This window comes from Marmota monax, unplaced genomic scaffold, assembly GCF_021218885.2.
Source record: "Marmota monax isolate L192 unplaced genomic scaffold, Marmota_monax_Labrador192_F-V1.1 WCK01_AAM20220418_F8-fsc00013, whole genome shotgun sequence".
Classification (NCBI taxonomy): domain Eukaryota; kingdom Metazoa; phylum Chordata; class Mammalia; order Rodentia; family Sciuridae; genus Marmota; species Marmota monax.
In genome coordinates this window covers 22,860,200-22,932,288 of record NW_026692202.1, presented here as the reverse complement: position 1 = coordinate 22,932,288, position 72,089 = coordinate 22,860,200, and the positions used below count along the sequence as shown (strand labels likewise).

Below are 72,089 nucleotides of genomic sequence, written 5' to 3'. Positions count from 1 at the left end.
TTCTAGCTTTCAGAGTCTGTGTTGAAAGATCAGCTGTTATCCTGATTGGCTTACCCCTAAATGTGATCTGCTTCCTTTCTCTTGTAGCTTTTAAAATTCTCTCCTTATTCTGTATGTTGGGCATCTTCATTATAATGTGTCTAGGTGTTGGTCTCTTATGATTTTGCACATTCGGCGTCCTGTAGGCTTCTAGGATTTGGGGTTCTGTCTCATTCTTCAAGTCTGGGAAGTTTTCTCGTATTATTTCATTGAATAGATTGCTCATTCCTTTGGTTTGAAACTCTGTCCCTTCCTGTATCCCAATGACTCTTAAATTTGGTCTCTTGATGTTATCCCATATTTCTTGGATGTTCTGCTCATGGTTTCTTAACAGTCTTGCTGAGCTGTCTATGTTCTTTTCAAGTTGAAATACTTTATCTTCATTGTCTGATGTTCTGTCTTCTAAGTGTTCTACTCTGCTGGTAGTATTCTCAATTGAGTTTTTAAGTTGGCTTATTGCTTCCTGCATTTCTAGGATTTCTGTTTGTTTGTTTTTTATAACCTCTATCTCCCTGTATAGTTGATCTTTTGCTTCTTGGATTTGTTTATGTAATTCATTGTTGAAGTCATCTTTCATTGTCTGATTTTGCTGTCTGATGTCTTCCTTGAGACTCCAGATCATCTGAAGCATGTATATCCTGAATTCTTTATCTGACATTCCATCTGCTGCAGCTATTACCTCTTCTAACATTGAGTTGACCTGCATTGCTTGTGGTCCTTTCTTTCCTTGTCTCTTCATACTGTTCGCGTTCCTTTCTGCTTGGTGAAACTGTTGTGCTATTGAATTTTCCCCCTATATATTTATATTGGTCTTGTATAGTTGCAAAGTCTCCCTCGCAGGCGCGGGCGGCGGCTCTGCCCCTCCTCCAATTGGTGCAATGTGCCTACCACACCGGCAGGCCACTGGGCCTGCTCTGCCGGTCGGTAGCAGGTCCGCCTACCTTGCAGGCGCGGGCGGCGGCTCTGTCCCTCTGCGGGCCGCTAGGCTTGTTCTGTCGGTGGTCGCAGTTCTGTCTACTTTGCAGGCGCAGGCAGCGGCACTGCCCCTCTGCAGGCCTCTGGGGCTGTACTGCCAGTGGGTCGCAGGTCCGCCTATCTTGCAGGCGCTGGGGGGGGGGGCGGCTCTACCCTTCTTCAGGCCACTGGGCCTGTTCTGTCTCTCGGTTGCAGGTCTGGCCTGTTCTGATGGTGGTCACAGTTCCGTCTACCTTGCAGGCGCGGGGGGGAGGGGGCGGCTCTGCCTCTCAGCAGGCCGCTGCTCCTCTTCTGCCTGTGGGTCGCAGGCCCGCCTACCTTGCAGGAGTGATTGGAAGCTCTGCCCCTCCGCGGGCCACTGGACCTTTTCTGTCAGTGGTCACAGTTCCGCCTACCTGGCAGGCGCGGGGGGTGGGGGGCGGCTCTGCCCCTCAGCAGGCCGCTGGGCCTATTCTGTGGGTGGTCACAGTTCCCTCTACTTTGCCGGCGCATGGGGAGGGGGCGGCTCTGCCTCTCAGCAGGCCACTGCTCCTCTTCTGCCGGTGGGTCGCAGGCCCGCCTACCTTGCAGGAGTGATTGGAAGCTCTGTCACGCCATGGGCCACTGGGCCTTTTCTGTCGGTGGTCACAGTTCCCCTACCTGGCAGGCGCGGGGGGTGGGGGGCGGCTCTGCCCCTCAGCAGGCCGCTGGGCCTGCTCTGTGCGTGGTCACAGTTCCCTCTACTTTGCCGGCACAGGGGGAGGGGGCGGGCGGCTCTGCCTCTCAGCAGGCCGCTGCTCCTCTTCTGCCGGTGGGTCGCAGGCCCGCCTACCTTGCAGGAGTGATTGGAAGCTCTGTCCCGCCGCGGGCCACTGGGCCTTTTCTGTCCGTGGTCACAGTTCCACCTACCTGGCAGGCGCGGGGGGTGGGGGGCGGCTCTGCCCCTCAGCAGGCCGCTGGGCCTGCTCTGTGTGTGGTCACAGTTCCCTCTACTTTCCCGGCGCAGGGGGAGGGGATGGCTCAGCCTCTCAGCAGGCCGCTGCTCCTCTTCTGCCGGTGGGTCGCAGGCCCGCCTACCTTGCAGGAGTGATTGGAAGCTCTGTCCCGCCGCGGGCCACTCTTTTTTTTATTTTTTTAACCCACTGGCACATTACACCCAACTTTGGATACTACTATTGAAACAACAGAATTAATCTAACAGTATAACCATTTGAGAGGCTGAAAAAAATCTCAAGTTCAAGAGTTTGAGCAATTTTTTTTCTCTCTCTTTGTAACTTAGTTGGTATGAAGCAGGTGTGGGTAGAAAGTCTTCTGCAAAGAACTGAAATTTTTTACTTATATATATTTGAATCTTTTAAAAATAGGCTATTTATTCATTTCATAAATTCTGTTCATGCCAAGTTTAAGGCTAAAGACAATGGAATTCTTCATGGGAAACAAGACAGTAATTGGCAGCTGCACAAGATGAAGGCAATTGAGGGCCTTGTGCTGTATCACTGATCATAAACCATGAGAGCAAGGAAAGGTGCCTTGTGTAGAGTAATGATTATGAAGTGTATCCAAGAAAAGAAACTAAAAGGACTGTTATTTGAAGGGAAAGGCAGTTATGCCCAGATATAGATAAAATTATATTTCTTAATGTAGTTAACCTTGTTTTGAAAACTTTCATGCTATACACCTATGTATTAATAAAGTAGACAGTTGTTTCTATGGAAACATACACCTAGTTATTTCTAATATCTTGATTTTTAGTAGGAAAAAAGGTACTTTCTCTAAAGAGTATACTGCCAAGATGGAGCACTGTGAATATAATGTTTGTTTTACAGCCTAGGCCATATTCCCTCTGCTTGCCAGCTTCTGCTGAAAGCTGAAAACCAATAATCTAGTTAGACAACAGAGACAACTTCATATAGTATAGTATAGCCCTTCCCTGAAAGTACAAGTTCACTACTTTTGTTCCCCTCTGATCTCAGCACAATTCTATAAGGACTTTCTGAGATGTAAGAAACCTTCACACGTAAAACAGTTTTCACATATACTTCATGTGTCAGGATTTGGCTGAGGCTTCCTAAGGGCAGGGCATCCTGCAGTTACATTGTAGGGTCTTTCACTCTCAGGGTATAGGGGATGCCAGTGTTTGCTAGTAGTAGAATATTCTTTTTTAAAAAAACTCTAATTTGTTATATATGACAGCAGAATGCATTACAGTTCATATTACACCCATAGAGCACAATTTTTCATATCTCTGGTTCTGGTTGTATACATAGTATATTCACACCATCTGTGTCTTCATACATGTACTTAGGGTAATGATATCCATCTCATTCCACCATCTTTTTAACCCCATGCTCCCTCTCTTCCTCTCCCACCCCTTTGCCCTATCTAATTCTCCCATGCTAGCCCTTCCAACCCACTATGAATCAGCCTCCTTATATCAGAGAAAACATTCAGCATTTGGTATTTTGGGATTGGCTAACTTCAGCTAACATTATATTCTCCAATTCCATCCATTTACCTGCAGATGCCATGATTTTATTCTCTTTTACTGCTGAGTAATGTTCCATTGTGTATATATACCACATTTTCTTTATCCACTCATCTACTAAAGGACATATAGATTGGTTCCATAGTTTAGCTATTGTGAATTGTGCTTCTATAAACATTGATGTGTCTGTGTCCCTGTAGTAGGCTGTTTTTAAGTCCTTTGGGTATAGACCAAGAAATGGGATAGCTGGGTCAAATGGTTGTTCCATTCCCAGTTTTCTAAGGAATCTCTATACTGCTTTCCATATTGGCTGCACCTATTTGCATTCCCACCAGTAATGTATGAGTGTGCCTTTTCCCCCACATCCTCATCAACACTTATTGTTGTTTGTGTTCTTAATAGCTGCCATTCTGACTGGAGTGAGATAAAATCTTAGAGTAGTTTTGATTTGTATTTCTGCAATTGCTAGAGATATTGAACATTTTTTCATATATTTGTTGATAGATTGTGTATCATCTTCTGGGAGGTGTCTGTTCAGTTCCTGGCCCATTTATTTATTGTGTTATTTGTTTGTTTGTTTGTTTTTTAGTGTTTAGCTTTTTGAGTTCTTTAGTGCTCTACCTGATGTGCGAGTGGTGGAAATTTGCTCCCATGATGTAGGCTCTCTATTCACCTCACTGATTGTTTCTTTTATTGAGAAGAAACTTTTTAGTTTGAATCCATTCCATTTGTTGTTTCTTGATTTTAATTCTTGTGCTGTAAGAATCTTATTAAGAAAGTTGGGGCCTAATCTGACATAATGGAGATTTGGGCCTACTTTTTCTTCTAATAGGCACAGTGTCTTTGGTTTAATTCCTAGGTCCTTGATCCACTTTTAGTTGAGTTTTGTTCATGGTGAGAGATAAGTGTTAATTTCATTTTGTTGCATATGGCTTTCCAGTTTTCCCAGAACCGTTTGTTGAAGAGGCTATCTTTTCTTCAATGTATGTTTTTGGCATCGTTGTCTAATATAAGATAACTGTAATTATGTGAATTAATTTCTGTGTCTTCTATTCTGTACCTTCGGTCTACCAGTCTATTTTTGTGCCAATACCATGCTGTTTTTGTTACTATTGCTCTGTAGTATAGTTTAAGTCTGGTATAATGATGCCACCTGCTTTACTCTTCTTGCTAAGGACTGCTTTAGCTATTCTGGGTCTCTTATTTTTCCAGATGAATTTCATGATTGCCTTTTCTATTTTTATGAGGAATGTCATTGGTATTTTGATTGGAATTGCATTAAATCTGTATGGTGCTTTTGGTAGTATGGTCATTTTGACAATATTAATTCTGCCTATCCAAGAACAGGGAGATCTTTCCATCTTCTAAGATCTTCTTTGATTTCTTTCTTTAGCAATCTGTAGTTTTCATTGTAGAGGTCTTTCACTTCTTTCATTAGGTTGATTCCCAAGTATTTTATTTTATTTTGAGGCATTTGTAAATGGGGTAGTTTTCCTTATTCCCCTTTCTGAGGATTTGTCACTGATATAGAGAAAAACCTTTTATTTATTGGTGTTGATTTTATATTCTACTACTTTGCTGAATTCACTTACTAGTTCTAAAAGTTTTCTGGTGGGATTTTTTGGGTCTTTTACATATAGAATTATATTGTCGGCAAATAGTGCTAATTTGAGTTCTTCTTTTCTCATCTGTATCCCTTTAATTTCTTTTGCCTGTCTAATTTCTCTGGCCAGTGTTTCAAGAACTATGTTAAATGGAATTGGTGAAAGAGGGCATCCCTATCTTGTTCCAGTTATTAGAGGGAATGCTTTCAATTTTTTTCCATTTAGAATAACGTTGACCTGGGGTTTAGCATAAATAGTTTTTACGATGTTGAGATATGTTCCTATTATCCCCAGTTTTTCTAGTGTTTTGAACATGAAGTTGTGCTGTATTTTGTTGAATGCTTTTTCTGCATCTATTGAGATGATCATATGATTCTTTTCTTTAAGTCTATTGATGTAATGAATTACATTTATTGATTTCTGTATGTTGAACCAGCCTTGTATCCCTGGGAGGAACCTACTTGATCCTGGTGTACTATCTTTTTGATATGTTTTTGTATTCGATTTGCCAGAATTTTATTGAGAATTTTTCCATCTATGTTCATTAGAGATATTGGTCTGAAGTTTTCTTTCTTTGATGTGTCTTTGCCTGGTTTTGGAATCAGGATGATATTGGCCTCACAGAATGAATTTGGAAGTGCTCCCCCTTTTTCTATTTCATAAAATAATCTGTAGTGTACAAGTATTCAGTCTTCTTTTGTGTCCATCTGATCCTGGGCTTTTCTTGGTTAGGCTGTTGATGGAGTTCTCTATTTCCTTATTTGAAATTGATCTGTTTAAATTGTGTATATCATCCTTATTCATTTTGGGAAACTCATATATCTATAGAAATTTGTTGATATCTTCCATATTCTCTATTTTATTGGAGTACAAGTTTTCAAAATAATTTCTAATTATCTGCTATATTTCTGTAGTGTCTGTTGTTATATTTCCTTTTTCATCATGTATGTTAGTAATTTGAGTTTTCTTTCTCCTTCTCTTTGTTAGCATGACTAAGGGTTTGTCAGTTTTTTTTGAAGAACCAACTTTTTGTTTTGTTAATTTTTTCAATTGTTTCTTTTGTTTCAAATTCATTGATTTCAGCTCTGATTTTAATTATTTCCTGTCTTCTACTGCTTTTGGTGTTGACTTGTTTTTGTTTTTCTAGGGCATTAGATGTAATGTTAGGTCATTTATTTGCTGACTTTTTCTTCTTTTAGGGAATGAACTTCACGCAATGTATTTTCCTCTTAGAACTGCCTTCATAGTGTCCCAGAGATTTAAATATGTTGTATTAGTGTTCTCATTTACCTCTAAGAATTTTTAAATCTCCTCCTCGATGTCTTTGCAACCCATTGTTCATTCAGTAGCATATTATTTAGTCTCCAGGTGTTAGAGAAGTTTTTATTTTTTTATTTTATCATTGATTTCTAATTTCATTCCATTGTGGCCTGATAGAATGAAGGGTAATATCTCTACTTTTATGTATTTGTTAAGAGTTGCTTTGTGGCATAATATATGGTCTGTTTTCGAGAAGAATTCATGTGCTGCTGAGAACAAAATATATTTGCTTGTTGAAGAATGAAATAGTCTATATAAGTCAGTTAAGTCTAAGTTATTGATTGTTTTATTGAGTTCTATAGTCTCTTTGTTCAACTTTTATTTGGAAGATCTATCCAGTGGTGAAAGAGATATATTAAAGTCACCCAGAATTATTGTTTTGTGGTCAATTTGACTCTTGAACTTGAGAAGTTTGTTCAATGAACATAGATGCTCCATTGTTTGAAAAATACATATTTATAATTGTTGTGTCATATTGGTGTATGGTTCCCTTGAGCAGTATGAAAATGTCCTTCTTTGTCTCTTTTGATTAACTTTAGCTTAAAGTCTACTTTATTTGATATGAGGATGAAAACCTCTGCTTGTTTCCACAGTCCATGTGAGTGTCATGTTTTTTCTCAACCTTTCACCTTTAGGCTATGGACGTCTTTTCCTAAAAGATGAGTCTCTGAATGCAGCATATTGTTAAGTCTTTTTTTTAAAAAAAAATCCAATCTGCCAGTATATGTCTTTTGGTTGGTGAGTTTAGGCCATTAACCTTCAGGGTTATTATTGAGACATGATTTGTATTCTCAGTCACATTTGTTTATTTTTTGGTATTTAACTTGACTTATTTTCTCCTTTGATTCATTTTTCCTTTAGTGTAATAACTCCTTCTGCTGATTTTCATTGTTGTTTTTCATTTCCTCTTCATAGAATATTTTTCCAGGTATGTTCTATAGTATAGGTTTTCTAGCTATAATTTTTTTTAACTTTTGTTATCATGGAAAGTTTTTATTTCATCATCAAATCTAAAGCTTAATTTTGCTGGATACAAAATTCTTGGTTGGCATTCATTTTCTTTCAGAGCTTGATATATGTTGTTCCAGGATCTTCTAGCTTTCAGGGTCTGGGTTGAAAAATCTGCACATAACCTAGTTGGTTTCCACTTATATGTAATCTGATTCCTTTCTCTCATGGCTTTTAAAATTCTCTCCTTATTCTGTATGTTAGGCATTTTCATTATAATGTGCCTTGGGTGGATATGTTGTGATTTTGTACATTTGGCATTCTGTAAGCCTCTTGAATTTGGTTTTTCAATTTGTTTTTCATGTTTGGAAAATTTTCTGAAATTATTTTATTGAACAGGTTGTTCATTCCTTTGGTTTGGGACTCTATGGCTTCCTCTATCCCAGTAGCTCTTAAATTTGGTCTTTTATGCTATCCCATATTTCTTGAATGTTCTGCTCATGGTTTCTTACCATTTTCTCTGTGTGGTTTACATTCTTTTTAAGATTATATATTTTGCCTTCATTGTCTGAGGTCCTGTCTTCCAAGTGGTCTGATCTGTTGGTGGTGTATTCAATTGAACTTTAATTTGACTTATTGTTTCTTTCATTTCAAGGATTTCTGTTTGGTTTTTCTTTAGAACCTCTATCTTCCTATTGAAGTAATCTTTTGCTTCCTGTATTTGTTTATGTAGCTCTGTGTTGAAGTTATCTTTTGCTGCCTGTATTTGCTCTCTTATATCATTCTTTAATTCACATAACATTTTAATAATGTACATCCTGAACTCCTTCTCTGTAATTTCATCTGCTTTGCTGGCCATGGATTCTTATAATATGGTATCTTGATTTGTTTGGTCTCCTCCTGTGATGTGGGTGCCGGGTCTTATTTCCTCCTCTAAATTAGTCTCTAAAGTGTATCTCCCACACACTTTCCCTTTCTATTTCTACTTTCTTCCTTTGTCTTTTCATGTTGCTCATGTGTCTTCCTTTCTAGCTCTGTGGATCTGAGGCATTACTGTTTTTACCCTATAGGCTTATAGTACTCCTGTGGGGTTCCAATACCTCTCCTTTGAGGGGAAGGACAATGTTAACAGATCCCAATACAAACAAAATACCACTTAAAAACAAACAGTTCTTATTAAGACATTTACAGTTTGGTCACAATGCACAGAAATGGTGAATTCAATTATTATCTACAATATAATCAGTAGGTTTGTAAAAGAGTTTACAGTTTCTGATGGTGGACAAAGAATGGGGTGAGGTGTAGGAAGATATGCCGAGGAGGTATGAGATGAGGATACAGAGTTATTATATCTTAGGAATTGTGAAAGAGAAATCTAAAGAAGAAGGTTAGTAGCAGGAGAATAGAGAGGCAGTCATTTTGGGTAGACAAGTAAGAGGGCATAAAATAAGCACTCATATATATATTAACAAAAAATAAAAATGTTAACAGTAAAAATTATAGAGAAAAAAAGAAAAATGAGAAAAAGAAAAAATATATACAGCACAACTGTAATATATTATTCAGTTGTCTCGGTCCTCAATATCCTAATTCATGCAAAGTACTTGCTTTCACATATGTTGGGGATGTGAGGGCGAGAGAACAAGGAAGGACAGGAAGAAAAAAAATCTCAAAGGAAGAAAAAAGGTTGGTTTTGGTTGGAAATCATTATCTTTCCTGCTTCCCTTCTCATCCAATAGGTGGAGTTGTCTGTTCTTAGTTGGTATCTCCACCCTCAGGATGGTGGGGATTACCAGGGTGTGAGGATTGGTCTTGGGTGCAGGGCACCTGGAGGTGGGGTATGGCACCCTCTGGTCCTGTTGGGAGACTGCACCTCAAGGATCTCCTCCTGTGATGTGGGTGCCGAGTCGTATCTCCTCCTCTTGCCTGTAGACCTCACAGTTCCTGCCCTCTAAATTAGTCTCTAAAGTGTATCTCCCTCACCCGCTCCCTTTCTACTTCCTAATCAGATCCTTTCTCTCTGGAAGTCTTGTGTGTTGTACTCTGGTAGCTGTACACCTGTCACAGAGAGCTGTTTTGTATTGGACAGTCACTCTGCCGAGTTAGTGGCTGCTGGGAACTAGGAGGAATTAGAAAACTATGAGTTTTCTAATTTTCACCTGGCTATCTAGTGTTTCAAACTGGTAGTTGCCCCAACTAAAGATGGTGATGGAGGTGACCAAGAAGGATGCAGCTGCTTTCACCCATGGGGTGTTGGGTCAGGTGGGGGGAGCCAGGTGACGGCCTTGTGCAATGCGTTCAGAGATGAGCTCTATGGCATGCAGTATTGTGGCTGTCAGCTTTTTTCAGAGCCTGTGATGTCCCCAGGTGCAGGCAGGCTACTGCAAGTAGGGGACTATGGCAGTAGTTGCTGAGTTCCAAGATGGAAGCGACCGGGGGAGCCCCACGTTGGTAGATGGGGGTACACACAGGAGTGGCAGCTGGAATTCCTGCACTTGGCTAGCAGCTGAGTGTCCTTCAGGGGAGCAGCGTCTAGGAATTAAGTGCCAGTGCTAATGCTGGAGGTCCCGCTAAGACACCCAAGAGACCTGCGTCGGTGAGTAATCAGGAGTCCAAGAAAAGTCTAATGCTGAGCCCTGGGGCCCAGTGTTCCACGGCAGCCATGATTTCTATGTGGGAGCAGCTTTGGAGGGGTCCTCTATCACTCTTAGAAAAGCAGTATTCCCACTTGTTGAGACCTGGGTCACAGAGCAGACACAGAATACTGCCTCCCTCTGGCCCACCATCTTGGATCCCCCATAGTAGAATATTCTTTAAGTCAAGAATAAGAATCAATCCCTGCTGCCCCAAAGACACTGTTCCCATGTGAGCAAGGAGGAAAGGGGGAAAGAGGGATAAGAACAACTATAACAACCACTTAGAGACTCTCCCAGATTATAATAATAAGTGTTAATCTTAATTACACCCCTATCCACATTCCATGGGTTAGGACTCTATGGCCACAACCAAACTGCTAGAGAAGCTGTGAAGTGTGGACTTCCTGTGGAAGAAAGAGGAAATCAAGTGGTGAACACATTATTGTCTTTATCAAGTATTTAAGAGATAATCTCAAAAGTAACTGGAGAGGTACAAATTCAAACATCAAATACCGTGTTCCCCATCATTTGACTGTCAAAAATTAAAAAGTAAAATATATATATATATAAAGGCATATGGAAGTAGGAACCATCATTGACTAAGGATGGATGTCTAAACACATTTTGGTGAGCAGCTCCTAGCAGTAAGTGCACTTGAATATGCATACTTTCTAAGATTCAGCAGTTCTATTCCTGAGTACATGCCCTGAGATGACTTTCATGCAGATGCTCGAGGATGTGTATTAACATCTGTAGGGTTATGGGTAAAAATCAAGAGAATGAAAAGATCCATCAATAAGGGTAAATAAAATGGATATAGCCAACAGAACACCCTGCAGTGATCAGACTCAATCAACTATATAAACACATATACATACAAACACATACTTATGTATCCATGGTTCAGAAGAAGTTTGTGTATATATTATCCTCAGTACTTCCATCTTCGAATTTTCTGATTCGATCTTATTTAATGGGTAAAGACACTGAGACATCAAGACATCTTCAAGGCCTTCTTTTAGCCTCCAGGTTCCTTTTTATATATGATTTTTATTTAGGTTCATTTGAGGAATTTGTTTTCTTTTCTAAATACTGTCTTTCTTCTCTGCAGGATTCCTTTCTAATTCAGAGAAAAGAGGAGGCTAAAGAGGACTCAAACTGAAACTATTTTCAGTGTAAGAATCTAGGCAGATAATAAAAACATATTTCTTAACTTACTTAAATTGTGTGCATCTGCATTTATTTGTTTTCAGATTTTGTAGGTTCTGTGGGTGGTAGCCCAGGAAAAAACACACAGAGACAATTGCTTTGGGACTGCACAGAGTAAACAGCATTACCAAGGCAGAGAAGAATGTGAAAGCAAAAATCAACAAGGGGTCAGGATCCAGACCTACAGGCAGCCCATGAACACAAAGCGTCCATGATTTGCCTGTATCTAGTTCTTCTGGATAGAAGTGCTTCTTCCAAAGATGCAAAGATTTTACTAGTACTTTTAACTAACCACTGCTCTGGGTCCTGGTTATAGTCGCCTACTGCCAAGTTGCTGTTTGGGCAACAGTTAATTATCAGCTGTCTGGGCTAGCTCACCGTAAACATATCACACTGTTTCATCACTCATGTTTTATTTAATTTCACTTGTCATCAAGGTTCTTGATTGGAGCTTTGTGATTTAGTTTTGAGAGAGGTGTTTTTCACTCCTGTAGAAAACTACTTGTCATTCATTTCATACTTTACTCTGAAGGCACAGCTGATCCTCTCTTGCTCAATGTAGTGTTCTAGATGGCAGTTCCAAGGAACCCGGCCATTTATTCTGATCACAATGCTATAGGAAGAGGCTAAACAAGACACATATGATGATGTTTGGATGGTTTTAATCTGTCTTCAGTTAGTAATGACAGCTCCAGCATGGAATTACTAAGGGGAAGACCCTGGGAACACTACATAAATTTGAGAGGTGAGGAATTAGTGAGCACTCACACAAGTTTTGTGAATAATGTGAAGATGAGATAATTTTCAGTTGATATTTTTGTGTTTTGCCTGATGCTCAAGCAGTGATACAGAGCACTCATGTTCAACACACAGGAACATGTGAACACATACAAACACTAAGCCACATAAAACAATTTTCTCATTGTACTGATCTTATGTCTTCTGATCAGCTCCATCATGAGGCCAGTGGAATGACTTAGAATAAGATGGACTAAGATGGAATAAGTCCATCTCTGACACTCAGGCAAGTGGAAGAGGTGTATGAAAAATCTTCCACTGAGCAGTGTCAGGCAACTAAACACTCCCATAGCATGTTTCTGGTCCTTTTCTCACATGGGTAATGCACATGTGGAATACACATGCTCCAAAGGGAAACTACACCCTCCAAAACCTTCTTCATCATAGCCTGAGTTGTATACCCAGCTATGAGGGTAGATCTTACCCCTGAGTGTCAAAAGGAGCTCTTCAAAGGACTTCCTATTAGAAAATCTTTCTCAGCACCTGAGTTCTTCATGATTTTCTTCTTAGAGGGCAGGTGGGTTGGGTTGGGTATAACTTAAACAACAGGACAAAAATTCATAAAGCCAGCAAGTGTACTGTGTCCTTAAAACATGAATTTGTCCAAGATCTTTATGTCTATGTCTTTCTGTCTCTCACTCAAATATTGGGCATTTATCCAGCCAGCATTATTCTGTAAATATTTGAAATCACCCCAGCTACTTAGTTCAGGATTATCTGTTTTTTGTATATAAAACAGAAAAACAGAAAGAACTTTATTTGTCAAAATAGTTAAGAAAAGGATGACTTGCTAACCAAAAAAATCACAACATTAGTAAAAATTATGTCTTTCACTTGTAAACTACTAACCATATATTTCATTTGTATAATTTTTATTTAATAATAATACATAAAATGCATTGCTATGTCAATCAGAAATTGATATTCTAGATCAATGTGAAAAGATGGTAAGTTCAATATGGTTCTTGTCCTTCAAGATATTCACAGTGGATTTTAGGAGCAAATGTATACATGAAAAATTGGCATAGTAATAAGAGAACAATAAGTAGTAAAATCACCAAAGAGCTATAGAGGCCAGAATAGGGAGTACACACTCTCTATATAGGTATAAAAATGTCCCAAATTTTGTGTATTGGAATAATTAAAAGATCTGAGTGGAAGAAAAATAGTTTTCAAAATTGGTTTCTAATAATTACACATATCTATAGGGTACAGTGTTATATCTCAATACTTGGATGCGATTTGTAATGACCAGACAAGGGTAATTGGTATATCCATTGCTTGAAAAATTTATCATTTCTTTGTCTTGCCAGTGCTCAAAATACTCTCTACCAGCTATTTTGAAATGTACAATAAAATTCTGTCAACCATAAGTACCCTAGGAATATAACTTTTAATTAAACACTCTCTTTATTTTCTATTAAAATTACTTTGGACAAGTTGTTTTGGTAAGTAGCCAAAATGACTCTAGATGCTGATGTTAATTATAAACGTCATGAGGAGAAAGTTGATGCTGTCTTATTACTTTCCATGTTCCTATCATAGCACTAAAAAAATAAGATAATTAGCATAAGATAATTTTAAGTGAAAATGTCTAGGAAAAGGGGGAAGATAATGGAATACAGAAAAAAAGCTGTGAGAGAGATCCCCAAAGAATATGGGATTGGTCTATCTGTTTTAGAGGTGCACCACCATGGGTGGGAAAGAGCTGGCTGAGCCATATGGTGAGGCTCTGAGTAGAGGAGAAATAAAGATTGGTGCTAGGTCTAGCAGATAAAGCTGACCTCTTGTTGGACCCTCTTCCTAGCCCAGAGCTCTCGGTGCTCAAGGAGGTGCATTGTACTTGAGAAGGAGGCAACTAGCATCAAGAGGAGAAATCAGGTCCCAAGTAAGGTGCAAAGGGCATAGAATGCATTTTTGAGAAATACTCTTAATAAAAGACCAGAGCAAAAGCATGATGTAGAGGGTTTGAGAGAGGCAGGTCTGGCAAGAGGGATAGAGGGGTTGGGTCAGAGCTGGGGAGTATGTGGCAGAAGATGGGAGGTTGGAGATGGTACATCATACCAATAAGAGAGAGAAAAAATTGGCAGGGTAAGGAAGTAACAGAGAGTAAGAGGCTTGAGAGAACCTAGTCAGCCCTAGGATTCCTTGGTAGGAAGCAGCTCTGATTATTTCTGTCAGTCCAAGGTAGGAAAGGAGAGCCATTGTCCCAGTCAAGTCCAGACTCAAGAGAAAGTCCAGAGAAGCTGGAGGCTTTTCCTCTTAAAGTACTAAACTTTTTTCCAGAAAGTTTCATGAGGAATGAGATGACAGAATAGCCAAAGTGACACACGGCCAACTTTGAGTTTGTGTCCTTCTGTTGTTATTGTTCCTGACAAGACCAACCAGGCTTTAACATGAATTTTGGGAGTCCATGAATTTTGGAATGAGCGAGTCTACCTGAAAAATCATTAAGGAATTATTTGTTTACATGTCTAAGAGCCTCATCTTCATCTAGTCAATGAGGATGATGAATGTCTTCTTCTTGGATTCTTATGAAAGTTAAATAAAATGCAGTGACCCTGTATTTAACCCATGTTGCACTCACAAAATTTCTTCTGCTTTTGGTTTCAGTACTGTCTCAAACACTTAAGTATTACTGAGAGCCCAAATGTTTATACTTTTGAAAATCTCTTTTGCTTGGCTTAATAGAAGAAAGCTGAGTCTTGATATTTACTTCTGTGTTTAACCAATTTATTTACTTTTTTATTGGTGAAAACACATGAAAAATACATTCTCACAAAAAATATGGAGTCTGAAAGCCCAGAATTGTTGTTGGTTTTTTAAATAGTTTTTTGGATAATTGCTGATATTCCTTGTTGACACCACATCAAAATTTAATGAGGTGGTTTTTAAATTTTTACTTACTATGGAAAATCTGAAATTATATCAATAAACTGACTCAGTAACATTGAGATCTATTCGTCCATCTTGTACATCAAATAGATGTTTTTACCCATGCATGAGTTTGTAACATCACACATTAGTTACGTGAAAACTCTGCTTTCATTGAGGTATGCAGATCTTCAAAATATTGACACATTTCATTATACAATATAAAAACAAATCACATTTGTTAATACTTACCACTGATCTCATCAGAAAAGTTTTCAAGTGTTGAAAGCTGTCCAGATAAGAATTTTCCAAAATTTGAATTTCTATTGGAAAGTTAAAATTCTATTTTTGGCAACTGACACAGTTAAGTAGCTTTCCTTTGCATGACAGGCTCTTTTCATTGATTTTCAAGAAAATACCTGCCAAACACACAAGTCTAAACAAGTGTATTTTTCTGCTGTTACTTATTCAAGTAAAAAAAAAAAAAAACAGTGTTCCATTAGAAAAAGCGGATAGTTCAGCTCACCACTAAGAAGTATTGGACTTAGAGATGTAGCAGCAGTGCTTCATGCATACTTCCTATTTTATCACACATTAAAAAGACACACTGAGTGGGAGATTTCATAAACTAAGGCTGTTAACCACTTCTTCAAGAACACTCTCAAGTAAAGCCAGGATGATGCTTCCTGTGAGTGTGGTGGTGAAGAGCAGAGTAACAAACAATAGAAAAATAAGTAGCTATAAATGGTACTATCAAAGAGTTGCTCACTATAGGCCCCTCATTACCTCTATAGGCAGGACTTCTTTGGCTTCTACTTCTCATATGTAATTCACACTTTACTCCAATCTCATCAAGGGCAGTATTAAGACAATAGGAAATCCACAGTCCACAGCAATGTTTACCAACAAGTAACTAACAGGGGCAACAGCAATAAATAATGTCCCTCACCATCACTGAGACTAGAAGGCATTAGCTGGTCCCAGATGCATGTGTCCTTGTCACTTTAATAGAAGACCAAAGCATATTATCTACTAGGGGAGTATAACGTATATTCTAAAACAGGCTGGGAAAAGAGTGGGTTATACTGGTTAACTTTCAGATGTATCTGTCAATAAAATGTGAATGTACACCTGATCTATACTTTCCTAGAGGTGATACCATGACAGATGGTGGAAACACAAAATGGGGTATTCTACAGGTATCTCTGCTTACTTTAATGAAAATAATAATATATTGCTAAAAAATAAACCAACAGATATAATCCTAAAGCAACAAAGCTTCCCCCAGCAAGCCAGGATGTGTGATTTCTGTACTTAGAAGATTCTTTGCCAACTCCTTCCCCTCTGCTTGATCTCTACATACTGAAGTGCTCTGCTGAGTACTGACCTCCTGACTTCTCCTTCTGTGTTCTCACTTTGAACCACATCAATACTCTCAAATCTTTATCTCCTCTATCAAAAAATCAAGATTTACATATCCAACAACCTGCTCAAATTTCTGCCTGGATGTCTAGTGAAATCATCTCAAGCTGTTTTAGTTGTCTATTTCTGAGTAATGAACTACTCCAAACATAGTGATGTGAAAACAAGAAATATTTAAATATGCCCCCAAATATAGTGGATCAAGAATTTGGACAGGGCAAAGCATCATTGATTCATCCCTGTTCTGCAATGTTTGAGCCTCAATTGACCCAACTAGCTGGGGTGACTTGAATGTCTGGGGTATACATAGATCTGTTCTCATGATTTGTGTCTGTTCTGGAATATCTAACAGATGAGGCTTAACTGGATCTGTCAATGAGAACACTACACCAGATCTCTCCAGGTGGCTTGGGCTTCTAATGGCATGGCGACTGGGCTACAAGAAAGAGTCCCAAGAGGGTCCATCCATAGACCAAGTAATCTTTTGAAGCCTTCCATAGTCTTCCACTAGTTACGAATGGGTCTCTAAGGCCAACTCAGATTCTTGGAAATTAGACTGCACCTCTTGGTGGGTGACAGAAAAGTCACATTGTGGACTTGTGGCCACTATGAAACACATAATCTTCCTTGCACTCTGAATAGAGCCAAAGCAGAACTCTATTTCCAATTCACCTATCTGCATGAATAAATGAAGTCACCACTATCTAATTGCCCCAAACTTTCATCTGGGATCACTCTTGCTTCCTTTCTCTTCTGCTCTCTCCATCTTTAATACAATACATCACCAGGTCCTCTCAACCTTACTCCCAAAATGATTCTCAGATATGTTCACTTTTCTGCATACTTTCTGTCATTGCAAGCCAGCACCATCTCTGATCTGAGCTCCTTCAATAGCACAGAACATAATCTCATTTCCATTCTTGCCTACTGTGATCTATGTATTAAACAGCGCACAGATCAATACATTCAAAATGTAAATTAAATTATACTATTTCCCTGCTTACAAACTTATGATTGCTTCCAAGGATGTTGAATAAAATTCAGACCCCTTCTTCTGGTTCCCAAAGTCATTATCTGGCCCTGGGTCTCCATTCTGGCCTCATCTGGTCATCACTTAACCAACTGTCCACCCGGCCTCATTCATGTTCACTTTCTTTCATTTTATTTCCTACTTTGGGGCCTTTAGCTACCCTGTTTCGTTTTCTTGGAGTATGCTCCATCCTTTGTATCCTGGCTTCTTACTGCTCAAAAGTCAATTTAAATTCACTTCTTCATGGCCTTTATGACCTTCTAATGTAAAAGTAGCTGTTTTAACACTCAGGAAGATGTAGAGATCTAATAGGTAACTTTCTGGTCTAGGACAGAGAACAGAAAAATTGTGATTTTTATCTATCACTATTCATATTTTCTCAATTGTTTCCTTGTTATTGGACACTTCCAACCTCTTAAAATGACTGCTCCATAGGAATAGTTGCCTTTTTCGCAAACTGGTACTTGGAAAAACTGCCGACAGTTTGATAGGAGTTCAATATGTGCTGAATGATTCTGAGATAAGAAGTGATCAGTAACTTACTACTCAGCATACAATAAATGATGAATAAATTTCTCTTAAAATAATAATTTCATTAGCTGAATTGCCTTAGTTTGCTAATAAGTGAGCTAAAGCCAGAATGGGAAAGTCATTTGCCCAATGTCACAAACATCATCACAACTAAGTTAGTGTAATTGCTAAACCCAAGAGTGCTACATTTATATTAAGAAAGGAATGTTTTTAAGAACTTAAACTGAGCACCAATTCCATAAATTAGGTTACTCTCTAATAGTTCTGACAATTTCTAGTAGCGTGGCAGTGAGAAAGCCAATGAGAGTGTAGGGTCTGAGATTTCTTGTTAAGTGATCTCTAAGGATCCTCCCAACTATCAGGACTCTATGACACTGTATAAGGACATTTATTTCTGGGGACTTCCTTTTCAAGGAAACTTTTGAGCAAGTTACAGAAATCCAAATACCCCTTTTTTTACTTTTGTCCATTTTGAAATCATTTATTTCCTTTGTTCTGGAAGGCTGGACCACAGCTTGCACTTTGTAGGTGAATATCCAAGATTGGAAACACATTCTGAAATAGCATTTCTCACAAACTATTTCTTGGAACACATGTGACCCCCTTGAAAAAGGATTAAATAAGATTGGGAAATACAAAAGCCAGTCATAGGTATAGTAACATTTTAAATGATTTGAGAAATTCTTCTGCATTACTACTCTTTTAAAAAAAACATATTTTTTTTTCAAATCTACAATGTCATCTTAGAGATTATAATGTATACAGCTTAGGATCTAGGTGATGTTTAGAAAAAAGTAATTCTTGGGCAATGTTCACAAATGCAATAAGGTAAAATATTATCTTTTATGTTTTTAAACCAAGCTAAAGAATAGCATGAATATTTCTGTATGTACCTCTAATTCTTCATTCTATTGTACTTTCATTCTCTTTACAACTAGAGTTCCCAGCTTCTCACCTTAAAGGGTGGAGTCTATTCCCCTACCTCTTGAATCTGGAAAAGCCTATGAGTTTGCTTTGGCCAGTAGAATCAGCAGAAGGGACCTTGTGCCAGTTGTGACAATAGGCCTTTTATGCTGCTGCTGCTGGGTCCTTTAGAAACCCATTGTCACTCTTTCAATGAGTTTGGGCCATTCGTCCACACTATGAGAAACAATGTGGTCCCGCTTTCCTTATCGCTCCCACCAACAGCCAGTCAATCCCAGACATGTAAGTGAAACAAACCTAGACTAAGCCAGTCCACTGAGCCTCTGGCTGACCACAGGCTTCCTCCTTGACAAGATCAGCCAAGCTGGCCCAGGTCAGCAGATCACTCAGCTGACCCATATACTCATCATAATTAGCTCATGGTAGTAGTTTTCAGCCATTGTGCTTTGGGGTGGTTTATTACATGGTAATTCAATAACTGACACCTGAAGTCAAAGTCCTACTTTTTTCCCATCTTAGGCTGGTTTTTGTTGCTGGAACAGATGACACAGACTGGGTACTTTACAATGAAGAGAAATGTATGGCTCATAGTTCTGAAGGCTGGGAAATTCAAGTTCAAAGTGTCAGCAGACTTGGTAATTCTGATTCCAAGGTGGCACCTGGAGTACTGAGCCTCTGGAGTGGGAAATGATTTCTCACCACGCGGTAGAGGGTGGACAAGCAAGGAGATACAAAAGGCCCAAGTCACCCTTTTATAAAGGCATTGATCCCACCCAAGAATGCAAAGCCCTCAGGGAGGATCTGACATTACCATGTAAAAGCATCACCTCTTAAATCCATTAGAGTGGCAATTAAATTTCAACATATAGTTTTGGAGGGAGCAGTGTTCAAACCATTGCACTTCCACAGGTAAGAAAGGAGCCTAGAAAAACAGGATGATGATACTCTGTTGCATAGCATAATAGATCATTAAAACAGACAATTAAAGCAAAGATCTTAGCAAAATTATTAGCATTTCCAAGTCAGAGATCAAGTCTTATTCACATTGACACCCCAACACCAAGCACAACACTGCATGTAGAGTGCTCATTCAATGTTTTTGAGAAATAAATAGTCACTGTACCTGATAGCTAGCTCCATACAATGACCAATGAGTCATGTACAGATGTTAGGAAAGAGCATAAAACGGAAGCAGTCATCCACTTTTAACATTTTCTAAGTGGAAAAAAAAAGTTTGGGGGAGAGAGGAAGAAAAGGATAAAACCCTAGAGAACTATTAAAATTCTGGTAAACACAGCAACAATTTGAACACTAATACAGTTAGCAACAGAACTTGCTGTTTTAATATATGGAATATACAGAATAATAAGTCTCCAGTATATTTATGCTCCTCAGGAAAGACAACAACTTTAACCAACCAAAGTGATCCTAAAACCAAGAAGAAATGATACTAATGGCAGACAGTTGAAAATTGATAGTTCTCCTGATCTGAACTTATGTTTCTCTTATTCCCGGGATTATAGGAAGGAGGCTCTTTCAGCATGTGTACCCCAAGGATTAACATCTGTTTGAATGTGGCAATAGAAAAAGGCAGAGTGGATGAATTCCTGAATTGTTCTCACTGACACTCACAGATATGTTTCCTTGGATGATTCCAGTTCACAGGTGCACCGGCCACACACTAATTGAAAGAATTATTTTCTTAACATTCAGTGTCATCTGCAAAGGCTTTTGTGAAGAGCATAATTGTTTCAACCAGCTGCTAGGAGCTGTTTATATTAATTTTTTTTAAAAAAAATCAAACAATGCCGAGGCAGGGGGTATTTGCAATATTTCTCCCTCCACATTCTTTTGAGGGAATAAACGAAAAACAACAGCCCACAGCTCTACAAGGCTAAGACCTTTGAAGACCAAAGAGTTGAGTTCCGTAAACAGAAACAACAAAAATGTGTCCTTTTCTTCTCTATTTTTATCCTCGCCCCATGATAAGCTGTCTTGTGTACAGTGTGTCTGGGAGACCCCTGCAGGGATTAGTGGAGCCCAGAGTAGGCCCATGGAGAGTCCATGCACTATGCTTGCCTGACAGAGGCCATTCCAAATTTCCACTGTGTGTGCTCCTTTAAACTAGACAAGATGCCTCAGGTACCATGATTTTTGTTCCTTGAGTTGCTGCCAGATCCAATCTCTAAGTGATTGACCCTAATTGCTGAAAAATCTCATAGAGTCAAATCTCCAATGTATACGACTTACCACATTTTCCGAAAGACAGTTCTTAAATCCTCCTGAACCTAAATGTTGCCTAGAATTATGCTACTTTCTTCTGATGATGTCTTCCTCCTCTTTTGATTTTAAGTTCCTCAAAATGGTGCCTTGGTCAGTATGGGCTGCTATAACAAAGTGCCATAGCTTTATAAACATTTATTGCTCACAGTTCTAGAGGAAGTCTGAGATCAGGTGCCAGCCTTGGTCAGGTTCTGGTGAGGATCCTTTTCCAAGTTGTAGATGGCCAACTTCTTGTAACACACATGGTAGAAAAATGGCAAGACAGCTCTTTAGAGTCCCTGTTGTAAGGGCACTAATCCCAATTCTGAGGCCTCCACCCTTGTGACTAATTACCTCCTAGAGGACCCACCTAATACCATCATATTTGGGGTTAGGATTTTAACACATAAATCTTGTGAAGATACAAACTTAGAGTATATTGTAGCAAGCTTTTTTGCTTGTTTATTTGCTTATTTTAAGGAAAACCTACAAAAGGCACAAGGAGCAGACTGAGAGAAAAGTTGTGCACATTGTCATGGTTATTACAAAAAAAGAAGCCCTATCTTTTACAGTAGTGATTTCTTAAAAAGATCATAAGAATTAAAGTCAAAAAGTGACAGACCATACTTCTAAATAATGAAGTAAGATACAGATTGAAATGAAATGTAATTTTAAAAGAGAGAATGGACTCTTTCAACTATTTGGAATCTTTGAGAATTCTTATCTTAAAAGTCAAAATCCATCTTCTGAACAGGGTTTTCAACCACTTTCCTGAGATTACAGGACTGTTACAATAAGCAACTGAAAATGTTCATGTAGTAATGGAAATGTACTACATTCATTCTGGAGCATGGTTTCCTTACCTTTAAATTTTTTTTCTTTTCTTCACATTAAGCAGCAAATTAAATGCAAATGTCTAGAGAAATGAAACACTTGCACTACAAATTTACACACACAAAATCAGAAAAAAAGAAAGTTATAGTCCTCTTGATGATTGTAAATCCCCAGACTTCTAAATATGCACACTCAATGTATTAAAAAGCAACTTAACCTTGCTTAGAGGACTTTGACTTTTGTGATTCCCAACATATGTTTATTCTTCAAACTAAAAATTGCATTTTCATTGGGTTGAACCTTAATATGCCTGCTCCTACTGGTGCTCAAGCTACTTCTTGGAAACAAGTCTGGTGCTTTTAAAAATTACCTAAAGGATTTTAGAAAACTAGACTGCCATACAGAATAACATCATCAAAAGGTAATCCTAAATATTAATTAAAATACCAGATTATTTTAAAAGACAAAACAAAGAAGCAATCACATCTTCAAAATCACACAGGGGCAAACTTAGCCATCAAATGCCAATAAGTTTTTCCATCATGTATAGATACCTCTCCCAGCAGGCAGTTTTTACAGCTAGATTATTGAAAAGTGTGCCATTTGCTTAACCTCAATGCAACACCCAAGTCTCCACCCCTACCCTACCACATCAGCTGAGCCTTGCATCATTTTTTTCCCAAATAGTGGGTGTATTAGATAAAAATGGGGAAATGGCACACTTCAACATTTTAACATTTCTTTGTAATCGTTTCACCTAATGTAGCTCTCAATCACCCCTATCCTTACTGATTTTCCCAGACCAGAAACAGATGTGCCGTGTCATCGTATACTCATTTAACGTTTTTTTTTTTTTTTAAGAAGACTGAATAGGGCAGAATGAGGTTGAAAGTCACCTTCATAGATATTGGATTTCTCTCTACATTCAGAGGAACTGTATGGAAAACCCACAGAGAGAAAGTAGAATTAGAGTCAGAGTCAAAGCTGGCTTTTGCCTAAGTTATTTATTTAGCAAGAAAACACAAGATGCTCTCAGTTCTCCCCAAGCCCCCAGCTATGTATTCTTCACTTTAAAATGTTAGAAGGACTACAATCCAAAATCTAATTACCCACGTAAAAGACAGTGAAGAAGATTCCATGCCCCAAAGTGGAGTAAGTGTAGTTCACTAAATAGCCAGAACATTACGGAACATTTTAATCAAAGTTTAAACCCTCATTCTGAAAGATTCAGTTATCTTGGAGAAGAGGCCACCCCAGAAATGTCCTGTGGATGCCAAAGCCATGGGGAAGCTGGAGCCTGATGGGTTAGCAGCAGGTGATCCAGATGTTCACATCTGCTACAACCCACTCCCTCCCCCAGGCAACTACTGGGCTATCGTCTGTCACTAGGGACAGCCAGCACAATGGGGAGGCAGAAGAACAAGGTAAAATGACATTTGAAGGGTTTCTGAGTTATGATGATATTCTTTGAAATTCCCAGGCGTTGTGAAGGGTCTTCAAAGAGATTCTCAACTCCAGAATTTAGTGCTCTGGGCAGTCACCCAGGTACCACAAAATCCCCATGTGTGCACATCTCCTTTGTTACCCATGTATATACTCCCTCCCTGACGTCAAAGCCATGTTTGCTCAGCTTGTTGAAAATGTGTTCTTTGCTGGCCACATTCTTTCCTTTTTCTGAGCCAGGGAGTTTTCTGCAAAGCGCATGGCACTGAAGCTGCTCCTTCCCTAGAAAAGACAGAGATGACAGTTGTCTCTGTATTGAGCATATGCTAACCAGACAGGGCTTGTTTTCCTAAGAAATCTTGTGTTTATTTTTTGTTTCTGTTTTTCTGGAATCTAACCAGCATTGTAGTAAAACGTCTATCCCTGAGCTCTGTGAATGGGAGACTTGTGCAATAGATTTCTACTCTCATCATTGGTCCCTTGGTAGAGAATTGTTCTAAGATGGTCCCAATCACAGCTTAGGTTAGCATTTGGGGAACCTCTCTCTAACTTGAAGAACAATAATAAATGTAGTGTTGGGAAACACTAACCACTTGATTGTTATGGACTCTTCCCAGATCTAAACAAGTTGGGACTCTAGCTAAAAATTTGAGTGCATTATACAACAAGGATCTAAAAAAAAAAAAACAAGTTGTCTTGATTATTCAGTAGAACTTGTTTTAGCTATTTGGAAACAGTCCCTTAGAGTAAGGAATGCCAAACTCTTCTCTCTTTTGTAATCATTATTTTCACCCTCAAGTCCAGATACAAAAGGCTGAGATCAATAATCTGACCTGTTCCACGTAAGCTATTGGTCAGAAAAGGATATAATATTTGTCCAGGATGTGATGGGCTTATAATATTCATTATCTCACTTTAATCCTATGAAGTCATTACTCTGATTTTATATCCAGGAAACTGAGGATAAGAGAGCTTGTTTAACTCATCCAAATCCACACAATTGCTAAGTGATGGATTTGAAATTTAATCTCGGGCAGGATGACTCTTTTTCAAAACATCAGAGTGCTGAGGGAAAAGTTTCTGACACTACTATACTTCACTCATACATTTCTTATAATTCTGTGGCAGGTCTGATGGTCACAGACCTCAGGGGAAGTAGGTAGCATTGGAGGCTTCTGATGATCCACCCTGTGATGATTCCTCCACAGTCCCCACACTTCACCCCTCTGACCCCTCAACATTTACTTTCCCATTACTAAAAGGTATATTCTTCATCGGGTGTCACAATTTCCTTGGTTACAAGGGTTAATCCAGAAGTCCCTCCCAGAAAAGAGTGTGCATGCTACTGTATTCTTCCCTTACCTCCAAGGACTCAGGTGATTAAAAGTTCATTTATTTTTGGAATTGAGAATTTAAAGAAAATTCTGTGAGAATTTGTTAGTTCTCTGAACTCATTTAACAAAGGCTCATTCCTTTCTACCTAGTTCAGACATTCCCAAACTGGAGTCCCTGGAATGAAAGGACTGTCTGTGAGTTATTTGGTTATTTAAATACTGGTCTCTGAGAAATATTTAAAATACTTTATCAGATTCAATGGGAATCACACCTTTGCTTGAGAAATATTTCACAGGATAATTAAAACAACAAGGTGATTTGTGATTTTACCAGAACTATAGTAAAATAAGTCTTTGATTAGATAAAATGATTATGAGTTTTAAATTGAGTGTTGAAAAACACCTTTCTGTAAAAACAATGTTGGTACTGGTGAGAGACTAATGAAATAATTTTGTTGACAAAAAACTGGATGCCATTGACATGTGTCTCTTTGACTTTGAACTGGTAGGAAAGTGGTTCAGGTACTATACTTTAGAGACAGAGGTAAAAGTGATGAACTCAGATTTGTCCAAAATAGTTGCCAACATAGACCCCAGATCTTCTTGTTTCAAAGTCATGGTATCTTCTAGAACATTCTAGTTCAATGAATGTGTGTACAGTGGCTGTTTCCTAGAAAAGATTCAAAATTCTGAAATTATAGTTTAATTCTCACACTTCTGAAATTAGAGGAGACTATTACACTCTAATTCCTAAGAAAGAAATAGTAACTAAGTAGAAAAATCTACCCCCATGAATTGCATATTTTAGGAAAACATTTGTGCTTAGACCACCTATACAGTTGTGTAAACTTGTTGACCCACAGAACTGACACAGTAGATAGATAAATACACAGCAGCCCCAAAGGATTTGTCAAAGAATTTTTAAGAAGTAACAGCACCTAATTTTTTAATGAAAATGGCAACCCACAAATAATTTATAACTTTAACATAGTTTATTTGGCATCCTGTCTCCCTTCCTGGTCATTGTTTCCCATGTTGAAATGAAAGATCTTACATAGAAAGCTCTGTTACATAGAATTCTCACTGTATATTTTAATGAAGGAATGTTGCCAAGACACCATGGAGAGAATTGGTCCATGGGCCAAAATGACACTTATAGCTAAATGGGGGTGGAGGGGAAAAAGGGTGAATATTTTACTCAGTTCAGCTGTTAAGTCTTAATGCAAAGAAGTAGGTTTCCGCAAATCTGTAATGGACACCAATTTCTAATCTCCTCCTTTATTAGATTTGAAAATCTTATCATGGTGTATTTTGGCAGCCAACCAAACCCTGGATGATCCGCTTAATAGATTTAAACTAGATTTTTAGGGTTTTTCCTCTTCTGCCATTCAAAGCATACAATTGAACCTCTTGGTGAACTGCTGATAACTAAGCTAAAGTTGCCTTTGGATACAAAAGAAACATTCCTTGAGAATGACATAATATTGCCACTGGGCCAAAGGAAAACATGTTGTGGAGCATTTTTTAAAGGACAAACCATATTGTTTCAGGATTATACATAGCAATATGCTATATCACTAACCAGATAGTAGGGCTTCTGGGACTGAAATCACATCCTTTAAGGCCAGTATAGGTATGTGGTAGATAATAATGTCTCTGGGAGACCAGTAGTCTCCACATCATCATGCACAAACTCTCCCTCATTTTAGATGGCCATATGAGAAACAGAACAGAACAGGAATGACATACAAATATGTCCTAATAAAACTCTTTTTGGCATTTATAGAGAAATAAAAACACTGGGTCAATAAATTCTACCGTGAAATAATGGATCAAATAAAAATATGTTTATTTAACAAATATTTACTATCTCAAATGTACCTTGCACCATGTAAGAAGCTAAGGATAGAGTCAACCTATTAAGTTTATAGTCTTTACAGGTATGAAGACATTAATCAATAACTCAAATAAATATTTGATTGAACCTATTATAAGAGCTGTATACTTTATCTTAGCATACTTTAGCTGTGTGGATTTGGGTAAACTATAATTTCTCTGAGCTTCTTTTCCTTATTTTTAATTTTTGGTACCAGGGATTAAACCCCAGGGGTACTTTGCTATGGAGCTATATCCCCAGTTGTTGTTGTTGTTGTTGTTCTTCTTCTTCTTCTTCTTTAAGACAGAGTTTTGTTAAGTTTCTGAGTGTCTTGCTAAGTTGCTGAAACTGGACTCAAACTTGTGATCCTCCTGCCTCAGCCTCAGAAGCTATTGGGATTATGGAATATGGGTGTATAGGAGCCAATGCACCTGGCCCCTTATTTTTAAATGAGGTTAATATGGGTCCCTGCCTCAGAAGGTTGTTGTGGAGGACTACATGAGATTATCAATACAAGTATTCACAACAGTTTCAGCCATATAAAGTGTCCTCTAATAAATGCTAGCTATTAATATTATCCACTCTTTTTGTTACCGTCATTACTACTGGTAAAGGAGTTCCTGGAGGAAGTGGACACTAAATAGGGAATTGAAGGGTAAGAAGGAGTCAACAGTGAGGAAGAAACGGATGAGACTGCTAAATGGGGAAGCAGCTGATGCAAATGCCTTGTGGAGGATGGAAACACAGCAAGGAAGACAAATTCAGAGAAGGCTGGCACATGGACACAGAGACAGCATATTACAAGGGTAGAGAGGGAGAGAGACAATGGGTACACTTAGCTCATCTATAGTATTTATTGTGGATCTGTAAACACATATGCAAAACACCATTTCCAATTATTGTAGGCCATTTTATAATACTGGTCAGAGAAAACATAGCATAATTCTATTCCTGTGATTCCAGAGTGGATCATTTATTCATTTGTTCATTTATTTATCCACCATGCATTCACTCAACAAATATTGAGTACCTATTATGGATAAAGCACAGGTCTAGGTGATGAAGTTAAAAAGTGAATCAAGTACAATCCCTGCTTTAGTTAACAAATGAACAAACAAAATAATTCATAAAATTGCTAAAATGAAAAATGGATCAATTTCTCTGAAAGACTCATTAATTCTGTGAAGAAGTAAAGAAAGCATTAAGGAAGAGACTTTTGAGACTTGAAGAATAATAGAAGGGAACAAAATCAAAAGAGAAAAGAAGCACATGTCATGATGAACCAAGACTGTGGGGAGGCATGTTCATGGATAGGAAGAATTAATAGGTAAAATAGCCATATTATCAAAAGCAAAATACATGTTCAATGCAATCCCCATCAAAATACCAATGACATTCTTCACAGAACTTGAAAAAATAGTTCTAGAATCATTTGTAAAAATAAAAGACCCAGAATAGCCAAAGCAATTCTAAGCCAAAAAAAGCTTAGAATTGGAGGATCACAATACCCAATTTCAAATTATACTACAGAGTTGTAATAACAAAAATTGCATGGTACTGGCATAAAAACAGACACATAGACCAACATTACAGAAACCCCCACAGATGTAGTCACCTGACCCTCGACAAAAGTGTCAAAAACAAACAGGAGAAAAGACAGCCTTTTTAATAAATTGTACTAAGAGAACTGGTTATCCTTACGTAGAAGAATGAAGTTAGACCCTTATCTCTTACCCTACACAAAAATAAGCTCAAAATGGATCAAAGATCTAGGGATTAGACCAGAAACTATGCAACTATTAGAAGAAAATGTAGGATCAACACTCCAGCACCTGGATACAAGCAACAACTTTCTCAATAGGACCCCTAAAAATCAGGAAATACTGCCAAAAGTTAATAAATGAGATGGCACCAAATTAAAACGTTTCTGCACAATAAAGGAAAAAAAGAGGAATGTGATGAGAGAACTTACAGAATGGGAGAAAATCTTTGCTAGTTACTTTTCTGACAGAGGAATAATATCTGCAATATATAAAGAATTCAGAAAACTTTACACCAAAAAAGTCAAAGAACCCAATTAATAAATGGGCAAACAAATTAAACAGATACTTCTCATAAGAATAAATACATATGGGCAAAAAATATATAAAAACATGTTCAGCATCATTAGCAATTAGGGAAATACAAATCAAAATACATGAAGGGCCTGTACTCTGTTTGCGACTATATCCAGACTACCTATGATCTTCATCCTTGGCCTTTTTTCCACTGGCCCAAGCCAAAAGAAATGTGGAGTCTGGAGTGGGCTTGCACCCATGGCTACACATCCTCTAGAGACAGGATAAAGTACTGAAGTTGTTGCTGGTACTGTTTCCTGGGTGCCACCAGTTATCTCCCTGAGTGCCACATCCCTACTGTGCCAAAGAGGAAATGTTTACTGGAGGCTATTTACCTGACTTAGGAGAAATTTACCTAAGTTTCACAAAATGTATGTCACTTTCATTTTCCTCAGTGTGAGCAACAACCCTTATTAGAGATATTACCTGAGAGATAGGAGACTAATGATCAGAAGCTGTAATTTGACCACCTGCATCCAGATCACCAGGGTGTTTAAATTCAGAATACCCCATCACAATCCAAAACTAGTGACTCTGTCACTGGAGGGGAGTTAAAAATCTGCCAACTTCTGAAATTTGAAAATGACTGGACTAGAGCATAAGAGCTCTAATAGGGTAGCAATAGGTTAAATTGCGGGGCCGGGGGGGGACTATGCAGATACAAGAATTACTACAATTTATCAGAGAAGCTTCTGAGCCCATCCATATAAGGAAGTATAAATGGAAGCTAATACTTGTGAATACCTGTTGTCAGCTTCACTAAGGAGCTATTGTGTGTGCTGAAAAGCTACTCCAATGGGAACCTACTGATAGATACATAGAATTTTGTGTGAAATTTGTAAATATGTTACTATCTCATGGAGTCATCTATTCTTGTATTTGATGAATGTACTTTACCTTCTAAAAAAAGGAAATAGAGAGGTCTAGAATAGAAAGATAAAAAGCAGATCTTCTTAAGGGAAAGCACTTCTCCACAAAGGGAAAGTCGCAGAAGCCTAAGAATGTTTCATCCGTTCTATCAATATCACACATGCCACGGCCCACAAAGTAATTAAGGCAGCACACTCTCAGGGGGTAGATTGTCTCATGGCTCCATATGAATCTGATACACAGTTGGCCTATCTTGACAAAGCTCACATTGTACAAGCTATAATAATAGAAAACTCTGACCTAGCTTTGGGCTATAAGAAGGTGATTTTTAAAATAGATCAATTTGGAAATGGAATAGAAATTGATCAGGCTCAGCTAGGCATTTGCAGACAGCTTGGGGATGTATGAGCAGAGAGAAGTTCTATTACATTTGCATTCTTTCAGGCTATGACTATCTCTTGTCATTGTGTGAGATTGGTTTAGCAAAGGAATGCAAAATACTCAGACTGATCATATGTTCATCTCAATAGATGAAGAAAAAGCATTCAAAAAAACACAGCACACCTTCATGTTCAAAACACTAGAAAAACTAGGAATAACAGGAGCATATCTCAACATCATAAAAGCTATCTATGCTAAGCTGCAGGCCAACATCATTCTAAATGGAGAAAAATTGAAAGCATTCCCTCTAATAACTGGAACAAGACAGGGATGCCCTCTTTCACCAATTTCATCTAACATAGTTCTTGAAACACTGGCCAGAGCAATTAGACAGACGAAAGAAATTAAAGGGATACAAATGGGAAAAGAAAATTATCACTATTTGTTGATGATAGGATTCTATACATAAAAGACCCACAAAATCCCACCAGAAAACTTTTACAACTAGTAAATGAATTCAGCAAAGTAGTAGGATATAAAGTCAGCACCCATAAATCAAAGGCTTTTCTATATATCAGTGACAAATCCTCTGAAAGGGAAACAAGGAAAACTACCCCATTTACAATAGCCTCAATAAATAAATAAATAAATAAATAAATAAATAAATAAATAAATAAAAATACTCGGGAATCAACCTAATGAAAGAGGTGAAATACCTCTACAATGAAAGACCTTTACAATGAAAACTACAGAACACTAAAGAAAGAAGTCAAAGAAGATCTTAGAAGATGAAAAGACCTACCTTGCTCTTGGATAGGCAGAGTTAATATTGTCAAAATGACCGCACTACCAAAAGCACTATACAGATTTAATGCAATTCCAATCAAAATCCCAAAGATATTTCTCATAGAAATAGAAAAAACAGTCATGAAATTCATCTGGAAAAATAGGAGATCCAGAATAACTAAAAAAATTCTTAGCAAGAAGAGTGAAGCAGGTGGCATCACTATACCAGATCTTAAACTATACTACAGAGCAATAGTAACAAAACAGCATGGTAGGGCTGGGGTTGTGGCTCAGTGGTAGCGTGCATGCCTAGCATGCATGAGGCACTGGGTTTGATCCTCAGCACCACATAATAATAAAGACAATAAAGTCCATCAACAACTAAAAAATATTTTTAAAAAACCAGCATGGTATTGGCACTGGTAGACCAATGGTACAGAATAGAGGACACAGAGACTAACCCACATAATTACAGTTATCTTATATTAGACAAAGGTGTCAAAAACATAATTGGAGAAAAGATAGCCTCTTCAAAAAATGGTGCTAGGAAAACTGGAAATCCATATGCAACAAAATGAAATTAAACCCTATCTCTTACCATGCACAAAACTCAAAGTGAATCAAGGACCTAATTCAACCTAATCGTGTGGGATTAGGCCCCAACTTTCTTAATAAGACTCTTATGGCAAGAATTAAAATCAAGAATCAATAAATGGGATGGATTCAAAGAAAAAGCTTCTTCTCAGCAAAAGAAACAGTGAGGTGAATAGAGAGCCTACATCTTGGGAGCAAATTTTTACCACTCATACATCATATAGGGCACTAATCTCTAGGGTATACAAAGAACTCAAAAACCTTAACACCAAAAAAACAACAAAAAACAAATAACCCAATCAATAAATGGGCCAAGGAACTGAAAGGACACCTCTCAGAAGATGATACACAATCTATCAACAAATATATGAAAAAATGTTCAACATCTCTAGCAATTGCAGAAATGCAAATCAAAACTACTCTAAGATTTCATTTCACTCCAGTCAGAATGGCAGCTATCAAGAATACAAACAACAGTAAGTGTTGGAGAGGATGTGGGGAAAAGGCATACTCATACATTGCTGGTGGGACTGCAAATTGGTGCAGCCAATATGGAAAGCAGTATGGAGATTTCTTGGAAAACTGGGAAGGGAACAACCATTTGACCCAGCTATCCCACTTCTTGGTCTATACCCAAAGGACTTAAAAACAGAATACTACAGGGACAAAGCCACATCAATGTTTATAGCAGCACAATTCACAATAGCTAAACTGTGGAACCACCTAGATGTCCTTCAGTAGATGAGTGGATAAAGAAAATGTGGTATATATACACAATGAAACATTACTTAGCAATTAAAGAGAATAAAATCATGGCATTTGCAAGTAAATGGATGGAATTGGAGAATATAATGCTAAGTGAAGTTAACCAATCCCCAAAACCCAAATGCTGAATATTTACTCTGATATAAGGAGGATGATTCATAGTGGGGTTGGAAGGGGGAGCATGGGAGGATTAGATGAACTCTAGATAGGGCAAAGGGCTTGGAGGCAAAGGGAGGGAACATGGGAGCAGAAAAGATGGTGGAATGAAATGGATATCATTACCCTAAGTACATGTATGAAGACACGAATGACGTGAATATACTTTGTATACAACCAGACATATGAAAAATTGTGCTCTACAGGTGTAATATGAATTGTAATGCATTCTGCTATATAACAAATTAGAAGGAAAACTAAATTTAAAGAAAAGTACTCATACTGAACAGAAATCCAGATCTAAAGATTATCAAGAAAATTGAACATTATCTCAAGATAAATATAACAGAGGAGTATATGAAAAGATTTATTTGAGCCAACAATACTTTCCTTTTTCAACTAGTTTTTGATCACATCAAAAGGAAACCTGCCACTTTGAATGACTCCAAAGATGACATTGATCTTGAAACACTAAATTTCGCTGAGTGATATGTTGATGACTCAGTAGCTCTTCAAATAGCTCACAGAAATAGGAGATAAATACTTGTGAACAGATAGACAACTACAATCCAGACACTGCTATGTCTGACCTATCAAGAAGTCATACTTGGAAGCCAAAACATGGCAAAAAATCATCTACTATTAATAGCACCTGCATAGGAATTACTGCCCTAGACTCAAGTTGGATATTGTTCCAGATGCTACACAATTGAAGAAAAAGCCAAGTAAGTACTGTTGGCATTAAACAAATGATTAATACTAAATGGTTAAGTCTCCCAACAAAGTCATCCATGGTGAAAAGACCGAGAAGTGAAGAGCTGTCAGAAAATGATCTATTGAATCAGTATTCTCTCTTGTTTACAAAGACCAAGAAAAATAGCTCAAAAATAATGAATCATTGAACTCTTATGTAATGCTTGTGATTGCCCTGGAATATGGACCTACTCATACAAAAAACTTAAGCACACCACCTCAGACCAAAAATAAATTTACAACATTTTTACAGAGAAAAAAACAAAACAAAACAAAACAAAAAAAGTGGTGTAGTTGCAGTTCCAATAATCAGAAACTGGTTTTGTTTGTTTGTTTGTTTTGGGTTTTTTTTTGTTTGGTGTTTTCTGGATTATGCTGATTGTGTATCTAAGAAAGGGAGTAGCAAGCTTCTAGATGAAACTGCTGTCACAGATAAAGTAATTAATCTCAGTGAGTCAGATTATCTAGACCTAGGAAGCCAGAAGTTGGTTGATACAAAGGTACCACATAATTCAGGTGATCAATTTTCAAATAATGTGACTATGTTTACTGATGAAGAGTCTCAGTCTCTTTGAACAAGCAAATTCATAAGGACTGTTTCACCACAACTCTGGTGATGCTGAGAAGTTCTTTCACTTGGTCTGGAAGTCTTAGAGGTTTTTCCAGAACCAACCCCTTTCCAAGCATAGCATTGTAGTATTTGCTCAGAATGAGTGGTCCCTGCACCATTATGCCTGAGAACAATGCAGTGCCTGATCCATCTCAGTCAGTGACCAGTCAGGTGGCAAGTCTCTACCCTAACATGAAGTGGAGTGGTCTTCACAGTCTCAGGAAAATATAGAGTTATGACCACAAAGTTTAAATACATCAAAACTTTCTCAGCCTTCCAGTAAGAATTCCAATTCAGAAAAATCTGATTGTAATATTAAGTTACTTGATAATCAAGGTAATTAGAATTCCAAGCAATGTTTATCTCATTTCTCAAAGAAAGACACAGTTTTTAAAAATTTTTGATTTGTTATATATGATAGCAGAATGCATTACTATTCATATTACACATATAGAGCACAATTTTTCATATATCTGGTTGTACACAAAGTAGAGGAAAGACATACTTTTAAGGAACAAAGTTCCTGGGCTGTACAAATCCAGTTCTAAGGATTCTCTTCCACAACAAGACTAAACCTCTAGAACCTGCTAGAGTCCGTGGACTGAGCAAGAAGCCAGAAAGCATCCAAAACAGAAATCATCATAATGCTGAGAACAAGCCAGGATTACAGATAAAAATCAATGCACTCTGGAAAAATTTTGGATCATAAAAGATTCTGAAAACTTACTGCTTGTAAGAAGCCTCTGTCTTCAGTCAGAGATAAGATCCAACTAACTCCAGAAACAGAAGAGGAAATATTTTAAAAATCTGAATGTGTATGTGTTCAGAGAACAAGATTCCAATAAATGCAGACTGCTGGGAAGCTATTGTCTACAAGAAAATCTTACCAATATGAACTCCCTATTTGAAGATGATGCAGTTACCAGCCTGAAAGACTTGTTTTTAAGTCAATGACACTTATAAACTACACTGAGATTTCATCTCAAACCAGTCAAATGGCAGTCATTAAAAATAAATAATAATAAACGCTGGAGAAGATGTGAAGAAAAAGGACCACTTTTACATCGTTGGGGGGATTGTAAATTAGTACAACCACTATGAAAATCAGCATGGAGTTTCCTCAAAAGGTTAGGCATGGAGCCACCAAAAATGACCCAGTACATAACTCCTCAGTACCCATCCTGAAGAATTAAAGTCATAATACTACTGTGATACATGCATACCAATGTTTATAGCAGCACAATTCACAGTAATCAAACTATGGAACTAGTCTAGGTGTCCGTAAGCCAATGAACAGAAAGAAAATGTGGTATATTGGAGTTTTATTCAGTCATAAAGACAAATGAAACATTTGCAGAAAACCGGACAGAACTAGAGACCATTATGTTAAACAAAATAAGTCAAACTCAGAAGATTAAGGGTCATTTTTAAAAAAAAAAATCTGAAGAAGCTTGAGAGGTAAAAGGAAAAGAAAGATGGAGGTAGATCTTGTGAAAATAAGTAATGGAAAAGGACCAAGGAGTGAGAGAAGTGGAAGAAGGTGGGAAGAGCTGGAGAGTGGTATTGACCAAAATACATTGTTATATTGTGTATTGTGTGCATGTGTGTGTGTGTGTGTGTGTGTGAATATGTAACAACAAACCCCATCAGTATGTGCAAAAATAAAGCACCAATAAAAAATGTGGGGGGGGGAAAGGGTGGGGAGGGAGGAGGATGCATGAGGTGCTCTGGAAGACTGATGGGGTAGCACAGTGATGGATGGAGAACTGGTGGAGATGAGGTAGGGAGAGCTTGAATTGTCCAAATGATGAGGGCTTTGTGGGATTTTACTCTTTGCAACCTGTCTGTGGGTTTTCTGACTGCACTGATCATTAAGGCAATTGTGAACACATCAATGTGACTGTGATTGGAGGCTCTGATGTTGCATATCTCCATTTTACGATCCAAGCTGCCTCCTTACAAGGTGAGGTGAAAGGAGCTGATAAAGACAGAACTTTATTCCAGCCTTGTTACTAAAAGTGATCGACTTGAACTCACCTCATATTTAATGCTCAGACAGAAAACCTGAGTCATATTACAAATCTTAAAGTCAGAAAATGGACAACCTTTTAAAGTCATGCTTTTAAAGAGTACTTTATGTCTTCATAAATGCTCACCATGTAGTGCTAACTGAACAGAATTAGAAGACAAACATCATAGCTAAATGTGAAGCTTCAATTTACTTTTGGTTATAAAAGAAGGATATATGAAAGAAATGATAAGTGGAAAAATAAAATATTAAAGGGTATTATCTCTGAATATTCAGATTATGAGTGATTATTATTTGCTTCTCTTTGCTTTGGAGTATTTTTTTCATATTTTCTTCAAACGTATATGCTGAATTTATAGTTAAAATAAGACATAGCTGAACATTATGTTAAATAAAGATCATCAGTGTTCAAGATACCTTGGAGGGAATAGCGTAAGAACACTGAACCTACTGGGATAGGAGCTTTTGACACCAATTTTTCAGTAGCTTGTAAATAATTTGTACCACCAAGTCACCCCTCCACATTTACATCAAGTATAAGGTAAATGATTAAGGAAGAATTAGCCCTAAAGCTAAGACAATTTATATGAGTCACCTACTAGAGGTACCACACACCATAAATGAGAGATTTAGCCCTTTTTCCTACAACTTAATGACTTTCTCCTAGAGGAGATGGCACTATTGATAAAGTTGGGGAAAAAATATAATCATATGAGGCCTAAAGGAATATGGGCCCTTCCTACTGAGGAAAAGGCAAAAAAAAAAAAAAAAAAGGTAGTTGCTTATGCACAGGCCCTGAGGTGAAAGGCTAGAATATCAATTATGGCAAGTTTCAGATTATAGAGTACTACAGTACATTTGAACCAAAGGTGATTTAATTGGCCAAGAATGGGCACATGGGCATGTCTGCCGTTAACCCTCACATGCAACATGTAGTGTCATGCTACCCAAATACCTTGTAAACCAAATTGGGCATGAATTATCATTATTATTTTTAAGAGGTGGGTTGCTTTGGACAAAATAAAAAGGAAGGCCATACCAAAAAAGAAAGAAAGAAAGTTTAAAAAAGAGATAAAAATATACACACACACACACACAAAAAAACTGGAGCATATTCACTTGTAGTTATTTATTTATGACTGGAAAGAGAAAAAGGGTAAATTATATCAAATTTTGTATCTTTTAGTTTCTCCTGATTTCAACGAAGACCAAAATGTCAATATTATTTTGAGAAGTAAAAGCAATCAGCTTGTAAAAGTGCAGTAAGACACTGAGCCATGAAAGAGGGAAGTTGCATATTCTTATTTCCTATTAAGAGTACTCACCCTCTTCATAACCTTTCTTGAGTATGGAGCCTTCCCTCCACTCAGTAACCAAAATGACTTTTCACTTCATTCCCTGTCTCTTCCTCATCCTGTTCCTACCCCATCAAAAGAATGATTTCACCAGCTGAAGGATGGCTCCTCCTTTTCACTGAATATTCAGTTGTACCATCCTTGAACCCTAGAAATATTTAGAGATATTTCCCAAGGGTAAAAGCTCAAAATGTAATGGTTTCATTGTTCTGATGCAGAATCAAAATGTTTACTAGAGTTAAAAGATTAATAGCCTAATCAGCCCACTCTTCCTTATTAGGAGGAGTTAGAGTTGTAATTTGAAGTGAAATCATTCTACTGATCCCAATGCCAGTTCCAGCTTGTTGATTTTAATGGGGAAGCATAACACTCAGAAATGTGAAAACACAGTGGGTAATATTTATATGAAATCTTCAAGAACCATGATATTTTGCTCATGTGGAATACTGTGGCATTTTGCCTAGATCAGGGAACCAACAGATTAGCACATTAACACTTTTAGGAAACATGCATATAATTTGCTTTGAATGTGATCTTTGACTTCTAGGAGGAATACCTAATGATTTCAAACTGACAGACTACTTTATAAAACATTTTTTAAAAGTACTAGTTGCTAAGGAGCCACTAGCATTATAAGATAAGCATAAAGTCCACTTCTAGAAAGGAAAATTCCACTTGAGGAAACTTTTCAAAAATGCCCTAAAAGTGTAAATAAGTAATTAGAAAATAGTTCTTGAGCTGGGTATCAATTCTACATTTTCAAAGTATGTTTTATATTCAAGTTTTATTATTGAGTGGTTCTAAATATTCTTATCAACTTATTTAATTCTCCAGGAGTTAGAATCTACTACTATTCTCATTTGAGAAGTAAAGCAATGGAAGCAGAGAGGTTAAAAGAACTTCTCAAAAATCACATATCTGGTACCTGGAAAAGCCTAGATTTAAACCCAAACAGTGTGTCTCAGAGAGCACATTCCTAACATTATACCACACTAACACCAATCATGTATTAGCTGGAAGGTCTATTCAAGAAACTTCTTATTAATGAGTAAATATTATTATCACCAATAGCATTAGAAGTTCAGTTTTCCCCTTTCCATATCTTTTATAATTAGAGAAGGACTGCATTTACCATTTAATTAAGCTCAAGCTATACATACTGGGGGACTGTAATTTTGCTTAATAAATATAATGCTTGCATTACTAGAGGTAAAGTTTTAATTAATCAAGATAAGATTTAATCACTAAATTGTAAAAAAAATTCTTCAGCAGTTTTGCTTAACATGGTAAAATAAAAAATTTTTACTCTTACTTTCTTGATTATTATTTTCCATCAATTTCTGATTCAATGACTGAAATGCTAGTACAAAGTTAAAATTTAAAGGATCCTGAACTGTCAGGATCCTATTCAGGAAGTCTTTGCCTATACATTTATTTTGAAGTGTTGTCCCGATTTTTTTCTTCTAATAACTGCAAAGTGCCTTGTCTTATACTTAGTCTTGGATCCGTTTCGAGTGAACTTTGTACAGAGATCTAATTTCAGTCTTCTATATATTAACTATTTAGTTTTTCCAGCACCACTTATTAAAGAGGCTATCTTTTCTCCAATGTATACTTTTGACACCTTTGTCAAAAATCAAATGATAGTAGGTGCAGGTGTTTGTTTCTGTGTCTTCTATCTGTTTCATTGATCTACTTGTTTGTTTTTATGCTAGTACCATGCAGTTTTTGTTGCTATGGCTCTGTAGTATAATTCAAAATGAGGTACTGTGATGCTTCTAGCATTGCTCTTTATGCTAAGGATTGCCTTAGCTATTCTGGGTCTTTTTTTCTTCCATATAATCAATGAATGGATGGCATCAAATTAAAATCTTCTACATAACAAAGGAAACAGCAGAGTGAAGAGACAACTGATAGAATGTGAGAAAATCTTTGCCAGATACTCCTGCTACTGAGATTAATATCCATAATATATAAACAAATCCAAAAAACAATATCCCAATCAATAAATGGGCAAATGAATTAAGTAGACACTTCTCAAAAGAAGTACAAATGGACAACTGTTTGAAAAAAAACCATCAGGGAAATAAAGGCAAAACAAAATTACACTGAAATTCCATCTCACTCCAGTTACAATTAACAATGAAATGCTGGTGAGGATGCAGATTGGAATAGGGGAGGAACTGTTGGTGGAAATATAAATTAGTACAGCCGCTGTGGAAATCAGTATGAAGTTTGCTCAAAAAGCTAAAAATAGAACTACCATATGATCCAGTTATACCACTCCTTGGTAATTATTCAGAAGAATTCAAGCCAGCATACTTTAGAGATACATGCATACCCATGTTTATCACAGCACAATTCACACTGGTCAAATTATAGAATCAGCCTGAATACTTGTCAGTTGATAAATGGATAAAGAAAACATGATAAACACACACACACACACACACACACTGAAGTTTTATTCAGTTATAAAGAAGAATAAAAGTATGTCATTTGCAGGAAAGTAAATGGAACTGAAGACCATAATTTTGATTGAGATAAGTCAGATTTAAAGGGAGAAAATTTTTGTATGTTTTACCTTATATGGGGAAGCTAAAAGGAAAAAAAAATCAGGAGAAAAAAGGACACCATGAAAGTAGATGGTAACCAATAGGGTAGAGGAAGGAGATTGGGGCAAGAAGGGAGCCGGGGGAGGGGACGTATTGAGGAGAAAATTTGATTAATTGCATTTTTATATATGTGTAAACATGCCACATTGAAACCCACCATTCTGTATAATTGAGATGCGCCAACTAAAAAGGAACTTGAGGAGCCACAGTAGACAACCTCTGCATGCTGTCACTGAAAGAGAAGATGATAATGTTGACAATAGTCAATGGTGAGGGCCATGAGAGTAAGTTTTGATGTTACAGAAAGCAAAGGAAGAGAGAGGGATGGAGTGTGAAAAAGTATACAGAGATATGGTTGAGGAAACAGCCCCTGTCGCACACTAAAGAAAGTACCATATCTAGGAACAGAGGGGAGGATTTCTAGCCACAGAAAATGCATCAGATACAAGCTATTAATGTTCAGGACTAGTCTCCCCCTTCTAAGCTCTCCCTTATGCTTTAGGGACTGAAACCTTGAGACCACATCTCACCAAGTCCCTTGACAGTGATGTTTCCATTTAGATCTGTAAGAAGGTGCTTGCATGAGAATACAAGGCAGAAGGTGAGGTTCTCTGAAGGCATATGCTTGAACATCAGTAGACGATGGACCTAGAGGTTTACTAGAAGCTTCTGGACATTGTCCTGAGAATCATTCACTTCAGCACTGAAGGCAGCAGTGTTTTTTTGGCTGTATCTTACTGTGATTTTTGTGACGTTAGCAACAGCTTCCTTAAACTTTGTTCCCTATTTAATGATTGTGAAAGTCTCTTATTTTCTATATTAAGTTTCATCCTGTTCCAAGTGCTCACAATAAAGTCTGTGATCATGAACAAATGTTTGCTAATATAGGAAGTGTAGTGTCATAGAGACAGAAACATTTTTTCAGCATGTTGAGAGTCAGTGTGATACATGAAAAAAAGTAGAGACAAGAAACTTTGGCATATTTTTGAAGGGGAGAAGGGGAACCCTTATGAGAAGGAAAGGAGATGAATTAGATTTAAATAGTAACTATAACTGATGAAGTCAGATCCTGACTTCAACAGAAGGAGTCAGAGCCACTGGTGGATAGGTTGGCCTTAAACAGGTAGAGGGGTATCTTGTTCTTTATAACCATGGCAAGGAAAAAAAATATGAATTGGGAAGCTAAAAAAGGTTCCACTTGTCAAAATGAAGTAAGTTCCAAGTATAGAGGACATCTGACATAGGCATCCATGCCACTTTCTTTTGGTAACCAAATCCTGATTTCTTTGGGGGAACCACCCATTTCCATCCTCAACTCTGAGAAAAATCACATTCTCCTGTCCAAAGGGATGGTCTAGGTATGTGCTGCAAGGGGAACTGAAGGGGCATTTGCTGAGGCTTTTGGTTAAGTGGCAGGTTCTGCTGGGATTTAGGCAGAAACCATATGAGTTATCCTGATCCATGGTAAAGAGTCTTTCAGAGCCTGGAGTTCAACCAGAGGGAGTAGAGGCTAGGAGAGAAACACTGGTCCTAGAGGTAAAGACAAAGCTCTTGCTCTGAGCTTGGTTTGAAACTCAGTTCTTTCCTCAAGTTTTCAATTAGTTTAATTAATAAATTCTACTTTTGCCTAAGCCAGTTTGTGCTGGATTTTCTCCCATTTGTTGAAAGTATCCTAAATCATATAGTAAGGTTATCTGCTGAAAGTGAAGGGTGTGGGATGTATTTTAAAAAACCAAAAAGCAGACTGATAGCATGAACAGCAAAGGGAAGGATCTTAACCAATAATCACCCAGTTAGACCATAAAACACAGTTGAGTTTGGCTGAACTCAACCATGCTAATGTCAAGCCGAAATCAATAATTTGGTTTTTAAATGTTCTCTGTGGCAACTAAAGGAACTGATTTTTTTTTCATCACTTACAATTGCCTTTGTGAAGTATAGACTGCCTTTGGCTGGGCTCATGTGACACCTAACATCTGGACAAAAATTGAAAAATGTGATGTCAACCATGTGTTTTGTCAAACACAATTACAAACCCCTGGGTAGTTAGAAAATATCTAATAATTGTTTCGGATTTCATCTAAATCATGTATGCACAGTGTTTGTGACTCAAACCTTTCACAAAGTGAAGGAACATAATCTCTGAACCCACCACTCCTTTGTTTTACAAGTCAGCCCCCAGCTCAAGAGTGATGTCAGCTTTCCCCCCCACTTCATATTTCCCCCATGTCAGATTTTCTCAATGCAAATGCATCAACTTTTCAGCTCCATTAGCCACTATTCATGATGGAGTCTTGAAGTTTAACCCTGTCACATAAAGGACAACAGAATTAGGACTTTTAACTTGGAAGATTAAAAGTAGATTTGGAATGGCAAAATTAAATTTTTTATTTTACCAAGGATGAAACTAATGTTTAGGAAGGTCATTTAACTTGTGCAAGCTCCCACTGCTGGTTAGTGGCTAAACTGAATCTTGAATCCATGATTTTTTTTTTACTTCAACTACTATCCCAAGCTACCTACAGCTGTCATAACTTACTGAAAAGGAAATTTTGGCTATGTTATTATTTGACAGTAAGGAGCACTTGGTTACATTATGAGAAGGAAAGGGGATGTATTAGATTGAAATAGTAACTATGACTGATGAAGTCAGATCCTGACTTCAACGGAAGGAGTCAGGGACACTGGTGGACAGGTTGGCCTTAAACAGGTAGAGGCGTATCTTGTTCTCTAAAACCATGGTTAAATTATTATTTGACAGTAAGGAGCTATGAATAAATATATTTAGAGCTACCCCAAAATAGTGTCAAGCATTTTTAAAATGCTTCCTTCTAAACATCCCAAAAGTTCAGTTTTAAGAAATCTGTAAAATTTCCCAACAGTATTAAATATCTATGCACCATAGCTATTATCCTTCTGCTACTCTACCCACCAGGCTTTATTGTCCAAATATTTAATGCCAATCATATGGGCACTGCATTTAAAGGAACTTCTAAATGAATTCTCATATATGTGACTCTATTTTTCCATTTACGTAGCAATTTTACATATTTGCTGTTAGTTTGTGGCATGGAATATAATAAGGCCATTTATGCAATATGATTTCATTTGCAATAGGTAAGGCAGAAATTCTTTATTTTATATGAAAAAAATTAAGAGGAGGCTTAAAACAGTCTTCTGCTGCAAGTCTTACTTTGCAGAGTATTCTAAGGGTAGAAAGCCATTTCAAGAAAGATCATGACCTTGTGATTTCTTACTCATTAATTCATTTGATAGGAATTGTGATACAAACAAATATTGCATAATGAAATTTCTATGACTTCACTATGCTTAATCACTATTATGAAATGGAATGCTATGTATTCATATAAACATGTTTCTTAGCTATGAATTATACAAACCAGCTAAATAACTTATTCTGAATTAATTTGAGATAAAATGTTTTATAATTTTCTCCATTTCAGAGTCAAGATTATATGTTAAAATAAGATTTACAAAGAAAGAAGTTAATGAAGAAAAAGGAGGAGGAGGAGGAGGAGGAAGAGAAGAAGAAGGAGGAGGAGGAAGGAAAGAAGGAGGAGGAAGAGAAGGAGAAGAATAGAAAAACTAAAGAAATTAACCAAAAGTTTGGAAATGTACACAATCATTATCTATTTTGCCCTTTTGAAGTCAGGAAAGGGAAAAAGTGGGGTCAACAATGTAAAAGAACATTTTTTTTAAATGATAGTATTAGTAAATGTCACAGCCTCTTGAACCACAAGGAAGAGTATCCACTGTTCTATTTAGTGATATTCCTTTTCCTCCTTCTCCTCTTCATAATCTGATTGGAAATTTGTCTGAAGCTGCTAGGGGTCAGTTCTATCACATATAAAAGGATGCATATTTTCCATTCAAGTTATTCAAACCTGAAGTCAGAAAGTTAAGGTAATAAAATAGTTTTTCATTCTGAGGACTTAGAGTTTTAAAAACACTTTTATTTAAATTATTGTCTTTTATTTATATTATCAACTTATATACATAATTCATAAACAGTATAGTACTGGTAGAACAAAACTGTTTCTCTCCACTTTGCAGATAAAGAAATTTAGGCCAAGAAAGAAGACTTCTCCTAAAGTTTTTGGTAGTGCCTAGATAATTGGGGCACAATGAAGTTTAACTTAATTAAACTTCAAATTTGATTCCATGGACATTCAACCTAAAGAGTCAGGAGAACTGGTTAAAATCTCAGCTCCAACACTTATTATCTGTGTCATAAGAGGCAGGCCACTTTCAATGTTTCTGGGCCCAATTTCAGCAAAAGCTGCCTGTTTTAGTAAAATTAGGTTTAGTTCTGAGTGATAGAAAATTAAAAAAAGAGTGATTTAAATAAGATACAAGCTTATTTCATTTACTCATAAAGGAAGTCTGGAGGTGGGCAACCCAGGGCTTGTATGGTATCCCATGGAATCAGGGTTCCAGGATCCTTGTACATTGTTGTTTCGTCATTTGCAGTATGAGTTTACTACTTCAGGATGAATTCAATACAGTTATTCCAAATTCAACTCTCACATATGTATTCTAGACATCATGAAGAAGGATGAATCATCTCCCCAAAGGGTGCAATATGTATGATATATTTCCAATCAGTTGTACACAATACTTGCTTGCACTTTGGCTGCTTTTGAGGCTAGTTAAATCCACACCTATTACAAGGGATTGTAGGAAATAAATCTTTATTATGGACAGACATGAATTTACCTAAAAATCAGAGATTCTGTAACAAAGGAAAAAAGAAGGAATAGGATTTGGAGATCAATGCCAATCTTATCAATATCATTCATTTGCCCAAATGTTCATTTGAGATATTGTATGTAAGAGTATATCTTGTAATAGCAGTTTATAGTATTATCAATGAATCTGACTTCAAGTATGAAGAAAAAGATGTTTCCTTACACAGTGCTCTTCCTGGGTGTTCTGGTCCAAAGTACAGATGTGATCACCATGAGCATGCACCTGCAACTTGTCATTATAGGGCACCTTTGTAACTGAGCATGTGTCACAGTAGTTGCTTAGGGGGAAGTTTGCCCACCTCCTGCAAGCTGCTCTAGCAGCTACTAACTAGAGCAAGTATGCTAAGATAGTCCCATTCCTGGAAGGCTCAGAGCTCCAGATAATTTTACTGAAACTTCCTAATGGTGCAGTGGTTGAGGAACCCACCCAACCTCTTTTCTTCTCTTAGAGACACACTAACACCATGATCCAATGGCTCTTTTGGTCTTCTTCAGCCTCCTCCATATTTTCTCATTTGGACACTTGCCTTAACAAAATCCTTGCATGACATCTGCCTCTGATATCTGCTTCTTAGAGGACCAAATTAATACATAATATTTTGTAAAGAAATATAACTCATAATTTCTTGATAAGAAAGACCTTCTGGCAAAACTATCACTAAATAAGCAGATCTTTAGAATCATCTTATTTGTTCACAGTCATGAAAAGTTCAAGATCAATTTTGTTGATGATTTTTAATCATAGCAGCAACTAAATATAAATTATTTCTCTTCAGGTACAGTGGCAACATTTTATTAGGCTTATCACGTAGAGTTGGCATAAATAGTCTAATTTAGAATAATATGCACCTGTTTAAAAACTTTATTACTGAAGGCCCACTATGCTTAAACTCTTTGTTCTTTCATCAATCAGATAGCAAGTCCCCACTATGCAGTAGTCACAAGTTAAACACTGAAGAGATGTAAATGAATAAAATACATGTGCCCTCGAGGAACTTGCTAACTAGTCACAGAGAAACAGTGGTAACAGTCAACTACAAGCCCTATACCACAACTCTGCCTGTTATGGTTTGGACAGTAGGTGTCCTCCCAAAGCTCACGTGTGAGGGAGATAATGCAAGAGGGTTTGGAGGAGAAATGATCAGGTTATAGCCTTACCTAATCAGAGAATTAATTCCTAATTAATCCTTAATGGGATTAACTGAGTAGTAGCTGGAGACAGGTGGAGTATGACTGGAGGAAGTGGTTCATTGGGGGTGTGACTATCGGATATATGTTTTGTATCTGTGAAAGTAAAGGCTCTTTCTCTGCGCTTCTGATCCTCATGTGAGCTGCTTCCTTCTCAAAAACATTTAAGAGTTAATGCAATTTGGCTACTTTCAATTATTTCTGCATGAAACTACTCTTCCACCTTGATGTTCTGCTTCACCTTGATCCCTGAGGAATGGAGCTGACCTTTTATGGACTAAGACCTCTGAAACCATGAGCCTTTAAATAAACTTTTCCTTCTCTACAATTGTTCTACTCAGTTCTTTTAAAAGCAGCAGTGAAATAGCTGACTAAAACATTGCCTTTACCAGTGGGAATCTTGACCCAGAAAAGACCAGAGTCTCAGATTCCGAAGTGACAGCTTGCTAACAGGTCTCAGTTACTTGTGGGTACTCATTTATGCTCAGAGCAATTTAGATAATCTAGGAGAACAGCCAAAAAGATACATGGCTCTACTTTTTTTCTTCAGCCTCTTCAGAATAATCCATGTGGAAAGAGATTTTGAAGGAGCAGAAGACTGTGAAGAAGTAAGACACTGTAGTTAAATTTAGAGTGGTAGAGAGAACAATTTGTCCATTCAGAGTCTGACAGAAAAACATTTGTGGAGTCATCATGCATCCACAAATGCTGCATGCTGGAGAAATTAAGAAAATATAGGCTTGTTTGTTTTTACATCTCCCAAGAATCACTCTAGCAATGTGTGGGATATTGTCATCCAGTATTTTCTAGCTCATTCAAATGGCAAAAAGTAGACTACTGGATTACTCAAGTGTTCTTCACCCAAGAGTTCCTTTTACAAAAAAATCAAAAACATGTAAAAGAGTTAATGCAATTTGGCTACTTGCAATTATTTCTGCATGAAACTACATTTTATATTGAATATATCAAATATGATAGTTTTATGAAGAAAACAAGTTGTTGAAGGCATTACATATTTTAATGTCCTCAAATGACTAGTGACTTTAGCTCTATAAAACACTCTGAAAAATAAAATATGGCCTTTGTTTTAAAATTTGCCAGTATGACTCTTCCCTTTGAGCTTAATTTTTTTAGTGGAAATTCTATTATTGTATATAGAATCAGTTATGGAAAAAGCCAGTGATTGTGAAAGGCAGTGATTAAAGGATTAGGTAAAACTGGACAAGGTTAGGCAGAATCCTTAGAAGATCTGAAGTTCTTTGAAGAGAGACTTTGTACACACACACACATACACACACACATTTGTCCTGTGGTCCACACAACTCCTGAAACAGGTCTAGGTGCCTGAATCCTTTTGGGGTGAATGGGTGGGGGCTGGGCTGTTGAGTGGATGAAAAATAGGAAAGGAAGAGGAAGGGCAGAGATGAGAGATGAGGCCACCTCAGAGCACCAAATATTGGAGAGAAACTGAAAGGAAAGGCCCCAGGACCCAGGAGTCCAAAGACCTTACAATAGTCAAGAAAACATACAGCAGATTGTCTTTGTCTTCAAAAATAAACCACTAGATTAGGTCAACCCCTGAATTAATGGAAATCCATGTCTTTTGTCTTTCTCCTACCAAGTGCAAACAACACACAAGGCTTTCTTAATAGATGCAAAGGTCTAGGAAATTTACTGCAAGTTAGCCCTGAGGGTTTCCAAAGGACTTCTCTATGCTACAGTATAACCCAGGGTGGGAGTGTGAGGAGGGGAGCAGGAATACAATAGGGTACTCTACTTTGACAAGTTCTTTCTCTCTCTGAGAAACAGTGGCCCCACAAACTCAGGCTCACATGGTCCTGGCGCTGGGCTTCAGTTTGGCTCTGTTTATCATTTGCCTTGGAGTTGGAAGAGAAATTATTTGATTCCTGTGGCAACAGAATTCTGGCAACAGTTGCAGAATTAGCTAGAGGAGGCATGTGGAAAGCTGTCCACCAAGAGCTCTGGAAGGGTGTGCCTAGAAGACACCATTCGAGCTCAGAGGTCAACCTTCTCACCAGACTAGCCAGAAGGAGCCTCCTCTTTCTCACACTTGATCAGTTTATGTTTCCTTTGTAGCACTCATATTAATCAGCTTTGCGCTCTTTATTGGTGAGCTGTTCCTTTTCTGACCACAAGTTTCCTTAAGGCAATATCCATTTGTTTTCCTCTTTCTTTGGCTCACAAGTGATGCTCATTAAATGTTTGCTGATGAATTGACCAGGTAATATCCACTGACTCTACTTTCCTATCATAAATTTTTTTCCTTCTAGGTTTCTATCTCTATCTCTTCTGAAATCTCTCTTGGAAAGGCTATCAAACACTCCAAGACAGTTAAATCAAATAGCTTCTCCTCTACCATCCTTCTGGATCTCTTTAATACCCATTAGAATAGTCCTACATTGTTTTAGGGAATCCTCATCCTTTGGGGTTCTGTTGCCTTACCTTCCTCTTGGATTGTTCATTCTCAGTCATCTTCGCTTTTTCTTCCATTAATATTTTACAGCCATCTGCAAAGCATCTGCTTTAATTTGACAAAAGTTTACTGAGAACCTATGATGAGCTAAGTACTAAGTCCATTGCCTTAGAAAAGAATTGACTCATCTGACTTCAGCCACCCCCTTTGTGAGTATGTGCTGAATCTGGGTTGACAAGAGAGGTTTAACTCTCCTTGTACAATAAATCTGATGCTGTCAAACAGTTGCAATGCTTGGTGTGGTTAATGGAACTGCTCGGGGTCTTAATTCTCTTTAATACTTCTAAATCCTGGAAAATCTCTTTATTGCCTTCCCCTTAACTTCTCCTCCCCTGACAGATACTATATATCAATACCTGCCCACATGCCATTCTTCTTTAAAAAAGTACCAGCCTCCAGTTCCTTTTCCCACTTTCCAGGTTAAATTCCATTTAAATAAATTTCACTGCAGTGAAAACTTCTTTACAAGAAGTGAGTGATAACCAAATCCCAAAGCATTGCTGAAATGACTCCCCTTTCTTTTTCTCCCTCACCAAATGACACCATTTACTTGGTAATTTTGCAAATTATTGCCTCTGTAAATCATTCTCAATTCAGCAGCCTTCAAGGACACCTCCTGTAGGAAAGTCTGAGTGCAGTAAACAAGTAACAGCATCAGAGATTCTCCGCCTATCAAGACTTTTCTGGCAGAAAGAGTAAGAGCAAGCCTGGAGAAAGGAGTCTAATGGTTTTCTTCCCCCCATTTCTACCTAAGTGCTTCCCACTGAATAGCCAAATGCTTCCCAATAGGGTTGAAAAATCTCTCTTCTAAATTCTAGTTTCTTCAAGCAAATGAGACCCACTCCCTGCAAGGCATCAGAACTGAACTGAACTGAGGCCCTCATTCCTGGTCCCAAAGTTTGGTCATAGTTATTCTCAACAGTCCAGGAAAGCAAGAGAGGACTTCATGTTTCAGCATTGACTGTTGGCCAGTCTGAAACCTTGCAGGTTGTACACACCTGGACCAACGGATGGAGAAGAGAAAGGAGCAAAGATGGAGCCAGCAGCATCCTAGGGGCCATAAAAAATGCCTCAAACTCGTCCTCAAGTGGATTGAATTTGGCAAATCTCAAAACACTCTTTGCCAAGAACTTTTTGACTTAATTTTTTAAACCCATGTGAAATTCAAAGGAAACTTGGTCCGTATGTTTCTGATTCATTTACACTTAACTCATCACAAAGTTGTTGTGAAATAGCCATTTGATGTCCAAGAAGCCTTTAGAAGTCCTTTCCTACGCCTTTTCTCCCTTGCCAATGCTAAATAAAATTCCAATCCAGAATCTCTTTAAGTTGGATCTAAACTCAGAACTGAAAGAGAACTCATCTTGATAAAACATTCTTGTCAGCAAGTAGACTATTGAAACCCAGGGGAAAACAGAATTCCCTGAAGCTCCTGAAATTTCCTTGGATTCAAGGCTCCCCCCTTTGCAAACTCATGTTAGATCAAAAGCAGAATGTTGATAATATAAATGGGCATTGCACTGGGTCCCACCTGGGTCGCAGCAGAAATCCCATAGAGAACAGTTGCTCTGACATTTGCCATCAGATATTTCAGCTTGAAGTCTTTGGGAGAATTACAGTCACTTCCTCTCAGCACTGAACTTTTAAAGCCACAAGAGTCTTTGATCTTTCCAAATTCACCCACCAGTTTCCAACATGCAAAGTAGCTCAACCATCAGCTATAGAAGACTGGAACTAAAAGAAGTATCCATTTACCTCATACATAATATAATTCTACAATAAGCCAAATTCAAACTGATAGAATTTAGGAGGAAAAGGATGTATCAGTACTGTGGTTTCCAGCTGGTCTTTGGTGTGGACATTTTGGGGCTGGTTTCAGTATCAAACACTGGAAAGGCAAAGCTCAGGGGGCGAGGCAGTTCTTCCATACTTGTTCAGGGGTCTGCACACACCAGTGAATTCCAAAGCTCAGGCATCCTGGGGGAAAGTAGTTGGAGCCTGCCAGATTGGAGAGAAAAGTGGTGGAGGCTGCACCCCGGGCACCTCTTGGCCAGGCATTCACTAGGCCCAAGTGCTACCTCAGCATCTCATCTTCCTGCCAGCGCGTTCCAGCAGAACAAAGACTCTTCAGATGATGGGAGATCAAGACTGGGTCACAGCGGGAAGAAAAATCACTCTCAAACAATCCACTCCTTCACCTCTCTGCTCCCTACCCCATCTTTCTTTTATTTCCTGCTTATTCTTAAATCATTTTCTTGAGCATTTTAAAACAATATTTGCATTTAATCATCTGAAAAAATATCCTTTATGGCCGCCTCAGAGCTCTTTCAAATACCCCTCCATGAATCTAAACATAACTTGAACCATTTTAAACAACTCCCACTTGGCTCAGTAAAGTTGCCATGCCCCCCCCCCACCCTCCTTATTTTAAATTGTGCAAACAATTAGACATTTTGAAAACGGCATACATCAAGTACAGCAAGTCAGGTTTTAATTACTTTAAAACATTTATAATCCCTGCTGTCAGAATCAGCCCCCTCTCCTTGGGCATGCAACATTCTAACAATGTAGTGATATCTTTCTGGTTTGACCTAAATATCTGTTTACTTAATTGAATAGGTACAAGGCTGATCAGTCAAAATTAGACATGGTTAATGAGCAAATACCTGTCACAAGATGCCAGTCTTAAGAGGAATTGTGAAATTAAATGCATCTTTAGAGGTTTGTAACTAAGTTCACATTTGTATTTAAATACCAAATAATCTTCCAATTTTTATGCATAGTTTTCAGTCACTGTAACAAAAACATGATGTTGTGCTCATGCTGAGTGCACTGTACTTGGTTTCCTTGTTTATATTCACAGCTGTAAACACAGTCTCATCCAGACTTGCTTGGAAGCAAATTCCCCATTGTTTCCTGCATTCACCATGTTTAGAAAGCTAGAATTCCATTCTTTTCCTCACAATATCATTCTTTATGCATTCACCCATAGGTACCTACATGTTTCAGGGTCTGACTCTCTTCTATCTACCAAAACTCCAAGGTAGGTTTACCCTGTTTTAATTTTAACTCCTCTTGGATTTCACAAGTAAATTGAAAATTTAAAAAAAAGTGGCAGGAGTATTTATTAAAATTCGTTCATATGCAAATACCTTCACTTTAGCCCTACACCTTGCCCTATGTTGCATCCTAACTACTTGAAACCCATTTAACCATCTTTCCAATTGGATCTTGGCTCCCATCTTCTTCACCAGAGACAGCCTGGTCACTCCAGAAAGAGGAACTTTTTTAAGAGGAATTTTCAACTTCTTTAGTTGCTCCCCAAAAGGACCCTAAATGAATGCAATGGCAATAAACAGTCTTTAAATGAATTTCATTGAATTAATCACAGGAAGGTTGAGAGAGGGTGTTGAAGAAGAAAGACAAAGGAAAGAATAGAAGAGAGAAATAGATGATGATCTGAAGGAATTTGAAGAAAAGGAGAGAAAAATATTGAAAAGCAAAAACCATTAAATGTACTAAATAGAAACAGAGCAAACAATGTGAATGGGAAGAGAAAATGATTGAATTCAGAGTGACTTTGCCTATGTAGAAATGTGGATTCCAGAAACAAAATTCCCCCCAAACGCACATTTTTGTTCCCAACCAATACCTACTTTGCATTAGGGAATTAAACACACACACACACACACACACATACACACATACACACACCACTGACACTAAAAAGCTGTTCTCCTATACCAGATGGAGTCACTGTGTATGCCCTGTGGTCTCCTGAGATGGACCCCCAACCCCACCTCAGTATATCAGGCCCCTGTCCACTCACTGTCTTTCCCACCCCCAATGTGGCCACTCTACATACTCCAGGTCAGGAACGTCCTTTCCCTTCTAGATACGAGTTGCCACAACTGCTAAAATCTCAACTTGTTTGCAAACATCATAGGAGAGTGGGCACCACCGGGTCCCTCAGCAGTGCCCAGGAGGTGGAGAAAGCAAGGCAGCTGGAAACTGCAGACATCTCTGCACAGCCTCTTCCCAGGGAGTTCTCAAGTACTCAGCTTTGAATTTATGTAAAATGTAAAATCCCTGATCCTTTATTGCCTCTTTCTATCACACCCAGATGGCGCCTTCTGATAGAGTTCTTATGTTGCTTCTCTGGCAACTACATTGAGCCTTCTCTCTGTTCCTTAAATGATCAAGTTTTCAAAATAAGAGAGATGTCCCTTCGTGCTGTACTTCAATGATTGGGATCCAGTCCTTCATTCAGATCTGGTACTGCCCTGAATTTCTGACTCCATCTCAGGACAGAGGACTGTTTCTCACATACTTCGCCTGTTTTTCAACACAAGTCTACTTTTATACTCTATTTGATTCCTAGCATTTTCTATTAGAATAGAGAAAAATATAATCCTGAGGTTCTGAAACTGGAAAAAATGTCCAAAATTCTAGCCACATGCAGTGGTGCATGCCTATAATTCTATCTGCTTAGGAGGCTGAGGCAGGAAGACTATAAGTTTGTGGTGAGCCTATGCAATCTAATGAGAACCTGTCTCAAAATTTAAAATGAGGGGCTGAGGATGTAGTTCAAGGGTAGAGCATCCCTGGATTCAATCCCTGGTACTGAAAACAAAGAAAAGAAAAGAAAACTCAATAGTCCCTAAACTCAACATGAACAACCTATGTACTTGGAATATCTTCTTTAGAGCTAAAGAAAATATGTGCATATGATTATCTCATTTTAGAGACAGGTCAATGAAACTGAGTTGGCAAAGTCCACACAGATAGGTCTAACTTCTTCAAAGCATTGGAGAAACCCTGTGATTTTGCTGTACTTTACAAAGGCAAAGATCCCAAAGAAAACTCCAGAAAGCACAATGACTATTATCATGTAGAACGACAGTTAAGGTTTACAGTGTTGATTTGATTACAAAGAAAGATCCTGAAGTGATTTCTAAACCAAAATATCAATAAGTAATATCCTGACTGCCCCATATGAAGGAAAAGGAGCCACAGAAAGTATTTAAATTATGAGAGGGATAAAACCCTAAGGAGGGCAGTCCAAGCTAAAATTATTTATTCAGGGAAATCAAGTGAGAAATCAATAGGAAGGAACCAAACTAGAAGATACAAGAAAGATGAAAAGGAGCCAAGGTAAAAAATGAAAACTGCAGGAAAGCTGACTGGGATCCTCACGGTAGCCTCAGGAACACAGTGAGCCCTGTCTCATAGAAAATGCACATGCACATGACATTTTGCAAACAACACCCAGGAGTTCTTAGACCCCCCTCGAAGCCTCCTAGAGAGTTTTATAGTAAATAATAACACAAATATCTTTGAAGCCTACTGTAGTGTTTAACCAGGATATTTGGGAAACAGGAAACTGGAGAAAAAGACAATTGTCATTCAGTACACAATTACTGCAAAAGATTATTTTGCTTAAATAAAGGGTAACGAGTCTGCTAGTAAATCAAAACTTGTGTGCTACACCCAGGTGCAGAGTCCTGTATCCTAGTTGTTTTTTTTTTTTTTTCTTTAGAGATATTCTGTGTGAGATAGTGCCATTCCTCAAAGATTTTTACATGTGAATATCATTTAAAATTTTTTTGTTGCTTCTAACTCAATCATTTCATGTGGTAATAAAAATAATTTGTGCATAAGTGCTCTCCAAGGACTCCGTTCCAAGTGCTGTAATTCCTTTCATTTGGCCTACAGCCTCTGCGACATTTCCCTGCTAAGGGCCTCCCATGGGTTCCATCTGGATCGGTTGAGTCTCTGGATAATTTGCGTTTACTTTATGTTGAGACAGTTCCTCGTTCCAACATTGCTGTGTCAGAGATGGAGCTAGATGCCAAGTTTACTTGGAGAATTGAGACTTCAACATTTCCGATTGCTATGCCAGAGAGGGCTACCTTCTAAGGGAACAAAATCAAGTAAGAGCAAACAAGCAATGGAAAAATATTCAGTCTCACTCATAATTAAAGAAGCATAAGTCAAACCAATAATGAGATACTACTCTGACAACATTTTTAAAAGATAAAGCTCAACATTATTCACAAGGGCTGGCGACACTGACACTGTAAAATGGCACCATTCTTATCAAATTGAAGACAGTTTTTGTAATACACAGAGAGAACAATAAAAGTCTTCATTCCTTTTGATCCAGCAGTTCCCTCTTTGGGAAGACTTGAAAAGGGCAGAGAAGCAGAAATTACATAAACCAAGTTGTTTCCAGCAACATCATTTATGCTAGTGAATCAAGAAGTATCCTAAATATCCAACAGTAAGACAGCTATATAATGATTAGTGCGTGGGGACGTTATGGTCTATACTGACTACAAAATTCTACTCCCATCTCATATCCTAGGCGAGAGATTGCATTGTGAATGCTCAGACAGCTCAGTTAAGACAGGAAAACTGTTCTGAGATTTGGGGAACGATATCTCTCTTCCAAGAACAAGACACAGGAAGAAATCATTTATCTTCCAACTCTAAGCATGATGTTGGTGCCGGATGTGTTCCCTGGGCTGCTGCAGCCATTCTTATGACATACCTGAGGCAGGAAATCAGCACCAAGGAGCAGAAGTTAGAGAAGTGGACCCTCTCAGGCCCTCAATGACAGCATCAAGCTACTAAATCAATCAGTCTGCAGCCTCAACTTCCATATATGAGAAATATTGAGCTTCTTTATATCTTAAGGTAATTTGAAGAGTTTTTCTATAACCTGTTGCCAAAAGAATCTAATAGAATCAAAATTAATTTGATCTTGCATACACATTGTAACAGGAAGATTAACGTAAACCGATAGTATTTGTCAAAATTCCTGAATAAGCTGCTATCTCCAGCAGTTCATAGAAACCTTTGGGAATCACAGGCTGCTACAAGTCTGAACTCTCAAGCTGTATGGAAGTTTACCTCCTCTCAGTTTATCTAATAGAATTATAACTAGATAAAAATCATTAAAAATATGTTCACATCATGCAATATTAACAAAACATATCAGAGTTGAAAAAAACCAAGAGTGAATTTCAAAATATTTAAAAATTTTAAATTAATGTTTAAAGCATTATCTTCTAATTTTTCTTTGTATCATTTCTTAAAATGATGAGTTTGTACATACTAAGGGATACATTTTATTCAGTTCAATTTTAAGGATAGTTACTGCAATATTTTTAGTTTTATATAAGTCAGGTTCTGTTGCAATAACAACAATAACAAACCCCCAGTCTCAATGCCTTAAAACAACAGAGGTTTGTTTGTTACTCAGGCCACATGACTATGGGAGTTAGGTGGAGAAGTGGAATCCAATTCAGTCACCCAGGGACTCAGACTAAGGTAGCAGCACTATTCCAAGCTCTATCACTATGCCAGGGGTTGGGGAATAAAAACATATGAAGGCATCCTTGATTTTAATGCTTCTACCATATTATTTCCACTCATATTTCATTAGCCTCCACAGGTCACATGGCCATACCCTAGTTCCAAGGAAGAGGGAAAGTGTCATTCTCCCATGTGCTAGGAAGCCAGAGATATTTGGCAAACAGCCCTAATGACTACCATAGGGTTACAACATATGACTATAGGATGCATAACACAATTATATGTGTAATAGATAGGCTTTTTTTTAAAATACTTGAGAGGTAAAGGAGAGATAAAGATTATATGTAGTAAAATTAGTATAGAGAGACACAAAACAGCCCTCATCTGTTCTAAATACATGCTGAACTTCACACAGCAATTGATTCAGCAGAATTCGTATGGCTTCATAAAACATGTGGTTCAAGTCTCAGTATATTATAAATGTAATGGAGACTTTTATATCATTCTTAAAGTGCTACTACTAAAGACCACCAGAAAGAAAATAGATTAATTATTACATAATATCTTTCTTGCAAAACCTGCACACGTTCCCAAAAGAAACTAACGATGTATCTCCCTAACAGAACATGCCTAACATTTCTCTATTCTCCCTACTATCTTTCTGTACATGCTTTGGAAGTTTTTAACATTTTAACATTTTGACCTCAAATCAAGCATAAGTTCTAAATTGTGAAACTCAAGAGTCTACATATCTCATTTCATTTCTTTTCTTTTCCCTCACACGTCTTGGCCTATCTACAAAATTTTATTTTGACCTTATTCTTCTCCTAAGTTGCACCCTGATTCCCCAGGCTGGAGCACAAGTCCCCTTTTCCATTTCCAACTGTGGCCCTTCTATCATTCCCCTGCCATTCTTTCCCAGCTGCTGTCTCCAACAGTCCATAGAAACGGGAATCACAGGCTGCTACAAGTCTGAACTCTCAAGCTGTATGGTAGTTTACCTCCTCTCAGTTTTTGGAAGAACAGGTGGGACTCCTCCTCGGGGAATTCGATCTTAAGAGCAGTCTGGAAGCATGGCCAGAACTTGGCCTAGGGAGATGGACCAAAAACCAAGTTAGACAGAAAAAAAAAATTGACTTTACTTTCCCCTTTGTGGACTTTTCCTTACCATTATCTTTCCTTTTTTTAAAAAATCTCACTCTTCCCAGAGTATATCAACCAGAGAAATCTCTACTTAAAATGGTGTTTTTAATAAATGACTTTGTTTGGGTTTAAAAAAATATTTTAAATATTCTAGAATAGTTTCAGACAAACCTTCATCCAGGGGCTCATCAGGATACGATTTCTCCCTCTCTGCCCTCACGTTTTGCTATTGGCTTGGTGTTTGGTAGATTTTCTATCATGAATACAGGATGGATGCCAGGAGTTCCAAGGGTCACAATCAGTTCTTAACAGTGACAGTCAATGTCCTGAGTTTCACACACTGTCCATGTAACATGCCTCTCCAGTCAATATGTCAATAAGTGGTCTGGACGACTGGATATCAGATTGGATTAGGTCAATCAGGCTTAGTCTTGAGGTGAGGATGAGGTCATGTTGACCTACCCGAGGTGGCAATGAGAGGTGGCAAAAAAAAAAAAAAACCCAACCTCATGGTACTCTCTTTTGGAAGAAGATAGAAAGGATGCCAATAACACAGGATCTCTCAGTCTGCCCATATTGAACTCTGCTTCTTTCCTTTCCTGTTTCAACATTGACCTTTTGCTTCACTCTGGAAGGGAGGGGGGTAGCAGAGAAGTGGTCTCAGTATCTGGTAACAGCAATTCCTTCATGTCCTGGTGTTTCTGTTTTCATGGAGTTCTCCTGAAGATCCAGGGGATCAGAAGAAAGACTTTCGTCTGGGGGTCTGCAACCTGGTATTAGCTCTCAGCTCAGAGACCCCAGTAACTCACTTTGTGGGCATGAGTTTTTTATTAATAAATTAATGGAGATGGATTATATGATCTTCAAAGACCAATCATCTCTAGATGCTGTGGTTTTCTTGTTCTGTGACACTGGGACAGGATTGCAAAAGTTACTTGACCAATATCTCACAACTGGTCTACCTCCTTCCTTCTGATTTCAAGGTAAAAGCCCTTTCTAAACATACCACATCTGCCACATTGTAAAAGGAAGAAGGATGAGGATGTCTGATGGAATCTGATGGAATTGTTCATCTATTGAAGGTGGGGTTGGGGGTTGGAAAAGGCACAGACACCAGGAGGCTTTTTGAATTGATGACAAAAAGGGACCTTAAAACTGGTAGATGAAAGGAAATTTTGACTGTTTTCTGACCCAGCAGGAGACAGGTTTGGCATTATATACATATATATCTGGTTTACAATGAATGTGAGAAGATGATGTGGAAATCCCAGCAGACCTATAAAGTGGAGTTGGAGCTTGGCAGATAGCACAGGGCTGGAAATGTAGAGGCTGAAATGGACTGAGTCAGTTTGGGTAGAAATGTTTTGGGGGAATGGCATTGGTGAGGTTCTAAGACTGGGAATATAATAGCAAGGTGCATCACAAAGAAGTTGCAAGATTCATGCAAGAGTCACTGAAACCAGACGGGAAGAGGTGATTTCTGAAAGGTTGAATGGGTGGGGGAGGGAGGAGAGAGCTGGAACAGGTGCCTTTCTTCAAAGGGAATTTGTAGCTCCTCTACCAGGGCAGTTTCAGGCCATTAGGCCACTGGGCTAGAGTCCCTGACAATGACTTTGGAAAGCTACAGACAAATTGGTGTTGAAATTGAGGCAGTGAGCACAGCTGGGGCAGACAACTCTGCTCAGCGGCACAGGAGGATAAGGGGTTGATAGAAGTAGGGAAGACTTTGAGAAATGGAAGGGATTTTAGAACCACAGCCTTTGAAGAATAAATTAGGGAATTAACAACATTTGGGGTTTTCCAATTTGCCCAGCAGAGCCGACCAGCTGACATTAAATTGTGTGAATTGTTCCTTGGAAGCTTGCTGGAACCGGATGTCCATGCACCAAGTCGGAAAATAGAACAAAATTTACACAAGATAAATAAACTGGGCTTTTGTATTTATTTTGGTCCCTCAAGACTCTGCAGAGACCACAAAGGCCAGGAACTTTTATTATGCATTCCCCTTTTTTCTCCCCAAATTGCTTGGCAAATTGTTGTGGGGCCCAGAGAATTCAAACTTACCAAGGGAAGGGGCCAAGCCCTCTAAATTAAAGGAATTATAAAGCAGGGAGCAGATATCTTGCTCAAGAGAAACACATTCACTTCCTCTGACCTCCGCATGGTATAGAGGAAATATCCCAAAATAAAGCTGGGACAGAAATTATCATCTCACTCCCTATGTAAAGAAGTGACCGCTTGAGAGGAAGCTAGACCCACTGCTGAAATAATCTGCAAATTCACAAGTCTCTCAATCGTCCTCCTTTTCTGGAAGGAAAGGAAGAGACCCATGGGATTCTAGAGTGCTGAACTGTGAACATCCAGCTCCGCGCTCAATAGAGCACTGCAGCGGGGCTCTGTCCTGCCACCTAGTGGGAAGACTTCATAACTCAAAATGCTTAGCATTGCCTGGAAAGGAAAGCTTCCTGCTTCCCGACTTTAAAAAGGGGAAAAGAAACAGAAAACGGGAGCCAGAAGAGACCATCCGGTCCCGAGGGTCTGCAGCACAGCAGCAGTCAGCCTCTGGACAGCTGCAAACACATCCCTTGTCATAACGTCCACTCTGTAGTCCTGCTAAGCCAAGCATCACCGCTCATGCTGAGCCTGGAGAAACATGGCAGGAGTCTGCAGAGGACAGAAGGTGAACCCCTGACCCGGTGGGGACATGGTCTTTGCTGTGGTTCCAGTCCCAGCAGCAGAATCCTTTCTTTTCTGGATCTGGGCTTTGTCATCCTGAAACCCTTTTCATTTCAGGACTCGGTGATGAAATAATCAGTGACCACTCAAGGCAAAAAACATTTGGGTGCACTGTGCAGAAGGAGATGTGACAAGTTAATGAGATTCAGCCCAAGTCTCTTCACCATTTTGTCTCCTGCTTTTACACAGCAGCCAAATAATAACAGGAGGCCAGTGTCCTGCCGGCCTGTCTGGGGCAGATGGGAGAATTGGTACTGCTTCTGTGTCAGGGTAGAGTCTCCCTCCTGTGCTTCACTTCTCTGGTGAAGAATACTCAAAGTGCAATACTCATTCTTAGTTATAACTAGCCAAGTATCAGTTGAGAGATGGCCTGTGCTCCTTGTTGCCAGGGCCACCTCACTGCTATATACTGTTCCCTCACTAGTTGCCCAAGGTAGAGAAAGGCCAGAACACACCTCTGCCATTGGCAATTTGCAATTCATGCTAAAGGATTAACAGATAGTTAGAAGACACTGAAACCAGTGATTATTAGAATTGGGGGGCAGATATGCTTCAGATATGCTTTCCTTGCTGAACAGAAATTTTCTATCACTTAATTCTATAAAGACACATTTGAAACAGGGAGGGAAAAAGACTATGTGAAGTCCATATAATATTGCCAAAGGCAGTGTACTATCTATTGTTTTAAGAAATCACTGCCTTTTAAAAGCATCCATATGATTTATAAATCAAAATCATTTTCCCCTTGAGAACAATCCAGAAAGAGTAAAACATCCAAAGTACCACGCTTTCAGAGAACCTGTTGGATTTAAAAATTCTATCCAAGAAAATAATTCCCCGGATTACTTAAATGGCCATGAAGCTCCTCGAGGATCAGATGAAAGACCCCTCAAAGTACAAAGTGTTATTAATAACCCTTGGTGTCTAGCCATCTCCTTTCCGTGCCTCTTTTAGGCAAGCATCTGCTGAGTTCTATTTTGTTATTTGATTTCATTATATATTTTTCAGACATCTGCACTGAGGCTTCCTGAGACAATAGTAAATTCTGTTTAGAGATGAAACCACACATGAAAGAGAAGGTAGAACAGAATTCTAGAAACCTGATGATCCCTTTAAAGGAGTTTGGAGAACTGCAAGCACCATTTCCCCACTAAACATCACTGGACCTGAGGCCAAGGAAACCATGTTACTGAATTACTCCTTCAACATAATACAATAGAACATACAATGAAATTACCACTCTGTAAATGAGATCCTGTTTACTATACTGTTTTGTTGTAGCAGATCTTGCCAGGGCTCTATCTCTCATGCCCTGGAATCCCTAATCTATTTGTATGTAGCACTTCCTGGTTTGGGGTCACTCTCAATGGCCAGCACCTACATCAGTTGTTAAAGGGCAGCTCTTAGGTATATACTGATTGCAAGTCAAGGAGCCTGGGAAGTTATCCCTTCCCACTCAGGTAGCCCTTAATCATGATCAGGAAATGTGAGAATATAAACACCCCAGCTCTTTGCCTTTGATGGGAGCTGCTCAAGTGGTCAACTATGTTGTCTTTCAAACTTCCCTGCAGGACTGGGCCAATGTTATAGTGGTTTTAAAACATGTTCACAAATTATTTGATGCTCCTCTCTTGAAAAGACAGAGCCTACTTCCCTAAACATAGGCCAGACTTAAGTGATTCTCTTCTAGAGAAGATGGGGAAGTGACACTATGTGGCTTCTGAGGCTAGGTCATACAAAAAATGGCTTCTGTCAGTCTCTTTCTCTTGGACTATGTAGTCTGGGGGAAACCAGAAGCCACATCACGAGGATACTGAAGTAGCTCTGGAGAGGCCCACACGTAAAGAGGAGCTAAAACCTCATACCAGTGGCCAGAACCAACTCCCAAGCCATGTGAGTGAGCCATTTTGAAAGTGGATCTTTCTGTCCCAGATAAGCCTTCAGATGACTCTAGTCCCTGCCGCAGTCTGGCTGGGCACAAATCACGAGCCACTGAAGCAGGAACAAACTTTATTTTTGAACTGCAGGAAAACACTTCACACAGCTCCCGGGGAATCCTCCCTAATGCCATGCGGCTGGTCCAGGAACCCCCAGCCAGAAATATCTCTCCCGGAAATCCCTCCTCCTGCACTTCCCCAACCAATGGGAACTCTCAGGGAATCCCCGGAAATCCCCACGAGAACTCCAAAATAGTGCGAGAACTCAAAAGTTGCGGCAGAGGCAGATAGTAATGCCTCGCCTGTCAATCAATACTGTTGGCAAAATGCCAGGGAACATACAGACTTGGCTGTGGCTCTCAGTATCTCCCCCTTTTTGTTTAATTAAATGACAAGCAATGTGGCTTAGGGACCGTGCCTGTTAGGTAGTCCAATTCAACATATGGTCCTTACCCGTCTTCAGATGAACTGACCTCTAGGCGTCAGCCTCCTGTCTTAGGTTGGTACCACTGCAATTGGATCATACCCGTCACTGACTACCGGTCCAGCATACAGCCATACTTGTGGATAGGCCTTTGCACCACTGGGGGGATGAGGTTCTTTGCCTCACCTCTGTTGGCCCCCAAATTTGGCCTTGGTGCCAGTGGGGGGGGTGAGGTTCTTTGCCTCACCTCTGTTGGCCCCCAAATTTTAGACCATCACTAGTAGAAGGGAGGAGGATGCAAAATGCCATGACACTAAGCCAATTGAGGGCTCCTTAGAAAAATTGTACCACCTGTGACACCATCAGCAAAAATACTCCAGCACTACCACAATTCACTGCACCAACAGATAGTTCACAATGCATACAAGTGATACATAGTCCAGGCAAGTTCTGCAAGCAGTTCAAAGCAGAGGAATCTGTCAATATGTTCATTTCCTCCCAAAGTAAATCGACTCCTTGATTGAGCATTACTTGTTGAGTTATTATTCATTGATGCATCAGTTTATACAATTTGTTGTGATAACTATCGAAGAAGCTGTAGTTTGGTTTTATCTTTGTCTTCACCGGCACTGGGATGAAGATAGGAATTCTGGCAATGATGCTAAGAAAAAAAATTATGTAACATTCCAACAGGCACTAAGAAAACAATTTTTTGAACAATTTACATTATCCTGAATAGAATTATTAAATATAATGAGAAGGAAAGGTGAAAGAAAACAAACAGATCTGTTAACCTCCTTATTTGTTCACATATTAAAACAATTTTCAACAGCTGTTTACCCAATCTAAATTAAACCATTAAAATCACGTGAATAAAAAAATTCGGATCTATTTATTCATGAGCACTCCTCATATATGATATATGGACATACACACATACAGACATACAACACAAAACAGAAGTGTGCACACATAATATACAACACATAAGACAATAGTAAAGGCCTTGTAGCTTTACCTAGGTGAAATCTCCATTGCAATGCTTAAAAACTCCACAGTCAAAAAATAAAACTGATCAGAAAAACATTAACCTAGGTCTGTATGAGCTCAAAAATAAAATAGAACTTTATGATGTGGGAAAAGGCAAATAATAAAATAAATATTGAAAAAAGCATCCTGGTTAATCACTGTCGCAGATGTAAGAATAGCCAAACTGGAGTTCTGGATATCAGCTGTTATGGATTTGAGTCAAATCATCTTCCTTTTGGTCTGTAGAAATTGTTTTAGTTAATCTCTCTGGAGTCCAAATCAGCTGCTGTTCTCCCTGTGGAAAAACACAAACAGAACCCGACTCCAGACAATCACTGGGTCAGGACCTTTCCATTGTCCTGTTAGAATATCCTTCCAAAGTACCTTAGGCTTATGTACATTTTTTGGACACATATGCCTTTCCACAGCACTAAGCCCTGATGAATCCAAATTTAAAAAGTTTAGAGTAAAAAGGGTTATTTTAAGTTTATCTTTGGGTGATATATACCCCTTTCCAATTCCCTCTTTTTGCTTTAATAAGTACATTTTAATAGTTTGATGAGCTCTTTCAACTATGCCTTGTCCCTGAGGATTGTATGGGATTCCTGTTATATGAGTAATGCCAAATGATGAGCAAAATTGTTTAAAAGAGGTAGAAGTATAACCAGGACAATTATCTGTTTTTAACTGTTTTGGAACGCCCACAGTGGCAAAATTTTGTAAGCAATGAGCTATAACATCTTTAGTTTTTTCTCTGGAATGAAGGGAGCCCATCAAAAATCCGGAAGAAGTATCAACTGTAACATGCAAATATTTTAATTTTCCAAATTCTGGCAAGTGTGTGACGTCCATCTGCCAAATATGGTTAGGTATCAGTCCTCTAGGATTGACTCCAAGATTAACTTGTGGTAAAAAGGTCACACAATTTTGACATTGTTTTATTATTTGTCTAGCTTGTTCCTTAGTTGTTTTAAAACGCTTTTGTAAAGTATTAGCATTGACATGGAACCTTTTATGAAAATGTGTAGCTTCTTCTAGTGTAGAGAAAATATGTATGTCATGTGTAGTTTTATCTGCTAAATCGTTGCCCAAACTAAGGGCTCCAGGCAATCCTGTATGTGCTCTGATATGTCCTATAAAGAATGGATCTTTTCTGTCCCAGATTAGACTTTGTATAGCAGAAAACAAAGGGAAAACAGTAGAGGAAGGGGAAATCCTGCCAGCATCTTCAAGGGATACTATAGCATTAACTATATACTGACTATCAGAAAATAAATTAAATACAGAATCTTTAAACATCACAAAAGCTTGTAAAACTGCATTAAGCTCTACCTTTTGAGCTGATTGTTTGGGTACTAAAAATGTAAAAGTTTGATCAGGGGTAACTACTGCTGCTGTACCATTATTTGACCCATCAGTGAATACATTTGGAGCATTCATGATAGGGGTTTTTCTTGTCATTTTTGGAAAAACTACAGGATGCGAAGACCAAAAAGACAATAAAGGATTAGATGGTAAGTGATTATCAAATGAAACATTAGATTTACACATGATTATTGCCCAAGTATTTAACTCATTAGCTAACTCATCAATTTGATCCATAGTATATGGAGTAATAATTTTATTGGGAGAAATTCCAAACACTCCCTTTGCTGCTTTTATTCCTTTGAGTATTAATTGTCCTACAGCCTCAGGATACCTAGTAAGAATAGTGTTAGGAGAATAAGATAAATGTATCCACAATAATGGACCTTCTTGCCAAAATACTCCTGTAGGAATATTTTTTGTTGGTATTACAATAAATAATAAAGGCAAAGTTATATCAATTCTATCCAAATGCATATTTTCCATATATGTTTCAATAATTTTTAATGCCTTTCTTGCTTCAGGCATTAACATGCGGGGTGAATTTGGATCTGATGGACCTTTTAGGATATCAAATAAAGGTCCCAACTCTCCTGTTGGTATGCCTAAATAAGGCCTTATCCAATTTATGTCTCCTAATAACTTTTGAAAGTCGTTAAGTGATTTGAGTTGATCTACTCGTATTTGAATTTTTGGTGGACGGACCATGGTTGAGGATAATAGAACTCCTAAATAATTAATTGGAAAATTTAATTGTACTTTATCTATTGCTATCTCTAGATTATAATTTTTTAATAAATTTGTAAGTGTGGCATAACATTCTTGCAATGTGTTTTTATCTTTGTGTGCTAACAATACATCATCCATATAGTGAAATATTTGTAGTTTAGGATTTTGATTTCTAAGTGGCTGGATTGCTTTGTTAACATAAATTTGACAAATAGTTGGGCTGTTAGCCATCCCTTGAGGGAGTGCTTTCCATTCATATCTCTGATCAGGACCTTCATGATTCAGTGCAGGGATAGTAAATGCAAAATGTGGACTATCCTCGGGATGAATTGGAATTGAAAAAAAACAATCTTTAATATCTATAGCTAAAACGTACCAGGTTTTTGGCAAAGCAGACAATTGAGGAATCCCTGATTGAGTAGGTCCCATAATAACCATCTCATTATTAATGGCTCTTAAATCTTGCAATAATCTCCATTTACCAGATTTCTTTTTAATGACAAAAATGGGAGTATTGTAAGGAGATACGGAAGGTTGTATATGTCCCTCCGCTAATTGTTGTTTGACCAGGTCATGGGCTGCTTGTATCTTTTCTTTAGTCAGGGGCCACTGAGGAACCCATACTGGTCTATCTGATTTCCAAGTAATTTTTATTGCCTCAGTGACCCCTTCTGAAAACCCAGTCCATGTCTATTTATTCCTTGATCTATTTGAATTCGTGCTGCTATGCCTTGTTCTCCTAATCTTTTTTCTTTCCTGAAACCTTGTCTAGCCCTAATAGTGGGCGCATTTGGATTGATGTTATTTGTTAATGTCAAACCTAATTGATCTAGGACATCTCGTCCCCATAAATTTATAGGAAGATGATCCAATACATATGGCTGTATAGTTCCTTCACATCCTTCAGGATCCTTCCAATCTAATACCATTGCACTTCTATGGGGATTAGCTGCCACTCCTAGGCCTCGAAGCGTTTGAGTGGATTGTTGTAACGGCCAATGTTTTGGCCATTCTTGACGAGATATGATGCTAAGGTCTGCACCTGTATCCAGTAGCCCATTAAATTCATGTCCTTGACTATTTAGTTTTAGCATGGGGCGAGAATCTAAATTTAAAGACAGCATAGCCCAATCTACACCTGTGGAGCCTAATCCCCTGGAACCTCTTTCTATAGTACTACTGGAAAATTTGTCATGTAGGCTGGGTATTATTAATAACTGTGCTATTCTATCTCCTGGTGAAATTACTGATATACCCTTTGGAGAACTAGCTATAATTTTTATTTCACCTTCATAATCGGGATCAATTACCCCGGGACTTATCATAAGTCCTTTTAGCATAGAAGAACTGCGTCCTAACACTAAGCCTACTGTTCCTTGGGGAAGAGGTCCTTTTACTCCTGTGGGAATGATTTGAACTCCCATCTCTGGAGTTAGTACTGCTCTGGCGGAGGCGCAGATGTCCAACCCTGCGCTCCCTCTGGTTTGTCTGATGAGAGATCTGATGGATAATGTGTCCTGGGCACTACCCTGATGGTGTTGCTGGGTTCCTCCATGGTGTTTCTGGGTTCCTCCAGTGCCCCGTACATTTGTGGTCGTGGGCCCCGGAGCATTGGGCCCCCCTATCCGTTTTATGGCAATGGAGCCCGATGCCTTTCTCCACGATATCGTGGGTAAACACTTGGTCCTTGTCTGTTTTTTGATAATGGAATACCCTCTATGGTGGTTTGAGAACGGCATTCATTAGCCCAATGTTTCCCTCTACGGCATCGTGGGCAAATACCCGGTATTCTATTCCTTTGATACCTAGCTTTGTTAAACCCTCCTCCTATGGTGCAACTCCTTTTAAAATGTCCTGTTTGATCACAATTATAGCATGTTTTTGGCCTGGCATCTAAAGCCTGTTGTACTGCTGCTAAGACTTGCCTTTGTTCATTAATGTCTCTACATAATTTAATATATGTGTTTAAATCTTCATGTCTCCATGGTCTAATGACCTCTCTGCAGCAACGATTTGCTTGGTCATAAGCCAGTTGTTTTATAAATGGCATTGCCTATTCTGTATCCCCCAAAATTCTGGAAGCTGCTTGAATAAGCCTATCTACAAATTCAGCGTAAGGTTCATTAGTTCCTTGTATTACCTTAGATAATTGACCTTGTAAATCTCCATGCCCCTGTAAAGTTTTCCATGCCCTAACCGCATCTATAGCAATTTGTGCGTATACGCCAGGATCATATTCAATTTGTTGCTGTTGACCCTCATAAGGTCCTTTTCCTAACAACATATCTAGATTTCTTTGAGGGTAACCGGTTGCTGCATTTCGCCTAGCTGTCTCCCTGCAAAATTCCTCATTGGCAAACTTCCATAACAAATATTGTCCTCCATTTAGCACAGATTTACACATACTAGCCCAATCTGCTGGCGTCATGTCCAAGTTGGTAATGGATTCGACCATGCTTACAGTGAACGGTGCTTGAGGACCATAGGTTGTTACAGCCTCCTTTAACTGCTTCACTGTTTTGAAATCTAAAGCACAGTGAATTCGCTGCCCTCCTGCCTGCTCAAGTACAGGGCATGCTAATCTTTGAGGTCCTGTCTCAGGATCCCATCTATCAACTACGGGGTTTGAGGGCCACTCAGCTATCTCCATAGGGGGAGCTGTTGGTTGAATTATGCCCTCTGGTGATAGAACGGTGTTAGTAGCAGCCTCCTGTTGTAGCTTTTTCCCTAATAGCTGTTTCTCCTCTAAGCTTTCTTCCTTTAAATTTTCTTCCTCTGTCTGACTAGCTTGAGAGACCTTCTCTTTTGCTTGATCTAAAATGTCTTTCTCCATGGTCTGAACCTCTAACAATTTACTTAACACTCTTTCAGTTTGTTTTTTACTAATTTCAAATCTGTTATAAAGATAACGCAACCCAATAAGATAACACAAAACAAAACCGAAACAGAATGAAACAAAAAAGGAACAAAAAATTGTTGTATCAATTTTCCTATTTTCTTGATATGTGCATTTGTGGTCTATTTCTGTCTCTTCCTCAGGGGCGAACAACTTCAAACCTTGAGCCAACCATTTTTCCCAATCTGCCTGAGAAAATTCTAGGGATAGGCAGCTTGAAACAAACACAAAACAAATCAAAACAAGAACACATTGTTTTTTAAAATGGTCACCCATTCTCTCGCCTTCCCTTAGGGGCAAGCAATTTCACGTACCCCGAAGCTTCAGACGTTCCCCGCACGGGCCGCCAATTGCCGCAGTCTGGCTGGGCACAAATCACGAGCCACTGAAGCAGGAACAAACTTTATTTTTGAACTGCAGGAAAACACTTGACACAGCTCCCGGGGAATCCTCCCTAACGCCACGCGGCTGGTCCAGGAACCCCCAGCCGGAAATATCTCTCCTGGAAATCCCTCCTCCTGCACTTCCCCAACCAATGGGAACTCTCGGGGAATCCCCAGAAATCCCCACGAGAACTCCAAAATAGTGCGAGAACTCAAAAGTTGCGGCAGAGGCAGATAGTAATGCCTCGCCTGTCAATCAATACTGTTGGCAAAATGCCAGGGGCCATACAGACTCGGCTGTGGCTCTCAGCAAGTCCCCACAAACATCTTGACACCAACTTCATGGACACCTCCAGCCAGAACTGTCCAGCCAAGCTTCTTGTGAAATTCTGACCCATTTAAACCCTGAGACATAATAAATATTTATTGCTGTTTTAAGCTACTGGGTTTGGGCATTTTGTTACACAGAAATATGTAACTAATATACTTTGTCTCTATGGGACTTTGCTTGATGCTGCACCACTTTTGCCTTCTTTCTTTTATAATCTTTCTTTCCCATTCATTTTCCTGTAGGCTTTCCCTGGGAAAACTTCCTAATAAATTGGCAACTTTCTGAGAAATGGTTAAATCTTCTCATAAAATATACTTAATTCAGATCCTTTTTCCTGACCCAACTTCTCTTCTATTCCAAAAGAATTATCCTTTTGAGTCTAGTTTAACCTTTTTCTCACACTTACTATCTTCAATCCCTTTCTTCACCTCCTAGATCATTACAATACCCCTTCCTCAGCTTCTGGGCCACAGGAGAGAAGGAGGCTGATGTCATGAAACCAAGCAGAGGCAGAAGACCCTAACCTAATGCTATGGTTTGAAGGTACCCTCCCAAGTTCATGCTGAAATGTGATTGCCATCATAACAGTGTCAAGGGATGGGACCTTGAAGAGGGCCTTGGGTCATGAGGGCTCACTTCCACAGCTATGGAGTTGGTGCTGATCATGGGCACTGGCCTCAGTTTCTCTCCACATGTGGTCCTCTTCAGGACTGTTTCAGAGCCTCATGAGAAGATCAATTCCATCATGTGGGAGTGGTTTCATTCTTGCAGGAGTGGGTTTGTTATAAAAGCATGTTCCCCTTGCTCCCCTGCTGCCTTGCACATGCTCACTTGTCCTTCCACCATATTATGATGCAGCAAGAACTCCCCCACCAGGTGAGGCTCCTCAGTCTTGCACTTTCCAGCCTCCAGAACTATGAGCCAAATAAACTTCTATTGCTTATAATTTACACTGGCTGTTGCATTCTGTAATAGCAGCAGAAATGGACTAAGACACTGTTATATAGTCAGCTTTTTCTGCTGCTATGATCAAAAGACTACAAGAACAATTTTAAGAGGGAAAGTTCAGTTTCAAAGGTCTCAGTCCACAGATAGCTGACTCCATTCCTCAGGGCCCAGGGTGAAGCAGGACATCATGGCAGAAGACTGTGGTTAGAGGAAGGCAGCTGGAAGCATGGCACCAGGAAGCAGAGAAAAAGAGAGCTCTGTTCAACCAGGACAAAATATATACCCCAAAGGCATGTCCCTAGGGACCCACCTCCTGCAGTCACAGCCTACCTGCTTATAGTCATCACCTAGTTAATTCCTATCAAGGATTAATAATATACTGATTAATGTTCTCATAATCCAATAATTTCACCTCTAAACTTTCTTGCATTGTCTCACACTTGAGCTTTTGGGGGACACTTCTAAACTATAATAGATAACAACTGACCAGTGACAATATGAGGCATTTTATTTTGGCACCTTAGCAGACAATTTCCACTCTGCTGCTACATTCTCAAAGAGACCTCTGCCAGCTCAGCAGCAGTACAGAGGGTTCCTCTGCTGCCTTGCCTTGACTACAGATTGGGGGAGAAACCTTGTGAGCTTGGGCCACATGCAAGTGAAGCAGAAGTCCACGCTGAGATGGAGTGTTTCCCTGATCTCCTGTGAATCAAACCCATGAACCAATGAAAATGCCATTTTGCAAGTAGACCTAAAGAGGAATGGAGGTTCCAGAAAATTCATACTCTCTCAATTATTTCCCAATGAAGAAAAAACAAAAATCACAAATAATCTTGGGGTGTTTCCCATATGGATACTCATGGCTTTGAGGAGCCATCCCACTATAATGCAGATTATGCTGAACTGTCAGAAACTACAAGAATGAATACACACAGCCAATGACAAACAGCTACAAAATCCACAGGGATTGTCAACATGCAGATTACCCAAAACAGGACAGAGAACAAATACTCCAGATATGGTTCAAGTAGAAAATGTACTTTAAGCTAAGCCAGTTTTTAAAACCCCGAAATACCTGAAAATTTAATTAATTTGAGCACTTTCTCTTGTAATATATAAGTATTTGCTGGTTCTGTGTCTAAACTTACTTTTCCACCATTGGTGAAGAAATAAATTATATGCTAAGTGAACCAATAGGATAGAAAGATAAGTGTAGAATATATCTTCCCTACTAATAGGAAAAACAATCTTCCAAGAAAGTTTAGCACATTTATATTTATCTATAAAATGTAGCTCCAGAAGGAAATAATCTCTGGGAAAACACTGGTAACAGTTGTCCACACCGATACTCTTACTTTAAGCAAATTTGCATTCCTTTTAAAAGTTTGAATTTTTTTTTCAAGAAGATATGTTATTTTTCTAGGGCTGTCATAACAAAGTACCACACATTGCACACACTGGGTATCTTAAACAACAAAAAAAAATTATTTTCTCCCAGTTCTAGAGTCCAGAAGTCCCAGATCAAGGAGTCAGCAGGTTTGGTTTCTCCTGAGGTTTCTGACCTTCTCTCGGAGAGTTGTGAAGTCTCATGGCATTACCCTGTAGGTATCTCTGTCCAAGTATCCTCTCCTGTAAGGCACCACTCATATTGGATTAGAGCCCATCCCAGTGAATTCATTTTACTTTAATCGCATCTCCAACCACACATGGTGGTACAGACCTTTAATTTCAGGAACTTGGGTGGCTGAGGCAGGAGGATGGTAAGTTGGATGCCAGACTCAGCAAACTAGTGAGATCCATCTAAAAATGAAAAGGGCTGGGGGTAGCTGGTTGCTAAGGAACCCCTGGGTTCAATTCCCAAAACCAAAAAGAAAAAGAAAAAGTCACATCTCTAAAGAACTTGTCTCCACACATTTTTCTGTCTTTCTGAGGTATTGGGAGTTAAGATGTCAACATATTAATTGGAAAGGGACACAAACCAACAGAAATGTAATTGTTTGTTTGTTTTTGTGGTGTTGGGAGTAAAACCCAGGGCCTTGTACATGCTAGGCAAGGACTCTGAGCCATAATCTCAGTCCAACAGAAAGTTTTTATTAATTCAGACCAGCTTTCTCTCTAAAACATTTCCCCAAAACTCAAGTCTTGCTAGGTATTATTTTCCCCCCTTTTTTAAGAATAAGAAAATATAAGCACAGTGAGGATAATAGTTGTAATAGAGCCAAAAGAAACATAATGTATAGAAATTCATTCCTTGATAATCTTAGGGGCAAGGGCAATCCTGATCTGGAAAGCAGTCTGGAGCTCATGTGCCCAGTTCTTTGCTCTGGACTTTTGATTCCAACCTCTACCAAGTGTTAGGCTGCAGCACTGCATCCTCACAATGGCTTTGGATTCAGTAAACATGAGCCCAGTCACATCACCCCTAGCCAGTTGGCAGGATGGGTGTTCAACTGATCACACCCACACCTTCATGATGGAGAGGAAAAGCCAAGTGTCTTAGGATCTGGATGGTCCGTGAATGTAACCATTCTGCAGGACTTAGCTCCAATGGTCACTTATAACAGTAACAGTTTACAGTGATGGGTGGGCAGATCTTGAGAAGGAAGCTGGGCTGGGGTGTGGTTTTTGAAGTACCTGGGCACTTTTAGCCCAGAAATGTCTGGGTTTATGCATCCCAGGGTTTAGTCTCTGTACAGTCTAGTCACAGGCCCCAACTGTTCATAAAGCAGAAATATCATCCATTCATTTAGCTGGTTGGTTATTTCTTCATACTATGAGTATAGGCAATTTTTTAGGCATCAAAGGCTCAGAAATAAGACACAGTCACTTCTAGAGTCCAGTGA

The 72,089-nt window shown here is 38.6% G+C and overlaps 1 pseudogene; it reads left to right on the top strand.

Moving 5' to 3' along the window:
• The first annotated feature begins 29,292 nt into the window (after positions 1–29,292).
• LOC124082951 (exonuclease 1-like) lies at positions 29,293–34,400 on the top strand (annotated as a pseudogene).
• The last annotated feature ends 37,689 nt before the right edge of the window (positions 34,401–72,089 follow it).